We start from the raw sequence: 72,089 nt of genomic DNA, 5'->3' as shown, positions 1-72,089 counted from the left end.
CATATCCATAAAAACATTACAAAAACTTTTTAACAACAAAAGCCACTTTTAAGTATTACAGTGGCCAGTGGAATTGTTAAAAATTCTAAAAGTATAAATAAATTATGTTCCTAATAGAAAAGTTTGAGAGTCAACAATGAAAATAAAACTTTGGGCAATTTTATTTTGCCGCAGGAGTATTTAACTTTTATACTTTCAGTTCGTTTTGTAATTGATTTACAAAACGTGAAATTCACCTGGAAATAACCATCACCATTTAAAGCCATTTTATAACTTTAAAAGCTTCTTTCGTACTCAATTATTTTTAGTGCATCGCATACTTAATATTCATTTATATTTTCAATTTCCAATTTAAACACAGTCTGCGTTTTACTTCCGTTTCAACAGAGACGTTGTTAATTAAAATAAATCTTTATTTTTATATCTGTTACATTTGTATATCTGTCACACTATAAATTAAAAAAAAAATACTAATGAATGCCTGCGACTTCATCCGCCCTTAGAAGAATAAAAATTAATTATATTATCGCTATCGCTATCGCTACCGCTATCGCTACCGCTATCGCTACCGCTATCGCTACCGCTATCGCTACCGCTATCGCTACCGCTATCGCTATCGCTATCGCTATTGCTATCGACTTTCCATAAAAACTTTGAACCCCTACTTTACCCCTCTCTCTTTTTATTTTAGGGATAAAAATGTGGCCTATGTTCTACTCCAAGGCCCCATTTATCTTAATACCAAAAATCATTTTGATCGGTTCACCCGTTTAGCCGTTAAAAGGTGACAGATAGACTTAGTTTTGCATTTATAATAATAAGTATTGATGATGTCTATGAATTGACTCCCCAAATAAGCGCATTGTTATGAAATAAAAGTAAAAGTTCTTTTAATAAAAAGTCAACAAATTCACCAGATACTGGTATCAGGATTAGATAGTTGCAGTTATCAAGAATTTGTATTTTAAAAGCATTACATATAAATCACAATGTAGTATAGAAACCGTTTTACATTATAATCCAACGGGCAACGAACTAGGACGTGAAATGAGAATACATTAAAATTATAACGAGTTTGGGCAAGTGTTTTAGTTAAAGGACGTAGCTTTTAATCTATTTAAACAAAAATGGATCTTCGGAATGTATGTACGCCCAGCTTTCGAACGATTGCACCAATTTGTATAATTCTTGGTGTTATGTATTCGTTATTGTTGGGACTAGGTTTGTGTGATATAAAAATTAGAAATTAAAAAAAACTAAACGATTCGTAATAATACTTAAAAGAGGAGTAGGGTAGGGTAGGGTAAGGTAGGGGCTTTTTACTCTAAGGGTAGGGCGGAGTAGGGGAGGGTAACGTAGGGTTTTTAATGTAAGTGTAGGGGCAGAGAAGGAGTAAGATTAGGGTAGGGAAAGAGTAGGGTAGGAGTAAGGTAAGGTAGGGGTTTTTTACTGTAAGTGTAGAGGCAGAGTAGGAGTAGGGTAGGGTGAGTAGGGGTAGGGTTGGTAGGGTTAGGGTGGGTAGGAATACCGTGGGGTAGGAGTAGCGCCAAAACAAACCTTGACTAGATCCGCTAGTATTATTATTTGGATTAAAGGTAATCGCACCGTTAGTCCAGTGGCTAACGTGCTATAGCCAAGTCAATTTAAAATTTAAAAAAATTTTATACGGTCACTATTTTTCGTCACCCTATAACTCATATGACAACACGTTATGACAAATACTCTTATGTACTTGACTTTTGACGGCCTCCGTGGCGCAGTGGTATGCGCGGTGGATTTACAAGACGGAGGTTCTGGGTTCGATCCCCGGCTGGGCAGATTGAGATTTTCTTAATTTGTCCAGGTCTGGCTGGTGGGAGGCTTCGGCCGTGGCTAGTTACCACCCTCTACCGGCAAAGACGTACCGCCAAGCGATTTAGCGTTCCGGTACGATGCTGTGTAGAAACCGAAAGGGGTGTGGATTTTCATCCTCCTCCTAACAAGTTAGCCCGCTTCCATCTCAGACTGCATTATCACTTACCATCAGGTGAGATTGTAGTCAAAAAAAAAAAAAACTTGCATGAGAACACCATTAGGAGAACAGTAATTATTGACAATGTTAACATTGTCAAGTACAAAAAAAAAGTATCACATTTTAATCAAACCCCTTCAAAATAGCATCCTCGAGCGAGTCATCTGCAACAATGTCATAATATTATTATGGAGTGAGAGAATGGAAAAACAACAAGCCAGGCTGAAACGATTCCTAGAGCGCAGCTCCGCGCGACACGCTCTCAAAATAACGCTCAGTCGCTGTTCTATATTTGAAGTGTCTCTCTGGCTGAATAATTTATGAGGAGAGTTCATCTCTCAGTGAACTGCATTTCCGTACCAAAGCTTGGACGAAACAGTCGACAAGATAAAGGATGGAATTAACGAACAAACGGATGTACATTTCAGATCTGCTCAGAGTTTACTTTGCTCTCTGGTGCCTTATTACATGGAAACTGTAGCCTTACCTTCTTGGGTTGCTGTAAATGACTTTCTTTGGTGATATCTTTTGCAGATCTAACCATTGCTTGTTTAATTCTAATTTTGTGGATTCATATTTTGTGGACCATAATTTGCATATGATGATTTTCGTCTATATTATTAAATAGATCCCGACTGTTTTCTAATTGCTTTCTACACTTCTGGACTGGGCTTGTTTTATCTTTTCAGTTTTTTTTTATATTTTATGGAGTCGGGTTTTTTTTATTTAATTAATTTATTTATTTGACACTTGTTAGTTACGATAGATGGTGAATTTTGGATTTGTTTGTTACGTTACATGTTACAAATTACGATAACGTATGTACTTAAAACCGTGGTTATGTAATTAATATTTCTCTGTGAGCGAATTCGATTCGCACTTGTTTGATTTTTATAATCAATATGTTTAATTTACTCTATTTTAGGTGTTTTATAACTTCACTTCACAAACCTGTTAGTCATTCGCCTCGCGTATTTTGTATAGACAATTAATAAATACCGTTTTTCTATTTTTAGTTTTTTTTTTAACATGGCCATGAAATACTATTTTAAATTCCTCATAAAAAGCACTTGAATTTGATATCCATATTGCAATATTAAAAAAAAAAAAAAAATTTCTTCACCTAGACTCGAGGTGAAGAAAAAAATTTTTTTTTTAAATATTAGCGTCTCACAGTCGTATTGTAGGTTTTTTTTTTAATTTCACCTACCTAAAAACACTTGGGTTATTATTTTGGTTTATTAGACAAATCCAACGATATCTTAATTACGTAAATCTGTCCAGCGTAAGAATATTACATACATACAAGATATGCGCGAAAAACATAACCCTTCTTGCAGTCGGGTAAAAATAGGACGATGAAATCATTTAATAAGACGAATATATAGATGATATATAGAATGATGATAAACAGTTTCCATAAAAAATCTCAATTAAGCAATAATAATCAGGAGAATTTAAGCTCATCGAATCAACTCATTGGATATCCCGCTTTTATCATATTCATGAAAAATCGGAATTAATGAACTATGCAAATTAATTTTGATGTGACCTTTATTAAAATTAATGCAAATGTCAATCTATTTAGGGAAGATCGATGAAAACCTATAGACTACAAGCCCTTGAACAAAAATTACCTGCGAAATGAACTCACTTAACAAATGTACTCACCTGTACCGCTCAGAAATGACGGCATAGTGCTCAGAGTTATTTTCTGATATAGTAACAGCCTTCTAAGCGTCATTCATGTTGGTTCATTTCACAATGTGTAATTTTTGTTCAAGGGCTTGTAGCCTACTACTGAATCCATCTGCAATATCACAAGTGACCGTGTCTCCGGGTAGTCTGAAATTCAGTAATAAATAATTTATATTTGAGACCGAACGAATACCGATACCGAATGTTTACTTGTATATGCATTCGTAAAGGTCAAATGCATGTTACAATTTGCTGTTGAAATTGTACAATTGTATTTGTAAAATGTCAGTACGAATGAATAGGTTCAAAAGTACATAAAAAAAAACATAGACAACATCCTTGACCGGTACGCAGTAAGGTTAGTTCCCCACTCTGTTGCCCCATAGTACGCACGCATGACGCTCTCATTGAGTGGTCGAGACCATCTCATGCGGCGCACTATACCACCGGTAGCGGGAGCACTCACTGGAGCCCGCAGCTCCACTTACCCCAAGATCTCCGGTAGTATATCGTCGTCACTCTGCTGCTGGTATTGTTGCTGTTGTTGTTGCCGCCGCCGTGTGGTGACACCCCGATGAGTCCTCCGAACCGGAGTGGGTGTCACATCCCCCGCAGATGTTGGCGGGGTTTTAAATTCCTCCGGCGACGACGGCGATGATGACGACGATTCATAGTTCTTGATTTGTGCGCTCGTTCTGCCGCCTCCACGTCGGTATTATTCACTTATTATATTGATGATAATTTCTATTTTATTTGAATTATTTATTGTATTTCTTTAAATTATTAAAATTATATTTAGTTGAGTGAAAAAAAACATGTCACTCCCGACGGGTGACAGGTGTCATATCATAAATATTGTTAGTGAATTTAACTGACAGACACTGAGTAATTCTAACTAATATAAAAATGTGATTGTAAGCTTGTTCGCTTTAAAGGGAAAAGACAAGGTGAAATACGACTAAACTACAAAGTTGGTTACCCGTGATGACGTGATAAAGGTTAAACATTTAGTATCATTAATTTTAAAAGTTTAGCACTGCGTAGGCACATTTGCGGTCATGTGCTAATTTTATTTACATTTTGGTTATTACAAAAAACTTCGCGATCCCATGTTCCGTGCCGAATTTACACGGTAATTACCGTAGACACGCGAGCCGTTAATTGTTTCGACACGCGAACTTGTATACCACGAAAATTATGATGATAATATTGTAATCAGCTTATCGTTGTAATAACTTCATAGGCTTCATTCATGATGGGCGAAGTTAATGCTTATTTTTTATTATTCCATTATGTTTTTATCATGCCTGAACAGCTCTTTGTGTCTATGGTATTCAATCATCAATATCCACCCATATTCGGCTCACTGCAAAGCTCGAGTCTCCTCTAAGAATGAGAGGGGTTAGGACAATAGTCCACCACACTGGCTCAATGCGGATTGGCAGACTTCACACAAGCAGAGAATTAAGAAAATTCTCTGGTATGCATGTTTCCTTACGATGTTTTTTCTTCCCCGTTTGAGGCACGTGATATTTAATTTCTTAAAATGCACACAACTGAAACTTGTAGGTTCATACACCCTTCGGAATCGGAGGTAGATAGAGGTCATATCCACTGGGCTGTCACGGCTCAAGGTATTCATTATTGTCAACTTATTTTAAAGGCACACTACATAGCCCTCTCTTCAAATAGGAGCACAGATTTGGACTTTAGACCAGGATACTCCAACGTTTGCGGGCTTGAGGTGGTGATAATGTTTGTAAAGATCACTATCAGATCATTGTTAATAACCGGAATAAATTTGTTTTACGCGAGTTACCAAGATCCAATTAGATTTATACTAAAGATTTAGCAGCTTAAAGTGAACTTGTAGTGTGCAAGTTCTCACTCGAATTGAATGACGGAAATATTATGAGCAGCAATTTCCTCTTATAAATACTTAGATCTAGTTGCTCCAGTTTCTTTTACCGCTTACAAATTCTGCTTATTAAAACTTAAAATATCTACGAGAATGTAATACAATTATCATCATCTAAATATATAGAAGAAAAAGGTCAAACACCGTTTAAAGTACAAAGAAGAAGTTTGGCAAGAAGTAGTTTGTACTGGTAGTTAGTAGACGTTCGCAAAGAACAGGTTTACAGACAAGGCCGGATTATCGCCTCAATAGCTCAACGGCAAGAGCGGTGGTGGTTCGATCCCCGCCCCGTTGGTCTATTGTCGTAACCACTCCTAGCACAGTTTTTCCCGACTAGTTGGAGGGGAATGGGAATATTGGTCATATTTAAAAATATGGCAAATATTCTTTTTTTTTAAAAAAAAAAAAAGAGGTCTATGGGAGGACAAAGTGGCGAACGTCTTCTAGTTATGTATGTTGAAGAAAAGTAAACTTGAAATCAAATTAAAAGTTTAGTTAATAGTTATGTATACTGAAACCCTTGAAAAATACCCTCATAAATAGAGAGTCTTGGCCAAAGCATCAAATCATCGTCATCATCATCATTAGCAGCCGATGGACGTCCACAGCTGAACAAACGCTTTTATAAGGACTTTCAAACAACAGGGTATTGAAACAAATGAACTTATTAGACGTACACAATTTGACACATTACCAACCAACTAGCAGATTCTAGCAGACAAAACTAGCAGAACTAGCAGACCCCGCGTTTTCACCCGCGTAGTTTCCGTTTCCGTAAGAATATGAGTATAAAATATAGTATATAACACTAATAAATAACGTGACTTTTTAATGGTAAGAAACGTTGGTAAAGATTTTTGACGGCCTCCGTGGATCAGTGGTATGCGCGGTGGATCCCCGGCTGGGCTGTTTTTTGAATTGGTTCAGGTTTGGCTGGTGGTAGTCTTCGGCCGTGGCTAGTTACCACCCTACCGGCAAAGACGTACCACCAAGCGATTTAGGTACGATGTCATGTAGAAACCGAAAGGGGTGTGGATTTTCATACTCCTCCTAACAAGTTAGCCCGCTTCCATCTTAGATTGCATCATCACTTACCATCAGGTGAGATTGTAGTCGAAGGTTAATCGGTTAAAGTAAAGTTCGGTAAAATAAAATCGATTTAGTAGATCTGGAGATTACTTTTACAGCATCAAGAACTTTCTCTTTATACTCAAAATATTAGAATAAATAATGCAGTAAAAGCTTGTAAAAATCAGTAAAATAAAAAAAATGTACGAGTAATTTCACACCCTTGTAATATTATCTGCGAGTATCTCTGCCGGCGACTGGCAGCAAAGTAAATTGGGCTAGATCTGAAATTTGCATCGTTTATTCGTTAATTTCGTCCTCTATCTTGTCGGGAAACTGTATCGTCCGAGCTACGGAAACGGAAATCTAGTTCACTGAGGGATGGACTGTAATAATAAATTATTCGCACAATTCTGAACAGTGACTGAAAGACGACTAAAGCTTTCGTTGCTACCTATACTATAGAACATTATTTTGGTAAGTATACTCATACTTGCAAGAATCTACAAATTTTCTTATTATAAGCGGAAGTTTTTGTTTATCGCCGATAGGTTATTGGTTGCTTGCGTAACTGTACTATAGCCAATGGGGTGAAGTTGTCAAGTGGATTAAGTCAAAGTGAAGCTTGACTGTGTCCGCTAGTTGGATATATAAATATGTTTTTTTTTCGAAACATAAGTTTAAATAATATTTATATATTTGAGAAATAGTCAATATTCAGCAGTAAAATAATGAACAAAAACAATTTACATTTACGTCACGGCAAGATGAGCTAGGCCGCCCAAGCGGTCTCCCACTTCTTACCACCTAACTTATCAAACACTTCGTACTATCTCGGCTCGTGTCGACACGAGCCGACCGATCGAATGATTCACGTCGAAACACGCAAGGAACGCTTCCTATAAAGTACCATCTCTCAAAAGCCCCACTCTTTGTCCATCAATCTGAAACGTAGGTGTTTAGCCTAATGTACCTGTAATTACACTAGCAACTATGCCTTTCAGCAATGCTGTAATATTCTATTCTTATACCCTGACATTTCGTATACCCCGCAAGTTCGAGTTTCTAATTCACCTCTATCTATCTCATTCTACAGTATCGTGTTAGACATAGAGAGATATGTAAACATCATAAACCTATTGCTTAGAAAAAATATTACAAACCGTTGAAAAACGTACCCTCACAAATAGAATATCTTGGAATATTTGGGAGTAAAATAGATTATTATATTTTATCCCCATAATTTTGTGGGAATGCGAACAGCGCGGGTGAAACCGCGGGTTCCAGCTACTTAATAAATTGTTGAAAGCCAACAGAAAAGCAACATTTCAGCCATTCGAAACTGATGTATACTTATAGTAAATCTTTAGAGCGTTCAATTCTGTACATGAAATATATTTCCAAAATAACTATCGGGGGGTGATAAGTGATTAATACTGATGCCAAAAGTGCCATCAGTAAATTTTTTGTCTGTCTGTCTGTTAGTTCGTTACAGAAACAAAAACTACTTGACAAATTTTAATAAATCTTGGAACGTTCTTCGTTTTTCATACTCCTTGGCAGGTTATAATAGTATACTTTTCATCACGCTACGATCAATAGGAGCAGAGCAGTGAAGGGAAATGTTGAGAAAACGGGAGAAATTACTCCATTTTTTACAGCGATACTACTGTACTGTAAGGGCTGGTTAAAGAGCTCTAAGAGCGGACGAAGTCGCGAGCATCCGGTAGTTTGAAATATTTTAAATATATTTTCAGTTGATGAAGTATAAACATTTAACTCTGATAGATAAAAAGAACTTTATTTTCATTTATTAAATTATTTTTTCACGGCAATTTCAATTAACTTCGGCTACTGCAAATAAAACGAGGCAGTGATTTCAATTGTTAATTTATAGCATTCAGAAATGTTAACGTTCCTACATGTTATAAATAAACCCGAATGAATCAGTTTAAAAAAGTAATAATTTATTCTGGGAACGTTCAATTACTATTTTTTGATTGTCACTAATTTAATGTAATAGGCTAGTTGACACTTTTTTTAATGGTCATAAATAGCTCATTATTGTTCTTCGATTACTGAAAATTTTAATTTTTAAATATTTTTTTGACTATATTGCAAATGTTTCATGACGTCACAATAAGTAATCCTTTACCAAACGGAGGATTCACAAAATATTAGTTAATAATTAGTTTGACGTTTAGTACATCGAGTAACATTGTGACGTCACAAAATGGCCGACAGCATTTTTGAAAACCTAAATCGTCCCAACCAGGGATCGAACCCAGGACCTCCGTCTTGTAAATCCACCGCGCATACCACTGCGCCACGGAGGCCCTCAAAAAATTTCATCCTACTAATAATTCTTAAAGGGGACGGCAGAAGAATCAAGTTTCATTACATTGCATGAGGACTGAGTATAATGACATACAGTACTATATAGTAAGCTATTCATTTACACACTTAAAATTACATCAGCGTACTCGTATAGTTGATAGCCAAGTGGATATGACCTCTGCCTCCAATTCCGGAGAGTGTGGGTTCGAATCCGGTCCGGGGCACGCACCTCCAACTTTTCAGTTGTAAAATATCACGTGTCTCAAACGGTGAAGGAAAAACATCGTGAAGAAACCTGCATACCAGAAAAGTTTCTTAATTCTCTGCGTATGTGAAGTCTGCCAATCCGCATGGCGCATGACGCTATTAGCCTGACCCCTCTCATTCTGAAAGGAGACTTGAGCTCAGCAGTGAACCAAATGTGGGTTGATAATGATGATGAATGATGACTCGTATAGTATATAACTCACTTCATCATTATTTGATACATCTGAAGAATATCAAAACGCAATTAAAAATACAAAAAGAAAATTGTTTTGTTTACCAAACACGTTTAATATGTATGGAAAATAAATAAATACTCCGCCTCGGTTTTACGCAAAAAAGCGTTTTTCCTTGTTTCGTAACAGAAATTTTCTTCAAACTCTGACGCCTTTATTGGTACAAGCCTCCTTTGTTTGAGCAATAAAACATGAATTGTGTACTAAATAACACGAAATAAAGAAAGCCACCCACGTTACTGAATCAGAAATAATATCTTCATAAAAAATACTCGGAAGTTGTTAAGTTCTCAATTTATACGTAGAGAAAAATAAACTTTAAAATAATTTTCTGTCCCAAATTTTTAACAATACAAAACATTCTGGATTTTATTAAATCACAATAAAAATAATGGATAAAAAAGAAATGGCTTAATTTATAACAACATTGATAGGGGGTCATTCCATATTTTATTATCGTTGAAATTTTTGCTTAAATTTCGTGTTTTTAAGTATATTTATTGTGATATATCAACCAAGGTTTGTCAATTGTCATTTGAATTAATTTAAAAACATGCTTAATAAATAATTTGCATGCCTAATTGGCAAGATACATTTACCATCTACATCTACCGACCACCTGTATATACATCATGCATGTATCTGCATATAAATAAATTGAATCAAAATCATCTATATTCTCAACAAACAATATTTTTTAAAATAGATAAGTTTTCTTTTGAAACAGTTGATAGTTTCACAAAAATTAAAACTGCTACTACTAATGATTTTAATATATTTTAGTAAAAATATTAAAAAAAAACATTATAAGATAATAAAATTCAGTGAAATTGATCATCTCTCTGCCCCTGTCTTTTTCTTAATTGTAGTAAAGTAGTTTTTTGATCCACTGGGCCGTGATAGAGCCGTGATAGATAGTGATAGATAGATAGTGGATATCCGGTCCCGGGCAAGCACCTTCAACTTTTCAGTTGTGAGCATCTGTGAAATTAAATTTCATGTGTCTGAAACGGTGAAGGAAAAACATCGTGAGGAAACCTGCATACCAGAAAAAAATCTTAATTCTCTGCGTGTGTGATGTCTGCCAATCTGCATTGAGCCAGCGTGGTGGACTATTGGCCTAACCCCTCTCATTCTGAGAGGAGACTCGAGCTCAGCAGTGAGCCGAATATGGGTTGATAATGATGAGTTTTTCATGTTGCTTTACTGTAATTATTAAGTCATTATGAGTGGGTTTAAAGTAATATTTTTAGATACTACATAAATTGCGATTCCACTTTGCGACATTTTGTACACCTCAAACTAATTTGATATTGCTTTTAGTAAGCTTTCGATTAAATTACTAAACCCACTCAAAGATGATTGGAATTGAGAGCTTATACGTGATATAACTTATTACCACTACGTTAACTACGTTCAAAGCAGCAAGCCAAAGCCATCAAGCGCCATAGCACAATCCAAAATAATACTATTAATATGTAAGTATTAATAGTATTATTAAGTAGTCTGTCTGTGTATTTGTTAATTAAACGAATTAAAATAATTTAATATCTAATTATTGATTTTTTAACGTAACAACGTCTTATAATTCGATGGAGCCGGCTGCACACTCGAAAAAAGATGACGTCATGCGTCGTTCCCTCGCTCATTCAAAAAAAGTTTTTTTACAAGAAATAAAATATATTCTGGTCTAAGAAGCTTTAAGAAACAGTATTTTAGAAAATCGAACATTTTCTTTTGAAAAATGCAAACATTCCATCAGTATTTTCTTATGATGTTGTCACGTTTAACTATCGTCAGTAAGCTGACATTACAGGCAACTGCTTTTTTTTTAAAAAAAGTCAAAGGATTTTTTGTATTCAGTAAGAACAGTTCATTTTAAATAATCATGATTGCTATTGTTTTTTATCACACTGATATTATTTAATAAAGGCGAAAGTTTGTGTGTGTGTTTATGCTTGTTTCTCCTTTGCGCTGCGGCTACTGAAGCAATTTGGCTGTTTGAAATGGAAATATGCTTTACTCTGGATTAATATAGGCTATTTTTCATCCAGAAAAAAACCATGGTTCCCGCGGGATTTGTGAAAAACTGAATTCCAAGCGGACGAAGTCGCGAGATTTCGCCAGTATTATTATAAAAACTTAATGGTGATAAATAAAGATACAGTTACGATGGTTCCACAAGCGCTTCATACAAACATGCAACATGAATATCGATAGAAGCTTCGAGTCAACTTGCTAACATTTTAGACTGGACCGCATGTGATATCGTCGACCATTGAACCAAAAAAAAACAGTAGCTCGTAGACAGATAAGTCTAGCAAATGTTTGGATGAAACAGAACTCAAAAACATCAAGAAACAGCGTTCTTTACGTCAGAGACAACTTTTTCGTAATAAACAATTTTTTCAACGTTCCCTTATAAAGCCTTCGAGAAAGATTTCCTTATCTCAAATAATACTTGAGTCTCTTTCTCGAGAATGCTTGATTTGTGGCTTACAGTGGATAATGCAGGAATACAATAAGATTAACATCTATGAGTTTAAAGTTAACGGTGTATTTCGATTTTTTGTACAGAAAATTAACAATGGTTTTAAACTTAAAAAAAATGTTTAATCCTTTATTGAAAATATTTTAAAGTTTTGTGTGAGTTGAGTGGTGGATATGTAAAGAAGATTATAGGTATGATTCAGAAGAGTTTACTTATCATTGTGATATTGCAAAAGGAAACAAGATATTATTGTGTTTCAAATGAAAATATCACGGTTATAAAAGACTTGAAGTTCTTTGTATTCATTCCAGTCCTTTGATGGGGTAGAATTTTATACGCAAATGTAACAATTGTGTAAAAATGGATGAATAGTGGATTTATTCAGAAATCTATATTTAAATAAGAGGTTTAATCTTGATATACCTTTTATTGGTAATATTAAATAGGTATTTTGTCTTGCGACAACTCGGTTTTTTTTTCAGAGGATAAAATCAATTACTTTAGCATAAAGATCTCGATCTCGATCGCGATCTAATCTATCAAACAAACGGTGGACTGACGACATCATTAAAACTGACGTAGAGGAGTGGATGAGAACAGCAAAGGAAAGGGAATCATGGAAAAGAATGGAGGAGGCCTTAACCCGAGAAGGGGCTCTTATTTCATAGATTCTTATTATATCATACTCACCAACTAAACAAAATTAAGTATATATTTATTAAGTATAAATTATTTTTATTTAAAGTATTTAATACCTACATGCGCTCAAAAGAGCTTTACATGAAAAGTATTCATCGAGCTTTAAAATTGGTGTTTTTATAAATTTTAATTCAAAACGGGCACCGTTTATAATTTTCACTTTGAAACCTTCTATTTATGCCACGCGTGCAAATAATGGCGCGTGATTAACACTTTTTTGACAATGCCCCTTTACTTATTTAGTTACTATAAGTCGCCCGTGATTATGTCTGATATAATATTATCTCAATTTATAAATTTCAAGAAAGTAAGAAACACTCATACACACAGTCTTTTGCGTTTTAAGTGAATCAAAGCGTTTTTAGTCAATACAGTAATTTGTAAAGTATTTTTTCTACTGTTCAAAATATATAATTACAAAAGTGTTGTTGTGTTTGTTGTTATTGTTGAGTCGTGTTATTTATTATCTGATATACAAGAGTCCCTTGCTTTATAATCGTCAGGTCCTTCCTGTTTAAGATATCTGATTAAGTTAGGATTACTTACACACAGCGCAAAACTCGGAAGGCGAAACTATTTCAATCTACAAACGATTTTTTATAATGAAAAATAGAACATTGTTCTTATACGGATTAAGCTTATTATAGTTTTACAAGTTTTCATACCAGGCGCTCAGCAAGCATTAGAAGTTCGCTGGAACTATTATGAAAGTACAGGCTACGGCAGACGGCACTCTTGGCGTCGACTCAAAACCTCTTCATCCCTCTATGTCTCTCATAAACAATTGCAAGCACCGTATTTTACTTGGAATTGCGCACTGTACGTTTGTTTTATTTTCCTCGCAAATACCCCACTTAGGAAGTTTTATCGTAGAAAAGTCCACGTCTTTATAACAAGTTTTTTAGGGAAGCCGTCGAAGAAACAATTTTGCTGAAGCCAAGAAAATGTAACATGATTTTTGTAAAATCTAACAAACATTTCGCAAACGGTTTTTCTTTACGAATTTGAAATAAAAAATGAGGTGATGAAAACTTAAGATTTTTTTTTTAATTTACAAGTTGCCTTCATTATTTTAAAAGCCTCTTTGTACCTACTAGGGGTGCAGAAAGCAACAGGAATACAATAAGTACTTATGAATGTCAGTAGAGAGTAGAGACAGGCGACGGGTTCTTGTTGATACCTCAAAACCTCTTCATTTCTTTGTCGCACCTGCAAACAAAATTGTTAGCACCGCGCCATAACAATTACTTACGCTTTCCATGCACTTCACTTCCCATTAACTGTCTCACTTTACGTATGAAAGTAATGTACATATTGATTAATAGCTGTCACACATAGCCTGCTATTTTCTCTATAATCTATACTAATATTATAAAGCTGAAGAGTTTGTTTGTTTGTTTGGTTGAACGCGCTAATGTCAGAAATTACTGGTCCGATTTGAAAAATTCTTTCAGTGTAAGATAGCCCACTTATCGAGGAAGGCTATAAGCTATATATTATCCCCGTATTCTAACGAGAACGGGAACCACGCAGTTGAAACCGCGCGGCGTCAGCTAGTAAGTTATAAAACTATTTAAAGAAAAAAGCTTTTTAGTAGTAAAAATCATTATAATAACTAACATACAATTCAATAATAAAAGTTGTTTTATAAAGTTTTAATTGTATTTTGAGGAATATTCACGTTATTAGGAAATTTTAAAAAAGGGCAAATAAATAAATGAGAGAAATATTTTTTTTGAATTATTAGTTTTACTAAACTTTTTTACTAGCAAATACTTCATATATCTCTCAAATATTTATTAGTTAATATAAAATACAAAACTCTATTAAAAATCATAATTATTTGGAATTAAATAATAATAATATTTGCAGAGTTAGTTGATAACTATTTTATTATAATTTACCGTCATTCTTCCTTATTGTGTATTAAATTTGAAAACAAGTACAAATAACTAATCAGGTTGGAACAATCCAGGTGGCAGTACCCGGTAAGGTGGATGTTTAAAAATGCGTAGATCGCCGGACTCCGTAGCGCTGTAGCATCGTAGCACCTAGCCATTCAGTCCGTAGCTGGTCCTCGTAGCGAGTGGTTGTGTCGTCGAACCGTACTGCTGCCAGTCATAAAATCGACTTATAAAATGATCATCTTTACGTTACTGTTCACAGTGATAATTGAAAGTGACTAATGAAGTTCAAGGAAAAATGAACCACAGTTTTCTTAGTTCAGATTATGGATTTGTACATTATTGTGATTATGGGATGTGATTAATTACTAACAATTCGTAAGTACATAATTTAATTTGCACATAACTTATGAACTATGTAAATAAGAAGAAGTATGTGTTATACTGTTATATATTATACTTATCTGAGATTATATATTTGTATAAATATAATTATAATAGACAAAGATGCTGGAAAGTTTAAAAAATTTGACGAATTTGGCTTATGTTTTTATTGATTTATAAAAAATATAGATTCGTAGATATTTTTTTTTTATACTTTTTATTTTATGATATGTTAGGTTACTGTAGGGTAGTTATAATTTTATTTTCTTATAATTTTATTTATTTTTTATTAATTATTTTATATTTAACGAAAAATTTCTTTATATTATTTTTTATTTTATATTTTATTCTAATAGTAGCTTACAACCGAAGTGTTTATTACTAAATTTGTTTTTTAGTTAATTTACTAGACTACTAGACCATTTTTAGGTGACGATTTCTAACTTAAGCCTGATATTTTTGGATTAGCGTTGCGTTTACATTACAACTACAGATTATTCTTACCTGAAGCTTAAAAAAATTAAAATCTTTATTAAATTAAGGTATAGTTTAATTTAGTATAAATGTTTAATAAAAACGTTAACTTTATAATTAAAATAACAGTAAAATATTACTCAGGAATACATTAAATCCCCATAACTATATTAGTAACCTTCTGTTTCTGCGATGCGGTTGTATCACAAAATCTTAGCTGTCCTGCCTAGGTTTTGTACATTTACCTCATCAACGTCAAATTCATATTAAGTTTTTGCTGTATTTTCAATTACTTACTCCGCTGTAACATTTTTTCTCTTCTCGGTTTATCTGCGATCAGTAAAATAACTATAAACAGATGAGTTCTATGATGACTTCGCTTTTCGAGTGTATTCCCCAGTGAGAATATCTTATCAAAGATCTACATCATCATCATCATCAGAATCATTATTAGCCGATGGATGTCCACTGCTGAACATAGGCCTCTTGCATGGACCTCCAAGCATAACGGTCTCGAGCCGCCAGCATCCAGCGGTTACCTGCAATCCGCTTGATGTCCTCGGACCACCTAGTGGGGGGATTGACCAACACTGCGCTTTCTGGTGCGGAGTTGCCATTCCAGCGCCTTGAGACCCCAACGTCCATCGGCTCTTCGAACTATGTGGCCTGCCCATTGCCACTTCAGCGACTCGCTGAGCTATGTCAGTGACTTTGGTTCGTCTGCAGATCCTCGTTCCTGATTCGATCACGCTCAGAAACTCCAAGCATAGCTAACTCCATCGCCCTCTGAGTGACTTTGAGCCTTCTAATAAGGCACATAGTCAGCGACCAAGTCTCGGATCCGTAGGTCATCACTGGCAACACGCACTGGTCGAAGACTTTCGTCTTCAACCACTTAAAATATCAAGACTGATATTTTCTTTTTGATATAGTTTTAATCATCATAATCATTAACAATCCATATTCGGCTCTTTGTTGAGCACGAGTCTCAGAGCTAATTCTGAGAGTCAGAAGGGTTAGGTTCGGTTAGGTTAGACCAAATGCGGATTGGCAGATTTCACACCTATAGAGAATTAAGAATAAACAGGTTTCCTCACGATTTGTTTTTTCTTTCGTCGCTTGAGACACGTGATATTTAGCTTCTTAAAATGCACGTAACTGAAAAGTTAAAGGTGCATGCGCCCGACCTGATTCAAACCTACGACATTCGAATCGAAGGTAGAGGTATCTATTAGGCGTTCGCGTTCACGTATATAGCTATAATACAACAGATTAAATGTCAAGCCAGTTCGGCTAAATATTTGGGGCGTATCCATCAAATAAACAAAGCAGGTTATTTCTGTGTCCCCAAAATCTTATAAAAGCTTATAGGTCAAAGGGGTGGGTGACTTAAAACCACAACGATGTACATAATTCAATGTTTTATAGATCTAAATACGTACTGTAAGATGACCGACCGAATATATATAGCGCAATCAATACTAGTCCCAAATTAGTTGGTATTTGGGGCACAGTGATCAATAAAATGAAGCTTTTTATAGTACAATGCTATAACCTTCGTAACAGGTTAGGCACAGTAAGAAAAAAATATGAATTAGTATCTCTGTATTATTGAGTCGGTAGGCAGTATTGAGTATCTTTTCTTTATACCTATAGGTCATTACCATCATTTTCAGCCTTCTTTAACAGCCTAGTGGGCTAATAAAATAGGCAGGCTTCTCTCAGGGCTATGGAGCTGTAACTGTGCTCCGATGTGGGTTGGCGGGCTTGATGATAATGTTAAATTGACCAACCCGATCAGATATTATTGAAAATAATGACCTGTACCTAATAGATTAACGTCTCGCAGCGGCAAGAGAGAGGGAGAGCCGTGATAACCCAGTAGATATGACCTCTGCCTTCGATTCCGGAGGGTGTGGGCTCGAATCCGATCCGGGGCATGCACCTCCAACTTTTCCGTGTGCATTTTTAGAAATTAAATATCAAGTGTCTCAAATGGAGAGGGAAAACATTGTGAGGAAACGTGCACACTAGAGAATTTTCTTAATTCTCTGCGTGTGTCAAGTTTGCCAATCCGCACTAGGCCAGCGTGGTGGACTATTAGCCTTACCCCTCTCGTTCTGAGAGGAGACTCGACCTCAGCAATGAGCCGAATATGGGTTGATAATGATGATGAGGCAAGAGGTGACACCACCAACTTCCCAACTCGGCGTCATCTAGTACGTTATTTTTAACCCCCGACGCAAAAAGAGGGGTGTTGTAAGTTTGACGTATGTGTCTGTCTTTCAGTCTGTCTGTGGCACCATAGCTCCCGAACGAATGAAGCGATTTAAATTTTGTTATTTTGTATTAAAGGTGACTACCGGGCGAGCGTTCTTAGACATGCTTGACGAACATCGGTTGAGTCGTTTAAAAGTTGTGGGGGGTGAAAGTGGGGAAGAACAACTGAATGTCTGCAAATATACTCGAGTGGGATCTCAAATGAAAGCGCACTGAAAGAGAATATTGATGACTCGATCGAGAGTGTAATTAATAATTTCATGACATTCGGAGGTTTATCAAAATTCAAAAAAATTTTTTTTTACTTCTATTTATTAACAAGAAAATAGATTCGGATATTAAAAGAATTTATCAACAACAATTTACTTAACTTCAAGGCCTACGTTTCAACTCCCACTCATTGTACTAATAAAGAGTAACTTCATCAAGTATATTTAGTTTTTTGCTTAGATGAAAATGATAGGTATATTTAATGGAAAGAAATCTTTACACTTTTTAAACATGACCAATATACTTATTTTTCCTCTAACAATGCGAAAAGTTTATATATTAAAAGAAGGTACGACAGCAATCGTATCTCGTGATAGTAAATGATGGAGCTACTGAAGTTAATCACTATTATTTTTCTTTTCCACTCACAGACACTCACAGACATGTTGACTAATTATATCTTTAACAACTCATGTTTGACTCACTGTTGAGCACAAGTCTCTTCTAAGTTTGAAAGAGGCTAGTCTACCACGCTGGCTTAATGCGGATTGGCAGATTTCACACACGTAGAGAATTAAGAAAACTCTCAGGTATGCCGGTTTCCTCACGATGTTTTTCCTTCATTAATTGAGACATGATATTCAATTTCTTAAAATGCACACTGAAAAGTTGGAGCTCCATGTTCCAGGCCGAATTCGAGCCTATATCCTAGTCAAAGGCAGAGGTTATATTCACAGGGCTATCACGGATTTAGTTTACAAGCTCTTTCGAAACGTCAGGTAAACATATTAAACTTAAGATAATGGTATTAACGGTTGATTTAAATAATAATTTCGAAAACTTAAAATTAAAGTTACGAGGGTTCCAAATGCGCCTTGGTCCGAGAAGAGCCCACAACAAACTCAGCTAGGTTTATCCTTTTTTAGTTTATCACCATTTAACAATAGGTATATAAGTCGCCTGTCATCATATCATTTAAAAGAAATAAAACTTAACATGCAATAACAAACTTTTGTATTTTCTATGAACAATATTCTTCAAGCTTGATGCGACCTTGGTTAAATGTATAGTACTAGTAACTTTTCGGCCTTAGTTAAGGTTAAGGTTGAAAGGTCAACTAACCACCCCTTCGATTTACTCTCACAATAGCCACTTAATAGTCTATTTTATACAAAAAACCATTTTCGATAAAGGATTATTAAAATATGATTGATTGAACGCCAAACCATTGCATAAGTTTCTAGAAATTAATAAAGCTGGTATATTTTTTCAAAAAGTATAATGTTAATACACTGAATCATTTTATTACAAAGAACTATTTTTATAATAATGCTATTAAGTATTACGTATTTAGTAAAGGCTTCTTTATAACACATTTGCTCGTAAAGTATCGCTTATTTTACCAATTTCAATATCGTAATGTATCTACGCATATGTGCCGTAATATAAAATAAAACCTTTATCATCCATCTAAAAACAAACGGTGCTTTTTTATATCATTTTTTAAAACATAGTATACTTTTTGACCCTAAAACAAAATAAAGGAGTGAAAGAGGGGTTTGTATGGAAACTCCTTCATTTTTAGAGTAACCGTTTTAAAAAATTCTATAAGTGATTCAAGAATTTTTAAAATCCAACCCCTAAAATGGTGAAATAGGGATTGAAAGTTTACGTTGATTTCTACGCGGACGAAGCCGCGGGTTTCCGCTGGTATTTTATAAAAGCTACAATAAAATATATTATCAAGATTATTCATTATGTTACGACTATGTCGATATTTACTTTACTGAAGAACATTTAATGTAAAATCTATTGTGTTTATTCAGACAACGCCACAGGATAAATACTTAACAATGTAGACCTAACAGTCATTTAAACTTAGGTATATTTACAAAATCCTACTCCACTCTCAGAATTTAATAAAAGTCAAATAAAAAGATAAATAGCAACGCTCGAATCTCCGTCTCGTTGAATGATTTGAAATTACGACATAATTTCGTGCAAATAACAAATCCTTTGTGTTTTAATTGACAATTATACTTTTATTTAATTTACACCGTAACTGATGCTGGTAGGTGCAGACAGTGTGTTTGGGGTCTATACAAAAGGCTTATACCTAGACTCCAAACACCATCGTCTATACAAGTGGCTTATATACCGTACTGGACGCCGATTGGCTGCTAATGACGATGATGAATGTCGTAGATATACAGGGTGTCGCGTAAATATTGTGACATATTTTACAAGGCGATAGCTTACATCAAGGCCTACTAAATTAACGCAATATATGTTAGCCGAAGTTGTACGGTTTTTAAGTTATATTGATTTTTGTACAAAATACAAAAATCCCCACCTTCAGTGCAGATGAGTTAAATATATCATGTGCTGAAAAATTAATTAAGCGTTGACTTGGTATTTTTAAAAGTTTATTTCGGTATGTACTTTAAACGGTCACATTTAAAAAAAAAGTACTAGGCAAAGTTGTAAATCTAACTTAAAAACATGTACATTTAATAGGGATTCCAAAGACGTAAAACATATAAATCATTGTCGAACACTTCGTTATAATTGCTATTTAAGTTCCGAAAGGGGTTGATTATGTAAATCGTTATTTATTGAAATTTATTCCTGACACATTGAACATGTTTTTAAGCTAGATGTAGAACTTTGAATAGTGCATATTTTTTTATGTCACCGTTAAAATTACATTAAAAAAAAAAAAAACGTTAAACATAAAAAAGGATTAGTCCCATTTTTTGGAAAAAACTTACTTTTCAGTAGTAAAAATTAAACCTTTTTTACTAGCAACAACTATTCAATCCTGTATAGAGAACATCGAACGAGAACGCGTTTCGCTGCATCTCGCTTGATATCCTCCGAACGTCAATGTGAATTTTTTTAAAGCCATCACATCAATGAAAGCAAATGCATAAATTGATTTATATATTATAATAATGGTTACTAATAGTTCTTAAGTAAACCTAAACATACTCATACTCAAAATCTATATTTATAAAAACGAATCCATTTACCCCTTGGTCACGCCATCACGCGTGAACGGCTGGACCGATTTCACTATTTTTTTTTTTGATGTGTTTGTAATTGTTAGAAGGTTCTTATGACAGAAAAAAATTTAAAAATTGGTACTACTACCATACTAAACTCTATGGTAGGGGTAGGTAAGGGTAAGGGTCGAGTAGGGGTAGGGGTAGAGTAGGCTAGGGGTAGAGGTAGGGTAGGGTAGGGTAGGGGTAGGGAAGAGGTAGGGTAGGGGTAGGGTACGGGTCGGGCAGGGGTTGTTGAAAGTTTATACCGAGTTCCACGCGGATGAAGTCGCGGGCGTCCGCTAGTAATAGATAAAAAGCCTCAATATTAAGGTGCGTATTCATAAGTGACACTTTGTATTGAAAAATGTTAGATAAAATAATAATATAATCTCTTGAAATTGAAAAATAACTTTTACCTAAAAATACTCGTAAGCTCGTTGTGTTATAGCAAAATATTTATTTCAGCGTATCTAGTAATGTAAAGTAAATGTTTGTTCTTATACATTCACGTATCGCCTCCGGGAGTTTCGACCCGGCTGCCACAATCCTTTACAAATACATCCAACAAAAGTTAATTTACAATGCGTAGTAAGAAATAAAATTTCAGAGGAAAATTTTCAATAATTATTTGAGTTATGACGATTTAATTTTGGGCTCGTAACTTCTAATTTAGGGATAAATTTTTGTGGTACACGTTTGTGGTTCATAAATAAATTATAGCATATTCATAAAACTAGTAAGGCGGTCGAAATTAAAGTTAATGTACAATGCGTAGTAAGAAATGAAATTTTAGAAGAAAATTTTCAGTAATTATTTGAGTTATGACGATTTCATTTTGGGCTCAACTTCTAATTTAGGGATACATTTTTGTGGTACACGTTTGTGGTTCATAAATAAATTATAGCATATTCATAAAAGTAGTAAGGCGGTCGATATTAAAGTTAATTTACAATGCGTAGTAGGAAATAAAATTTCAGAGGAAAATTTTCAATAATTATTTGAGTTATGACGATTTCATTTCGGGCTCGTAACTTCTAATTTAGGGATACATTTTCGTGGTGCGGAACGTGGTTTATAAATAAATAATTATAGCATATTCATAAAACTAGTATGGCGGTCGAAATTCGATCGTTAGTCATTTAATATTAATATGTTTGTGATATACTGTGGTGAAATTTCATATCGCCTCTATAATCTTTTATGGCTTTATTGACTTATAATTCGATGGAGCCGGCTGCACACTCGAAAAAAGATGACGTCATGCGTCGTTCCCTCGCTCTAGGTTTGCCAACTTTTTTACAAGAATTAAAATATATTCTGGTGTATGGAAATTATTAGAAAAACGAAAATTTTCTTTTGAAAAATGCAACCATTCCATCAGCATTTTCTTATGACGTTGTTCAACTCAACTATCGTCAGTAAACCGACTTTACAGACAACCGGTTTTTTTTTTTGTAATGAAATGTGTAGTACACATCTATCTTCTTTCACACTAGATTATAAACAGGTAAAGTTTGTGTTATTGTAGGAGGTAATCTCTGAATCTACTGAATGACTGAAAATCGGAAAGCTACGATATTTGTGAGACCTATATTTTGTCCCCGTATTCTTACGGGAATATTTCTCATATCTTTTAAATATGACCAATATTACCGTTCAACTCCAACTAGTCGGGATAGACTGTACTAGGAGTGGGTATGACAATAGACCAACGGGGCGAGGATCGAACCACCACCTTTTGGTGATGAGTCCGACCGTACTTACCGTTGCTATTGAGGCTTTTTGGCTGGTGGGAGGCTTCGGCCGCGATTAGTTACCACCCTACTGACAAAGACGTACCGCCAAGCGATTTCGCATTCCTGTACGATGTCGTATAGAAACCAAAAAGGGGTGTGGATTTTCATCCTTCTCCTAACAAATTAGCCCGCTTCCGTCTTAGACACAGCATCATCACTTACCATCAGGTGGAATTGTAGTCAAGGGCTAATTTGTAAATAATAAAAAAAGGCTCCATTAGCTCAACGGTATAGCGGTCGAGCTCAAGGGAGGTCAAATACGCGAGTGAAAACGCATTAAAAACAAAAAGTGTTGATCCCACGCCTCGTAAGTAAAAGTTCAATTTTGAATGGCATAGAGTAAACGTAAACAGGTTAGAGGCAAAACCAAATAAATCAAAATTTGTATTTTTGTGAGTGTCGTCACTTTGGACTTCCAAATATTTTTGAGTTTCAAGTGTTTCAATATAAATTAATAATAAAATTTGGAGGTGAATGCCCCGGACCAGATTCGAACCCACACCCTCCGGAATCGGAGGCAGAGGTCATATCCACTGGGCTATCACGGTTCGTAGTTCATAAATAAATAACTATAGCATTTTCATAAGACTAGTGACCAGTAAGGCCGTCGAAATTCGATCGTTATTCATTCAATATTAACGTTTGTGATGTATTGCGGTAAAATTTTATGTCGCTTAAACATTTTATGGCCTTACTTTAATATTATGTTTGTAATCAAACGTTTATATATACTAATCTATACTAATATTATAAAGCTGAAAAGTTTGTTTGTTTGTTTGTTTGCGCTAATCTCAGGAACTACTGGTCCTATTTAAAAAATTCTTTCAGTGTTAGATAGCCCATTTATCGAGGAAGGCTATAGGCTATATATTATCCCCGTATTCCTACGGGAACAGGAACCACGCGGGTGAAACCGCGCGGCGTCAGCTAGTCTTGTTATATATATGCGAAAGGTCATGCATCACGAAATTCCGAAAGCCACTTGAAGTACAAAGCTGAAATTTGGCAGGGAGGTAGTTTTTAGTTAGTAAGTATCAACTAAGAACGGATTTTCTGATAGGGCCGGTTTAAAGAGGTCTAAGGGCGGACAAACGCGTGGGCGTCCGCTATAATTTTTATATGTTAAACCATATTATTAATTGAGAGACGTGATAACCCAGTGGATAAGACCTCTGCCTTCGTATTGGAGGGTGTATTTTCGGATCCAGTCCGCATGCATTTCCAACTTTTCAGTTATGTGCATTTTAAGAAAGGACGGTGAAGGAAAAAAATTGTGAGAAAACCCGCTTACCTGAGAATTATCTTAATTCTCTACTTGTGTGAAGTCTGCCAATCCGCATTGGGCCAGCGTGGTGATCTAAGGCCTAAACCCTCTCATTCTCTGAGGAGACAATCAACTTATCAAATTAAATATAATAAAGCTCGTATCTTAATAAAACTGGGAGACTAATAATACATTTTTAAACTTAGTATTTAGTATATGTGCTTAATGACAGCAATAGGCTTGACTTACCTTCATTTACTTATATCTAACAGCCATCCGCAATTTGAAATCGACAAGAATTGGAGCGAATCAAAGTGAAAGTGCAGGAAAACCAATCAGATTATTGGGAAGTAACGTGATAAATTTTGATCACGTCACCCTCCAAACACCGCCGTATTCTATCTTATATTACTTAGTATTTTATTGGGTCCGTATCTACCGTTAATACTATCTCTAAAAAGGCTCAACCGATAAACGAGTTACAGGAATTCCGAAGGCTTTATAAATTATGCATAGAATAACGAAGGCTTTTTATAAATTGATATTCTTTTTGAGTACTAGTAAAACAATTTATGTAAAGCACGTTTCTTTTTCTCTAGTTCTCTTTTATATAAAATGTATTATAAAATTACCAGCCCGGACTGGACATGGTTTTTAATTTTAGCTGGATTTAATAAATTACGAGGCATTATATAGTAACGTTGCCTCGTGTCCGCAAAAACCGCTTAGAAAAAACGAGAAATAAAGTCATGTTAGAACAATGAACAACGACTTTCTGGCACACATTTTTCTATTAAACAATTATAACAGTTTTATATTTTAAAATTCTTAATCTATTTAAACTTCAAAGGGAATTTTGTTATGTATATATCGGGGCATCTACTACTATAGGCTATATACTACTTCTGATAACGGAGAAGCCTCGGGACAGGTTCTAAGCTTTACATGTCAAGGATGGCAGATACACAAAGTAACATTATAAATCATTACTGGAACGACCATATAAATTGCTAATACAGTTCTACTCTCTATATTGATCAAGTACAGCGCTGATACTATCACATGTAAACCAGGGTTATCTATGATAGGGCAGCTAGTCAAACACGAGCGAGATTACGGGCTGGCAATCGTCATTGGCTGGGTTAAAGGGCCCTTTTACTGATATCAAATACTCCCCATCCCCGCTCGTGTTGGTTTCCAGCTAAGTAACTAACAATGCAATGTTATTATTATCATGGCTCACTATACGGATAACTGACTCACCCAATTCCTTAACACACTGCGAAATTTACTAGATCCAGCCAAAGCGCTCAAAATAATACACTTGAAATCCACCACGAGCTCTCCCTGAGATCGCTTACTGACAGACGTCCACAGACAAACAACTGACAGAAACGACACGTACTCTTTGACGTTTCTAACAGATATCGCCACCTAATCAATGTAAGATGGCGCTACCATCCAATCCTCCGACATATATAATATTTGATATGTATTTAGTATGTTTCAAGGGGATTTTAGCTAATATGATATTTTCTTCTAAGGACTAGAACTAACTAGGACCAAAGAAAACATATGTTCAAGTACAGAAGATTCACTCCGCAACGTCATTTAAATAAATAGCGACTCTCGCTACGACACAATACGGCGCAATTCAGTTTGAACAAAATTATTAGCAAGCCGTTTTATTTACCAACAGTTTATATTTTTACTAGCGGACCCGCTCAAGCTTCGCTTTGACTTATGATGCACTTCTTCCCTATCCCCCCTACCCTGCTTCTACCCTACTCCTACCCTACCCCTACATTACCTCTACCATACCTTAACCCTAGCCCTACCCTAGTCATACCCTACTTTTACCCTACCCCTAGGATTTAGGGGTTTTGAAAAATAGATATTGACCTATTCTCATAGATACCGGATAAGCACAAAAAATTTCATCAAAATATACTACTAGATACTACTAGATACTACTAGATTCAACGCGCGGCGATGTTCGAGTACCTTGTTAACAAAATAAAAAGTAGTGCGTTCGTCATTGATTGAACTAACAACACATGAACACATAACTTTTTAAATATTCAGCCTTATTACGTAATGCAAAAAAGTTTGAAATATTTTACGCTGTTTGCCCTAGGTACTCTACGAAGATATGCCTACAACATACGTTACTATGTATTTTGTATATGAAATTAAACTTAATTTTAACACTTATTGCACAGCGCACTGACCGATCGACTAGCACTATAACAGTCAGTGATAATCGTTCGGTCCCAGTAGAGCAATGCAGTGCTATTTTCAAGAACTGACGCTGGTATGGGTCGTACTTATAAATACATAATAGTAAGCCATCTCAGAATTAATAAGGCCATACTGAAGAGCAAGCTGTTGGTGGATTATCTTGGCTACTTGATTATGTCTATGTAAGTTTTCCCCGTTAGGACTCCTCAGGACTATGACACGCTCGACAGATGTCTAGAGTGCTACGTTTCATAATATGTTCCCGGAAGTTTCTCGTCTTTGTAACTTCGTCCATAATTACACAGACAAAATCCTCGGTTTCCCCAAAGAATTCACCGAATTGCAACCAAGATACAGATGTTATTTGATCTACATCTGGCCCAGTAAGGGCCTTATAGAATCATCCATGCAACTCCCTGCTCTTTAATATTGCCTCGCGATCTAAGTTACTAATTACTATAGGCTTGCGCCAGGTCTCTTTACCAAGGGATAACGGAATAACACATCAATGTTGAGAAAATAATCTCTGAGATTGCACACCTCACGATTATGGAGGAGATAATATTATTTATTACCTGCCGTTTCGAAGGTGCTTGAAACTAAGCTTAATTTTAATAAATGAATTTTGATTTGATTATTGTGCCTAATCGCAGAAAAACCAGTTTACTTTTGTTGTGAAAAGAAAAAGATTTATTGCCGACCAATAGCGGCGGAGTTGTCTCAATATTTTGCTCCAACGCATCAAAAGATAGAACCATAATTGCCTCTCTTCTGTATCGTGGTGTCTGTCTATATCTATCTTGCGCCTATAGAGCTTGGTAAATTTCGGTTTATTTTCTACGTATGCGAAATACGAATCGTATGAATGCGTTTAGACGGGGCACCTTAACGGCCAAAAAATTATACACCCCCACACCATAAATAAACGGCTAAATTAATTTCGAAACCTTTACCTTTGTACACCGAAATCTAAAACCGAATAAAATCCCCACAAAACTCGTTAACGCTTCAGGTGAGTAATAAAAATTCTCACTTTTTTATCGTAAGTACCTCGCTTACGGTCGGATTCATCCTTTAATTTTGCCCGCCTGGATTATTTTTTATACATTTTTTTGCAGTTACGCGGTTCTTTGAGCCGAAAATTTTAATTAACCATCTGAAAAGAGTATAGTGACAAAATTTAATTTCATGACCCTAGCACTCGCTTTCATTCGAATTAACATTTTTCTTTATTAATCAAAGGAATGTGCAAAATTCCTATAATTTCGATATGACAGCTCTTTGTAATTCCAAAGAAAATAAAAAACTATAGTTAACAAAAAAGACAGAATTGGATTAACAATAAGAAAACCAATGTTGAACGAAGGTTATTCACAATATTTGTCAGGGCAGTTTTAATTATTAAATCAAATCGAAATGTAACCAAAATAAAACAGATACTACTAACTAAACTAAACTAAACAGATCAAATAAACTTCAGCGTAATCTGAGAAAGAATACTCCACGAGAGGTAATGGCGGATCAACCACCTTCCGAATAATGAAATGGCTCCCGCCCAACCACTTCCGGAAACAACCAGCGCCCTCTAGCGTCGGGACAAGCCAACACGAGATAGTAGAGTGACGTCATACCCTTTTCAGCCAACATAATTCCTACACTATTTATATTTTTCATAATCATCAAGCCTTATATTTTAATGGCTAAAGGGACCAGCTTCCTTTTCTAAAGTAAAATATGACAATATTATACTTTAGAAAAGGATATTTTGAGCTTATAGTCTAAGTACAAGTAGCTTGGTGGATCTAAGTCCTAGACTCACGATGCTACACCAATGTTTGACTTTAGAACGATTACTGTCAAAAAGCCAATGTTCTTCTTCTTCTTCTATTCTTCTTCTTTCCTGGGCTTTTTCCGCACTTGGCCACTAGGTATGGCCGTTGTACGTAGGTCTTTTTGGTGCTGGTCCCCGCTAGAGTCACTCCAGCCAACCGAGCTCGCTCCAGAAGTTTAGCAGGCCGCCCAGGTCGCCGAACGCCTCTTGGAGTGTTACTGGGGATCCAAAGATGTTTGGATACACCTCTGCATCTAAGCATAACATGACGTATTGGGGTTTCCTCTTCCTCCATGCTTGCTCTTCAGAGGACTGTCGGTTATACCTAGAACCGAAAGGTGTTTATTTAGTGAACAGTGCCTTGTCATTAGTTCCTTTACTGTTTTAAGTTTTAATGCCAATGTTAACGACACCAGCAATTTTCCTGGTACTGAAAATTTCTTACAATGAAAATTCAATATTTCATAGCCCGTGCTCGAACTCCAGGGACTTAGAATCAAAAGTTGCATAGATTAATCATTAAACCAATGAGGCAGTTCATTCATAGCCTAATAATTTATAGGTTTGATAATCACACTACTATTCTCTCTCTCTCCAGTCGGTCCCTCATGACTGAGGAACGTGACCACCTTGGCGAGTCATCTTCCGATATATCCTCAATGGAGTACGGTCGCTGGCCATTCGGATGGCACCGTCCAAATGGCCAGCGTCCAGTTAGAGATCTACCTCGTGGTTGTTTGCCTTCCACATTTCCCACCACAATAATTAAATTAGTTTTTTGTCGTTGCCACGGCGTGTGATATGTCCAAAACAACTGAGGATGCGCTGTAGACAGATGGTGGACACTAATATTACTCGCCAAAAAATAATTTTTTGTGTGTGTAAGTATGTTTGTTCTTCCTTAACACACCGGCTACTGAAGCGATTTGGCTGAAATTCTGATTAGAAATTGATTTTACTCTGGATTAACTTATAATCCCGCTACTTTTCATCTCGAAAAAAAAAACAATGGTTTCCGCGGGATTTGCGAAAAACTTAATTCTACGCGGACGAAATCGCGGGCGTCCGCTAGTTTTAACATAATATTATGCCTTAACATATCAATCCTTTGAGTTTAATCCAAGAAACCGCAGGTGTCACATTGTAAGCGCCCACCTAAGAGCTAATAAAGTTTAAGTTCAGAAGCTCAAGAACGAGCAAAGAAAACTTGTCTTTTCCGGAGACCATACCCAACTTAGTTTGACACCGCCAATCTATACTGATATTAAAGAGTTGAAATTTGCGAGTTAGTAAGGTTGTAAAGGGATCTACTGAAGCTTCTTTTAGTAATAATAAAATTTTTGATTATAATAGGTTTTATCTAATCTCGTGTCATAATATTCACATGCATAAGTAATAAATTAAAAAAATAATTATAACAGTGCTCTTTATATGAAAAGTGAGTTATAATATAACTTTTTTACTATTATAGCACAGTTAGAGCTTTGGGTTCTTAATTTAAAAAATTGTTTTGTCTAAATTTTATATTTTAAAATTTCAAGTTGGTTTATTTTAATTAAATAATTTAATTCAAATTTATTTATTGATTAATTAACAACTTGTAAGTAAGTAATTTAAATAGTGATGCAAATACGAGTATGAAGACATGGCTGTGCCGGTGTCAATCTTTGCCTGTTGGTATACACTTAAAAAAATATTGTATTTTGTAATATACCACTCGAATTACATTATTAATATAATTACAAATTTGCCACTCGAACTACATTATTAATTTAATTACAAATTTATATTTTAAGTGCATTTAGCGTTGAATTTGTAGGAAAATCACTGACTCGAACTCATATGAAACAAACTCTCCCGGATATATTGGAAAGTGCTACAAATACAACCATCAATCCTTTACCTCCTAAGTCGTGGAAAAGTAGTAGTATTTAATTTTGTTACATTCCTATTTCATAAGATTAAATAAGTACCTAGAGTATGAAACGTGCATGACTTGACTTGACTTTGAAACACTTGTGTCCCTATTATAAAACTCACTTCGTTCGTTTTAAAAAATATTCGTGCTTTAATGACCGTCATTATGCAACCGTTTCATAATCTATTATTATTTTATGATCGTATTTATACGGGAACGGAAACTACGCGGATGAAACTCAGAGCGTCTGCTAGTCATAAATATGAGCTTAATACTAGCACGGATGTAAGAAGTGCTAGCTTAAAAGCTTTCCGCATTTATAAACATGGATTAAAATTTTGAGCCTCAATTATCTTCAAAGTAAAGTGGGCCTAAGCTCTACGGTTTAAAGTTCTGTTTACTTTGAAGAAAATTGAGGTTTAAATTTTGATCAATGTTTAAAGGCCAGGTTGTTTTTTTGTTGGTATTATAACCTAAAATGATTACAATTATGTTAAATAATCCATTCTATGAAGCTTTAAAAATCTTTTCAAATTATGTTAAATAATTATTCTAATCTAAAATGATTAAATAATCCATTTTAATGAGGTTCATCTTCTTTTATAGTATTTATATTTGACGATTATTTTTTTTACATTTGACGAAACAAGCAGATTTCCCTCTTGATTTTATATATAAAACCATTACCAAAAGAGAATCACTTTAGAAGACATTAACTCGTACAGTAAGCTGCCTCAGGTTCGTTAAATTAGGCGTTTATACATGTTACTCATCATCATTAACAATTCATATTCAGCTCACTGTTGAGCACAAGTCTCCTCTCACTATGAGCGGAGTTAAGCTGTTCACCACGCTGGCCCAATACGGATTGGCAGACTTCACACACACGTAGAGAATTAAGAAAATTCTCAGGCGAGCATGTTTCCTTACGAACTTTTCTCCTTCACCGTTTGAGAAACGTGATATTTATTTTATTAAAAGCACATTACTGAAAAGTTAAAGATGCATGCCCTGGAACGGATTCGAACCTACGCCCTCCGAATCGAAGGCAGAAGTCATATCCACTGAACAACCCCAGCTCTCACTCCATATTCCTATTTGAAATTACATAGGCAACTCTTTAATTCGAAACACAGCAATTCTGCATCATCGTCGTTATCAACCCATATACGGCTCACTGCTGAGCTCGAGTCTCCTCTCAGAATGAAAGGGGTTAGGCCAATAGTCAACCACGCTGGCCCAATGCGGATTGGCAGACTTCACACACGCAGAGAATTAAGAAATTCTCTGGCGTGCAGGTTTCCTCACGATGTTTTCCCTTCACCGTTTGAGACACGTGATATTTATTTCATAAAAAGCACATTACTGAAAAGTTGAAGGTGCATGCCCTGGACCGGATTCGAACCTACGCCCTCCGAATCGAAGGCAGAAGTCATATCCACTGAACAACCACAGCTCTCACTCCATATATCTATTTGAAATTACATCGGCAACTCTTTAATACGAAACACAGTAATTCTGCATAATGGTAGACAAAAAATATACGAATTCTGACTATCCGATAATAGTTCTACCATAGACCGTAGATAAAGCGATAAAGCGAGGCGCTTTGGCTCTACAATTAAGTATCGCGTGCTAGTGATAGTAGCTGTTAAATCATTATCGTGATAGGCATCATATTATTGGTTCAATATAATCACACACACAGGTAATATTATTATATAATACTCGTATTATTATAATGCTATTTGACGGCCTCTTAGGCGCAGTGGTATGCGCGGTGGATTTACATGACCGAGGTCCTGGGTTTCATTCCCTGGGCCTATTGAGGTTTTCTTAATTAATCTTGGTCTAGCTGGGAGGCTTCGGCCGTGGGTAGTTACCACTCTACCGACAAAGACGTATCGCCAAGTGATTTAGCGTTTCGGTACGATGTCGTGTAGAAACCGAAAGAGGTGTGGATTTTCCTCATCCCCCTCCTAACAAGTTAGCCTGCTTCCATCTTACATTGCATCATCACTTAGCAAAAAAAAAATGCTAGTCTAGCACGCGCATTACCCAGTGGATGTCACAAAAAATATTAAATCAATTTTCTTCTTATAGTTTCTTTCCTAAACTACATAATTAACAATTTCTTATGCACAAACGGGTCGCAAAGTTGTAATTTACCGCCGGTAAGTTTTAAAGTAGGAAAGAAGTTAAGTAGCAATACCGAAAGGCGGAAAACTTTTTCATAAATAATGAATTTATAATTAGGTAGCCTTTTAATAACGCTCCACGGCATTTCGCCTTTGATAAAGTACCCAAAGGAGAACTTAAAGTTCGCTTCTGTCTTGTTTTTGTTGCCCTCGGAATAGGCATTGTTTTGATTAAACCCACAAAAACTTTTCCAGTAGTAAATACAAAGCCTCTATCTATTCACCGTTTTGATAAAGTGTTTATGTGTATTTGACCTTTACCCGATGAACTACGTAGAATAAATGTTCCCATACAAAACTGCAACTGTTATAGGTTATGGTTGTCACGGTTGCCAGGCATGTTTACCTAATTTTAGGCTATTTACCAATTTCGGAGGGTGTGAGTTCGAATACGGTCAGGGGCATGCACCTCCAACTTTTCAGTTATGTGCATTTTAAGAAATTGAATATCAAGTGTCTCTAACGGTGAAGGAAAATATCGCGAGGAAACCTGCATATCAGAACATTTTCTTAATTCTCTGCGTTTGTAAAGTCTACAAATCCGCATTAGGCCAGCGTGGTAGACTATTGGCCTAATCCCACTCATTCTGTGAGAGACTCGAGCTCAGCAGTGAGCCGAATATGTTGATAATGATGAATACAATAAGAAAATAAAGGTGACTTATTCTTATATCCACACAAATCAACGTAAAATAAATATGCCCCCGTAGAATGGTGGCAGGAATTCTGGCGAACAATTTAAATATTTTTTAAGATAAAATCTTAATATATAAATGCGAAAGGTCATCTCAAAATCTCGAAAACCACTTGGCTTACAAAGTTGAAATTTGGCAGGCAGGTAGGTTATAGTTATTAGGTGTCCACTAAGAACGGATTTTGAGATAGGGCCGGATTAAGGAGGTCCAAGGAGGTATATCATATATCATAGTGTCAAAGTGAACCCTATGTACATGAACAGGTATAACTAGACACACATCACGCATACAAGTGATCTGTTAATTAAACTTTGGAGCAACATGTTAAAGTTTAAATCGAAACACGCGGGAGCATAGCTATTGTTCAAAAGTTCACATGGTTTCATGTAATCAAAGTGATTGTTTGCAACAACCGAGTAAAGTTATCATCATACATGTATAGAGATAGCTTTGGGTAAAGGAAATTGAATGTCATACGTAGGACGAGTTTACGAATCGTCTTCGATTCAAAGAAAACATGTCTGATTTGTGTATGATATGGAAATTGTTTTCTTTCTGCTTTTCCGCTGCCATACTTCATATTAAACTTCACAGAGCTTGGTTACCATAGTATTTTATTACTGTGTATTGCATTTTAAGTAAGTCTGTGAAAACTAATTCCGTTAAAGAGGTCACGTAGGACTGGATTTAATATCGTGTTAAATAAAATAAAATAAAATAAAATCGTTTATAAAGTAAGCACCAAATTCGAGGATTTCGGAGTAAAATGGAAAAGTTTGTGCATTAGAGTTTTTAAAATAGACTAGGGTATAGCGGGGAGTGCATTTTCACTGTGATTCCAGCTCGTATTTACATAATACGAAGTCAACAATAGCTACATAACACCAACGCTTCAAAATAAGTTTACAAAAAGGTTTTCAAATTGAATTGTAATTTACTGTAAATAGAGTAGCATAAAAGCAGCGCTCATTGTTCTCCTTTTTAATGGCTCATTGCAGACGGGGTTATCTCATTATCTAATCAGAGGATCTCCCTCCTATTATGTGACGTGGTATGGAGCTTAGACCCACCACACAGCACCACTGTGGATTGTCAGGCATGATAATCTATTGTAGGAAATAGTAATACGGATAAAACGTACCTATGCTAGGCGGCGCGACTTGTTTTTTTTTTTTTTTTTTTTTTTTAATTTATTTGGGTTAACAAACAGTAAACGATAAGATTACAATTCAAAAAAATTACTGACATTAAAACTAAATCGTCCATCTACACCGTTAAGCTTGTGACATAAGTAAGGTAGGTACTCGCCGTACGGTCGGCTTCAGAATTTTCGTGGCGTTCGAACCATCCAAATATCTTGTTGTGTAATTCTTTATGGGTTACTTGGGATAGAAGGTGAGATAGAACCCCAGTATTGCAGACTAGACTAAAATATTGTAGGACATTGGCGACATAACCTTTGTTCGACATTAGTTTTGTTAACGTACAATAATACATCCACTTTAGAGTCTGCTACACACAAAAAACTACAAAACTACAATCGACTTCAAAATTATAAAAATGTTTTTACTAAATTAAAAAGCGAAAAATAACATCATATGTGCTACCTTCTCAGTTTGCTCAGTGCGATCAGTTTGAAGGCGGTATCAAGGTAGTGCTGTGTTATTTAAACCATTTCTAAAAGAACTGTCTGAAATTCTTCAGTCTTTATGATTTAAACGGCTTAAAATAAAAAAAGATTCCGACAAATTGATAACCTCCTCCTTTATTTGAAAACGGCTACAATAAACTTTTAGGTAACATCTAATCTAGTTTTATAAAGGAGTTCTGTTAAATAGCTTCTTCTAATTGCGTGATTGGCCAGGACTTTATCTAGGTCACTTAATTAATGGAGGACATATCTCCGGCTCGGACTTTTCTTCCTCAAGATATTATCTCGAAAGACTGTAGGTAGATATGAAGCTACGTTCATGCTGACATTACAGAATACATTTTGCATCATGGTATGAAAATTATACACAATTAAATTATAATTTTCGCGCGATTTTTAGTACGTCTTTATCTCTCTTTTAGCGGACCTGCGGATTCACTTGCGTAGTTCCCAATCCCATTCTCTATGTAACTCACCAATAATGTAGCTTTACATTGGTGAAAGAATTTTTAAAATCAGCCGTAATCCTAGTCCTAATAAACAAACATAAAATCAAATCTTACCTGTGTATTTATGTCTTTAGGTATAAACCTCAAAATCAAAATTTGTTTCAGTAGGCTTACCAACTCGTATTTTACACGCACTGTATTGATTTGTAGAGACTCTACCACGGGTTCTGCTGAGAGCTGGAAAACTCAACAGTTATTTTAAAAACAAGGTGATGATGGTTCAAATTAAAGCTATAGCTCAGTGATAAAGGAGCCGGACTCGTCACCGAGAGGTGGTTCGATCCTCGCCCGCTGGACTATAGTCATACCCACTCCAAGCCCACTGTTTTCCGACTAATTGGAGGGGAAGGAATATTGGTGATATTTAGGGATGAATATGGCTAATATTATTTTTCTTAAAATGTTACCACTACCTAAAATAATTATTCTACCCCTTGTGTGAAAATAAAACGTCAGTTTTGACACATCATCATTGTCCGTATGTATACATAGCAATCAATCTCATACAATATTATACTGTTATGTAATATACTGCGTGGCTATTGCGAAGTCATGAATATATTATCATAATATCACAACTCTACCACATATTGCGTTCAATGCTGGATGGTTGAGATAAATTGGATCACGAATAGTAAATTCCTAGAATAATATAATTTAACCGTAAATCTGAAATTTAGCAGTATCATAATGTTCTATAATATAATACTAACACTGTTTAAGCCACGTCCGCGGCCGCTGATAGCCCAGTAAGTTACTCTGGCATTTCAGCAGCGACTATAATCGGCTTATAAGCATAGCTGCAGTTGTAAAATGTAAAATTATACATGAACTAGAGGACGCAACGAGTCCAAAGATTTGTTTATCGTACATTTTTTATTTTTTTATTTACAAATTAGCCCTTGACTACAATCTCATCTGATGGTAAGTAATGATGCAGTTCCAGTCTAAGATGGAAGCGGGCTAACTTGTTAGGACGAGGATAAAAATTCACACCCCTTATCGGTTTCTACACGACATCGTACCGGAACGCTATATCGCTTGGCGGTACGTCTTAGTCGGTAGGGTGGTAACTAGCCACGGCCGAAGCCTCCCACCGGACAAACCTTGACCAATTAAGAAAATCTCAATCGGCCCAGCCGGGAATTGAACACAGGACCTCCGTTTTGTAAATACACCGCACATACCACTGCGCCATGGAGACCGTCAAATATATAAAAGACCGGATTCACCATAGATACTAATATTTTATAGAGGTTTGTGAGGTTGTAGATAATCTACTAAACTGATTTTAACAATTATTTTACCAATAGAAAGCCACGATATTTGACATCAACATCTTCAACAACCCGTATTCGGCTCATGTTTGAGCAGGAGTCTCCTCTCAGAATGAGAGGGGTTAGGCTGATAGTCCACAACGTTGTCCCAATCCGGATTGACAGACTTCAACACGAAGATTATTTAGAAACTCTCAGGTATGCAGGTTTCTTTACGATGTTTTTCCTTCACCGTTTGACACAGATACTTAATTTCTTAAAATGCACATAACTGAAAAGTTGGAGGTGCGTGTCCCTGATTAGAATCGAACCTACGCCTTCCTCGATAACTATCACTGATAACTATCGATAACTATCACTGACTAGTAGTTCCTGAGATTAACGCGTTCAACCAAACTAACAAACAAGCGAACAAACTCTTCAGCCTTATAATATAGCATACAATGTTAATGTTTAATCTATAGATTAAACATTAACATTTTATCCTTTTTTAACCGACTTCAAAAAAAGAAGAAGGTTCTCAATTTGAGTCAATGTTTTTTTTAAGCTTATAAACGTAGTTTGTGTTGTTGGCAGGTAAAAATTAGGATCATGGTGATATTCGAAGTATAATTTGATGGGTAAAATAATAACTTCTTACTTTTGTCTCGAGACCCGCGATTATTCCGCCACGACCTGTCGACAAAGTGTACTAAAGTTTTAACTCAAATAAAAGAAAGTTTATTAACTCCTGCTAACAAGCTTGAGCTAGTTAAAATATTAAGCGACATAATTTATTAAAAGATAAACTTGTGATTGGACTATTTGGAGTAAGTAAATGTCGTTTTGCAGTCTCAAAAGTACTTGAAAATTTCTACATCTTGAACAATTTTGAATTTTCCATTTTGTGAATAAATTTTAGGATTAAATTAATGTATTCTACAAGTGACATCAAGTACTTACTTCACTGATTTATCTTAGTTGTGTAAGGAATTGAAGAGATCTGCAAAATTATTTAAGTATAGTGGATTATATATCTATAGGACGTATACTCTGAGGTTTGGTTCTTCATTCCTTAACGCACTGCAGAGACGGGATGTCTTTCTAACGTCGGTTCTAGACGGTAGGAAACCATCCCTATAGGAGAAGGATAAAGGTATCTTTAAGTCAAGGATATATAATATATTCTTAACATTAGGCATGATTGCAGCCAAGCGTATATGAGAAAACAGGATACACTGGGGATGATAACTAGGTTTGGATATATTGATTCTTATGATATATTCGGGTAAATTAACTAATTTATACATAAAAAGCAAAGATTGACTGTATATTTGCAAAATAACTATGATTATAAAATCTCAAAATCTATTAAATTTTTTAATAGATAAAAATTCATACAGTTTTAGCCTCCTTACATTAAATGTGACATTTATAATACATGAACTATACATTATGTACCTACGACGTCATTAATTCGTACCATTTTGTATGGGGCGTTTTTCAGGGGTCCGTGGCAGTGCACAAATCTGACCCTTTAAATTCCTGTAGCTCCGAAAGTAATGATCGCAGATACCCTGTTACTTTTACAAAATTGCTTTACTAATTTATATACAATTTAAAAAACTATCATCATCCCTAATACATCCACCTATACTTGTTTTAGATAATATATGTTACGTCAGCATTATTTTAATGAGTCGAGTTATACTAGTCGACCAGCATAATTTTCGTACAAGTTTTAAACTCACACAATGTTTGAAGAGACGATAAAATATAGTTTTTTTTTTTTATTATTTTTTTTATACTTTACAAGTTAGCCCTTGACTACAATCTCACCTGATGGTAAGTGATGATGTAGTCTAAGATGGAAGCGGACTAACTTGTTAGGAGGAGGATGAAAATCCACACCCCTTTCGGTTTCTACACGGCATCGTACCGGAATGCTAAATCGCTTGGCGGTACGTCGTTGCCGGTAGGGTGGTAACTAGCCACGGCCGAAGCCTCCCACCAGCCAGACCAGAACAAATTAAAAAAATCTCAATCTGCCCAGCCGGGGATCGAACCCAGGACCTCCGTTTTGTAAATCGACCGCGCATACCACTGCGCCACGGAGGCCGACAAAATATCTATATATATATATATATATATATATATATATATAGTTCTCTATATATTGCATCTGGCGTGTCGATTCGTTGCGAATCTGCTTTTTGTTTTCCTATAAATAGATTTTTTCGAATTAAATTCATGGTGACTAATTATAGAAGTGTGATGATAATTCGCTTAAACTTTCTAGTAGTAATAGTCTCTGCGCTAAACCGCGGACAAACTTAGACACGGACAGGCAGACGAAACTATGAGAGTTCCTTTTGGACTACGGACCCCTAAAAATTTACATTGTACTCTGTCTATCTTGCTGATAAATATATTTAATATTAATTTTAATTATAACTTCAATCATATAACGTTTATTATGTACACCATTCGAATAATCAATTACTTATCATCCGGTTTGATATTAATAAATAATTTTCCAATCGCAAATGGCACCCTTCCACATTAAAATCCAATATATCTTCGACTGGCTTCTGAATTAATATTAAAGTTAATATTCAATATTGATTGAATGCCTTTGATGCAAAGTAACTTTTGCAGACTATTTTATATTAATCCAGCTCCAATTCCAATGGAATACAGCTTCCCTATAATGCGCTTTTTGAATGAACTTCGGTTTAAAAAAAGTAAATAGAAATTAATTATGATTTACAACTGTAACTTAGTTACAATTAAACAAGTGATAGAGTAAACTTTTTTTTAGAACTTATCTTATCTTTGGATATACTCACAGAGCATAGAACGCTTATGCAAAAGAAAGACCAAGGGGGCGGGGCCCGCGTATCCTCATATATGAAGACGTACGCTAATGTGTTTATATTATAAGAAAATGGAATTACGGACTATTACAACTTTAGTTGTTACTGACAAAAGGAACTTTTTCGCTAGAGTATGCTTTATATTTGTGTATAATAAAATATAATAAGTAGTTGTAAAGATTAAACAACTTTAAACTTCTACCTAAGGAAATTAAGTTATATTTTCAAACACTGAAGAATAACGTATTTCTTATTTTCAGTCAACATCATAATTTCCAATTATAGCGTCTTACATTATACGACGAGCTCTTTGGATGCGCTGCAAAATTTTACTTTGTATGTTATAGGCGATAGTTTGTCTATCTATTTATCCGGGCTTACTTTTTGGAACGGCTGAATCAATTTAATGGGAAGTTTCCCTCGGGATTTCACGCGAAGAAAGTCGCAGGCGTCCGCTACTTTCGAATAAAATTTAAAAATAGTGACTAAACATAAGATTATAATATGAGTTCATGGCCGAGCTTGAAGCGTCGTTTTAAAAGAGTTTAGATGCAGGTATATTTACTGTAAACTTAAAATTTTAACAACATTCCATATATTTTCACGCTCTACAGAAACGGAGATTACCTATTCTGCCCCGGAGATATGGTTCATAGAATGGAATGAACCTGACAGTCTTAGCATACTCGTAAATTATGTGAAAATACATTCAAACTCCCTAACTTCGGCGTAAAATATAAGATTTTTCATATTTGCTGAAATTCATCAACCGGTACCTGCTTACTTAACTTTTACTTGTTACGAAAAATTCTCATAAAGATATCATTACAAAAAATTTAGCGTGCAATAATGACTCCATTATTCCGTAGGCCCCAGTCATTATTAACATTTATTAGCATGTAATAAAGGTCCTGTTACACACGCTCTAAAATTGCTTGCTAAAAACGTGCTATTAAGTATGCTCATCATCAGCTTACATTTGCTAGCAATAAGCAAACTATTTTTAAGTATGCTCCTGAATAAGTATGCTCAAAGCAAACATTCCAATTACACGTTCTAATTTGTATCTGTCGCTCTCTATCTATAGTATCGTGTTAGACATGGAGAGATGAAGGTGAAGAGAATACAGAATAGCTAATCGACTAGCAAACTCAATAAGCAAACCAGTTCAGACGCGCTAAAAGCACGCCCCTTTCCAATCGCGCAGCAAGTAGTATTTGTAATTATACTTGCTCATAAATCGCACGACTTCTTAAGCAAGCTCGAAATAAGCATGCTCATTATTAGCAATGTTGCGATTTTTTATTGATCGATTTGTCTATTTATCTTCACGAGATATTATGTCGTTGGTCGCTTGTTAGGCGTACTAGTGACCCACTTCACACAACAGACGAAAATCTTTTCCCTTTTTAATACCAAAAATATATATTGCTTTAATTGAATATCAAATTCATTTCCAAGTATAATTGGAATTGCGTAGGATGCCAAGATTATACAATAACATAAGAGAAGAAGAAAAACGAAATTTTGGAGAGATCATTTCTAGGAATTACTTCACGAAATTGATTTAAGAAGTAAAGTATCTACCGTATTGGATAATTTTCATATCCTAGCGCCTTTATAAATATTCATATTGTAAAAAATACAGGTATAAATGTTATTTCAAAAGACAAAATGAAATTTAAAGTAGGTAAAAGCATAATTGGTCTCCAAACCGGTCCATAAATAGGACTTAGGCACGATATTATATTTCGCTTTTTAGTGTAATAGTACATCTTTGAAGTCGGTTTAAATGTTGCGGATGCCCGCGACTTCGTCCACGTAAAATTCAGTTTTTTAAAAATCCCGCAAAAACCATGTATTTTCTCGGGATAAAAGGTAACCTTTATCTTGCTTCATGCTCCCCTCTATCTTCCAGTGAAACTTCCATTCAAATCGGTTTAGCCATTCCGAATAAGTTTTCGTTCGTTAATTCGTTAGGAATAAGTCCGGACAAACAGAACGACAGACGAAAATTAAAAAAAAAAGATAAGGTAACAGACATTAAAAATAAAAATTAGCGCAAAATTGAGAACCTCCTTTTTTTGAAATCGGTAAAAACCGGTAAGCTTGATTATGTGTTAGCATAGTGTAAATACTAGTAGCTATCAGAGCTTGAATAAACACAGTTATCTTAAAATCACAAACATATACTTCTATTTTATTCACATGTATTGATGATGAGGTACCTTAGGTACTTCTCTGGTCCATGACAAAGTTTTTGAAATAAATTGCCATAGCACCGTGGACGTAAAATATGCCAATAAATTATGCTGAAATTTCGAAACGCCGCCGCGGCAGCAAATTTGGAATTTCAAATTCAACAAACCAGAGTTTTGAATCTTTACATTAATTTACCATGTAAATAAGAGAACAATGAAAATACCTGTTTAAAAGTAAAACGTAATCAGTAATATGTAAACGATACAAAAAAAAAACAATTTAAATGAAGTGAAACCTGTAATATTATACAGTTTATAAAAATATAAGGTGTTTTGAAAGACCTGTCTATTTGTTTGTAGGTATCTTTCCACAAGCAATGACCATTAACTAATTTAGATATTGCCATACGGGTAGCAAGTAGCTTTGGTTTAGTAAATTTATCTGACGAAAAAAAGTTACTTCGACAAAGACAAATTCCATTTGGAAGAAAATACGGGCGTTTACTAATTGACCCGCACCGGAAAGCACTGTGTCGATTGACCCCCCAACGTACTAACAACAGTAAAAGTGTTGCAATGTGTTTGGAAATCTCTGCAAAAGGTCAGTACAGCAGTGGACATCCATCGGCTGATGTGATAATGATAATGATGATAATAATGATGATGATGATAACAGACTTGGCCGAAGTGTGCTATCAATTATTAGTGACTGTACCGTACCGGCCAATCGTATATTAGAACTATAGTGAGAAATCACTGAGCGTAGAGAAAGCTACATTATCAGCGAGTAACAAAGGTTATATTTTATCCTCGTATTTCCACATAAATTATTTGCCGTTGAATTAAAATTTTATTTTTCGAGGTATTTATTTTATTGTTATTTATTATTTATGTAGTATATTTTATATTATATATTTTTTGTTGTAATATATTATGTAATGCATATGTAAATTTTAATATTATATTTACGTATCAATCAATCAATCAACAGCAAGACACACTAATTAAAGACTTTTGTCTTCAGGCTTTGGGGTATTGACGAATTGAAGACCCGACGCAATTTCCCAAATGCTGCCCAACCAAGCTGAATTCTTCTGTCAGCTTCCTTGTCGAAGTTATTCCTACCTAGTTGTATCATTTGACCGAGGTAGTTGTATTCCTGAACAACTTCGATGCTGGCATTATCGATAATTATGGGCATCGTGATGACGTGCTCATTGAGCATGATTTTAGTTTTATCCATGTTCATCACTAAACCCACTTGTCTGGAGGAATGGCTAAGGTCGGTCAGCATTTTCTCAAGATCTTGCAGCGATTCTGCCAATATTACTATGTCGTCCGCAAAACGCAAGTGTGAAATGTATTCTCCGTTTATGTTGACGCCCCGACTTTTCCAGTCCAAAACCTTGAACACGTCTTCGAGAGCACAAGTAAAGAGTTTCGGGGATATAACATCACCCTGTCTTACTCCTCTTCGGATTGGTATTGGATGTGTTCGACGGTCTTGAACTTGGACAGTCATTGTTGCCGCGTCATAAACACTTCAACACTTGTATGTAGCGCCAATCGATCTGGCAGCGCTGCAATGAATCGAGAACTGCCCAGGTTTCGATAGAGTCAAAAGCTTTTTCGTAATCCACAAACGCTAAGCAGAGAGGAGCATTGTATTCCTGCGTTTTCTGTATAATCTGTCTTAACGTGTGAATGTGGTCCACGGTGCTGTATCTTTTTCGAAACCCGGCTTGTTCTGGTGGTTGAAAATCGTCGAATCTTGTGGAGAGGCGATTGGTAATCACCCTCGAAAACAACTTGTAGATGTGGCTCAGAAGTGATATGGGTCTGTAATTTTTCAGTAAGGTTTTATCTCCTTTTTTGAAAAAGAGTACAGTAACACTCTTGCTCCACTCTTTTGGTATCGTACCAGTTGTAACTACGATATTAAAAAGGCGTGTTAGTTCCTTTATAATAGGAGTTCCTCCTGCTCGCAAAAGCTCTACAGTAATACCGTCGTCACCTGGTGTTTTGTTATTCCGCAGCTGTTCAAGGGCTACGCCAATCTCACTTTCGTCGATATCTGGGAGGTCATCGGTGTAGTGGCGTACTAATCTCGCTCGCTTGTCACTCGCGATTTGGTAAGGCACGGGTTTTGAAGCATGGGCTAAATAGAGCTGCTTATAAAAGTTCTCAATTTCAACTAGCATCTCTGTTTGAGAAGTGATGATTCTGTTGTCTGATGTCCTCCTCAACTTTGTGAGGTGACTCCTACCAAGATTTTTAGCGAATATTTTTGCTCCTTTATTACGTTCGATCGCCTCTTTAATTTCGCGCGTATTTGAAGAACGTATATCAAAACGTATTCGCTTCTTAACAAGCTTGTTCAGAGCTTCACTATCTGTCCCTGTAGAGGAGTTTTCTCTTCTTTGTTTCATTAAATCCAGAGTCGCGCTAGAAATCTTGGATGTGGAACTTTTCCCGCCTTTTTTACAATATTTTCCTCCCACCTCGCGAATGACATTAACCATATCAGAATATTCCTGATCAACATCGTTTGTGGTTTCCAACAAATCAAATCGATTCCTTAGTTCTAATTGGAATTGTGACATGGCCCAAGGTTGGAGTGTTTTTGGACGAAGAGTAGACCCTACCATACGTCGCCTTATTACCTGAAGGTCTATATTTAGAGATCCTCTTATAAGACGGTGATCACTTCCAGTATTAAACCTATTGATCACAGAGACATCCCTAAATATATCCTTTCGATCGGTTATAATAAAGTCTATTTCGTACTATTTCGTACGTGTATTTACGTATATATTATATATATTATATTTATTTAATTTTTTATATATATAATTACATACAATGTATTGCACCTTCCCGCTCTTTCTTCGCAAGTTCTCTCGTCAGGGGTTGCCTGGTAGAGATTACTTTTAGTAATAAGGCCGCCTTTGTATGCTAAGTTTAATTTATATTTTTATTGTTTTAATTTATAATTGCATTTTTGTGTGCAATAAAGTATTTCTTTTTCTTCTTCTTCTTCTAAATGGGAAGTATAGCGGGGCCTCTGCTATTCTTCTATAAAGTAGAAGCCATTGCCTTGTGGGCCGTTATAGGCTGATTATAATGATGAATGGTTTCTATAACGTGGCCAACCTTCCAGTGATGGTGTTGGGTGATGGCAGCGCGCGGCGAGCGCTGCAGGTGGCGCTGGCGTGCCTGCTGGTCAGCGCGCTGGCCCCGGAGCGGCTGGAGCCGTGCGCGGGCAGTCCACTGTGCTCGTGCCGCGCCGCGCACATGTCCTGCACTGCTGTGCCGTTACATCGGTTCCCAGGTAAACTCTGTCTATGTCTTACGTAGCGCCAACGATGGTGTTGGATGAATGCAGCGCGCGGCGTGCTGCTGGTCAACGCGTTGGTCCCAGAGCGGCTGGAGCCGTGGGCGAGCAGCCCGCTGTGCTCGTGCCGCGCCGCGCACATGTCCTGCACTGCTGTGCCGTTGCATCGGTTCCCAGGTATAGTCTGTCTATATCATACGTAGTGCTAGTGATGGTGTTGGATGAATGCAGCGCGCGGCGTGCCTGCTGGTCAGCGCGCTGGCCCCGGAGCGGCTGGAGCCGTGCGCGGGCAGCCCTCTGTGCTCGTGCCGCGCCGCGCACATGTCCTGCACTGCTGTGCCGTTGCATCGGTTCCCAGGTAAACTCTGTCTATGTCATACGTAGTGCCAGCGATGGTGTTGGATGATGGTAGCGCGCGGTTGATAACGGAAGTAACCAACTCTTAAAACTCGAAAATTAAAGACAAAGTCAAGTCAAAAACAAAGTCTATTTTGCAGACAAAGCAAAGTTCAAAATAAAATATAAATAAATAAATATACTTAAACAAACACATCACTATCCAGCCCCAAAGAAAGCGGAGCTTGTGTAATGGGTACTAAGATAGCGGATTTTATCATATATATTTATATACTACATATAAATACTGGCGATGGACGTTGGGGTCCCAAAGTGCTGGAATGGCGACCCCGCACTAGTAAGCGAAGTGTTGCCCCCACCAGGTGGACTGACGACATCAAGTGAGTCGCAGGGATTCGCTGGATGCAGGCGGCTCAGTATCGTGATGTTTGGAAGTCACTACAAAAGGCCTATGTCCTGCAGTGAACGTTCATCGGCTGATATTATGATGATGATGATATAAATATTTAGACATATAAATGAATGCACATGCACTGAAAAACATCCACTGAAAAACATCCATGCTCGTCACACAAATATTTTCCAGTTTGGGAATCGAACCCACGGCTGCGGTTGAAGAAAGCAGGGTCACTGCCCACTGCACCACGCGTAAAAATGGGTCTGTATGTGTAAATAAAATAAAAATAAAACTCAATAGTTCTATCTTAAAACGTTATTCAATAAGTGTACTTAAATTTCGATCTACAGGTAAAAGTCGAGAAGCTGTCCTCTTGTCGTATTAAATTCAACGTATAATATCTGACAGTTTATTTTTCAGAATGGCCACGAATAGAATTGCAGCATCTGGATATAAGTATGTCCAATCTTGAAGTAATATCGGAAAGTGCTCTGGACGGGCTCGAACTGCAAACTCTAGTTTTAGTTGCAAACAGGTTGCATTACATCGAATCTCATGCATTTAGGTACGTCTGATTCAGTCCACGCTTACTGAAGAATACTATTGGTAATATAATTTGATTTTCTTCCTTCCAGTTCCATGTCAAATAGCCTTGCCTCGCTAGATCTCGGTTACAACGAATTCACAGAAGTTCCTGAGCAAGGACTTAAAGATCTTAAAGTATTAAACTGGTTGAATTTGCAAAAGTAAGTTATGCTATACCTATAACTGTAAAATATAAATAAATTAATTATGAGAATTTTACTTTTGATCAATGTAATTTATGGTAGTTTTTGTTATAAGCGTTAAGATTCGAACCTTCAATTTAATTCAAGGGCAAATTTATTTTAAAAGTTAAATTTTAGAACACCAATGTCTAGGCCATTTGTATGAAGGACTGATGTTTTTACTTACTAACGGTTGTTTTCAATGAGTTATCTATCCACCATTTCGCTTACTAAAGTTAATAAAATCTATCTTTCTGTTCTTATCTGCTTTTCAATAACTTACTGACAGATAGTTTGACTGTTACTGATAATCGAAGATAGCTATCTATCCGTTATCTTGGGTAGGTTGTTGAAAACAGCCGTAACACTGTATAGTGTACTGTATACCTACTCGTATTTCTCGGATTATAGCAAATACTATTAGTAAACACGGACAAATCTCCTGATGTTAACTATAAAACTATCAACTGTAACAGGGAAATACTTCGTAGTGCATCCATTCAACTGTCAACCTAAGGGATAAATGACACGCCGTGTCTGGATTTTATTGGATACGATATCGAGACCGAAACATGCTACTATTTGGCATGCAGAAAAGGCTCAATACAAAAACACATAAAATCTACACTTCTTGTATGTTGTGCTATGACTAAAATTAAATCTTATTTACAGCAACTACATCGCAGAGCTTAGACCAGACAGCAGATGGCATCACTTAGAGAATACGCTGACAAGTTTATCTCTAAGCAACAACCAGTTAACAGAATTGAAATCTCAAGCTCTTTCATCTTTGGGACATCTATTGCAGCTTGATTTGGATGGAAATTACCTCCGCAGTATCAGTACTGACTCCTTACCAACCTCTATAACGGTCCTAAAGATCTCAAATAATTTCCTGCACGAACTATCTTGTGATTTACTATTTAATCTGCCTAGATTACAAATGTTACATATGAGACACAATTGGATTACGTTCGACATGAATTCTACTAGTTTGAATAACAAAACTAAGAAGTTAGAAAAATTAGATTTAAGTAACAATAGCATTAACGATACGTCAGAAATATCTATATTCCGTGAAATACAGATAAGACAAATTATTCTAGATTTAAACGAATTGACGGTAGTTCCGAGATTACTATTTACAAATAATCGAATAGAGAGGTTATCTATATCGTACAATAAATTAGGTTCAATTTATCGTGATGTTTTCCTTTCGCTTAAGAACTCTCTCGAACATTTAGAAGTGGAGCACAACAAATTGTCTCATTTGCCGGACAGTTTGGCTCAAGTTGTGCGACTCAGACATTTATCTCTAGCTTACAATCAATTGGAAGAGTCGCCTTTGCTCCCAAATCGTATTCAGACACTTTCACTAGCCGGAAACTTTTTAACTTCAATACCCTCAGCACTTCAGACTCTCGAACCCGGCTCCATTCGTTATCTTGATTTAAGTTACAATAGGATATCTAATTTGGTTCCTAATGAATTTAGCGATTGGTCTTCCTCTTTAGGAACTCTTAATTTAAAAGGCAATAGAGTCGCACATATTTATAAAAACATATTCCCAGCTACTATGCCCATAAAGGAAATTAATTTGAGCTTTAACGATTTATACTATATACATCCACAATCGTTTTCTAACTTAACAGGTTCTTTACATGTATTGGAACTGTCTGCGACTATTTTTAGTGGCTATTTCCCTTTTGAAATTGATGATGCATTGGAAAATTTAAGTTGGTTATCGTTTGATAACAACGATTTTCATATTCTCAAATTGGCTGATATGTCATTATTTCCAAACTTGAAATATTTGAATTTGGATTACAACAGAATTGTTGAAATTTCCGTTGAAGAAGACTTAAATAATATTTCGCTAGCGTTAAGTAATGTGCGAATATCGTATAACTTCCTGAGTGTAATACCGGCTAAAACCTTTTCACATCTGCACGAGTTAAGAAACTTAGATTTATCTTATAACCGTATCAATAACTTAACTAAGAACAGCTTTACAAACTTGGCCAACTTGAGATATTTATCTCTTGCGGGAAACGTAATCGATTCTATAGAAGCAGATACATTTGTCAATTTACCAAAACTAGAGGTATTGGAGCTTCAAGGAAATAACTTGACCTATTTATCACTATACGCATTATGTAATGTTTCTAGTCCCTATGTAACATTTACTCTTAATGTAAGTAGAAACAACATAAAAGATATCGAAGGGGACAGCGCTGTTACCGTAAATATATTTGATGGTTCGTATAACGACTTTCATGAAGTGCCAAATAGTTTTTTTCTCGCTGCCGAGTCCGCTATAAGGCAGATAATACTGTCGCATAACAAAATAACTCACATCTCCAGTGAGGCTTTTGGCCAGCCTCTGTACTTAGAAATATTAGATTTACATAAAAATAGTATAAGTGTAATTAAGAGAAAGTCTTTTACAGATCTCATGTCCTTGCAAATATTAGATCTGTCTTTCAATTCAATTTATCAGATGTCTGTGGAACAATTTTATAATTTGCGTAAACTGAGATATTTAAAAATGGACCACAATAATTTAAGACTTCTTCCCAGAGACGTGTTTAAAAATACTGTAATAGAACATCTAGATTTAAGTTTTAATGAAGTTTCATTGTTTCCCGTCACAGCACTCTCGCATATTGGGTTCACGCTGCGGTATCTCGACCTCTCCAACAATAGAATAGAGTATTTGGATAGTAATATTTTTCGCAACACACAGTTCTTATCAAATTTAAATTTAGGAAACAATTTATTGACGGTTCTATCAGATAACACATTCTCGAGTCTTGGAGGCTTACGAAGATTGGATTTAAGCTTTAATTCAATTAAGGCGAACTTTAAGGAGCTGTTCCACAACATTCCTAATTTGAGGCATTTGAATCTTGCAAATTTAGGCTTAAAGTCAGTGCCTTATCTACCTTTAACAAATTTGACTAGTCTCAATTTGACTTCAAATTTCATTACCAGTTACAAAGAGACTGATGTAAAAAGATTAGTGAATCTGCGCCATTTAGACTTAAGCCATAATCGACTTACCTCTTTAGTGCCAAAGATGTGGGTTCACTTGAAGAATTTAAATGTACTAGACTTGTCATACAATCCTATAGTAAGAATTACGCCAAATAGTTTTAAATCATTAAATAATTTATCTCATTTAAATTTAAACGGCCTAAAATACTTAGACATAGTAGATCAAGACTCTTTCCGTCCCTTAATGTCCTTGAGATCCCTGCATGTGCAGACTTGGTCAGCGATAAACCATTCCACGTTTCGTCTCGCAAACATCACATCCTGTCTTCCTTCCTTATACAAACTATTAGTACATTGGTCGGACGAAGTAATAGACAATCAACTACATGGGATTGAAGCGAAGAAAATTAGATATTTGGAAATTAGAGGAGCCAATTTGCGAAGGATATCCGACGAAGCGTTTGAGCCGTTCGCTAATAGCCAAGAGATATTCATCAGAATTAGTGAGACGTCCATATCTAAACTACCGGCGGCATTTATGAAACATCTCTCGCAAGTCCCTCAATTAGGCATCGACGTCAGCTACAATCAAATATCAAGGCTTGATCCGGCGGTCTTCTACCCCAATTTCACAAGCTGGAGTCACGTAGCAACTAAATTGCTTTCAGGTATTTTATTTACTTGCTTATATTGAACGTTCTATCGTAACTATAAAACAATATGTACATACTTTAATCATAGTTAATAAAGAGTTTAGTATCCGTGATAGCCCAGTGGGTATTCGTGATAGCACAGTTGATATGACCTCTGCCTCCGATTCCGGAGGGTGTGGGTTCGAATCCGATCCGGGGCATGCACCTGCAACTTTTCAGTTGTGTGCATTTTAAGAAATTAAATATCACATGCCTCTAACGGTGAAGGAAAACATCGTGAGGAAACCTGCATGCATACCAGAGAATTTTCACAATTCTCTGCGTGTGTGAAGTCTGCCAATCCGCATTGGGCCAGCGTGGTGGACTATTGGCCTAACCCCACTCATTCTGAGAGGAGGCTCGAGCTCAGCAGTGAGCCGAATATGGGCCGACCAATAAAGAGTTCTTGTATTTTTATTAAGTTGACCCAGTAAATAAATGCTACCAATAAATATTGGATTTTATGCCTATTAATTTATACATAACGCAACAAGTACTATACTCAGAGGCACAATTATCCGCCCACTTTTTTAATGACGCGAGTATATTAAAGTGGGCGAATAATTCTGCCTCTGAGTATATATACATTTGGATAATAGTTTTTACATTCGGCTAATGATATATGAATACTTGTCTTGTAATTTGGTACAGTACGTATTTTGCTATAAAACATAGAAAAAAAAAGTTAAAACTTAACACCATCTAAAAAGTTATAGCTAACGTAGTATGCAATTGTAACGACAAATAAAAATAAAAGTATGCAACTTTTTAACAAAAGTAGAAAGTCGTGTTGAAGATAAAGAATTAACGGTCGTATTCCCAGGGTTTTAACCTTCCGCGTGGATTATGTCTCGTACATACTTTATAAACATCTAACAACCTCCTACTTTGGCCCCATCTTTGTAATGAGTTTTAATTCTTAATAGCCTCCCAAATTTTCTGCTGCGAAAATTGCGTTTGAATTATAAATCATGTGTTCCGTTGTCATTGTTTAGGTGGTTTGATATTGACTGGGAATCCACTGCGGTGCGAGTGTGAGCTGGCTTGGCTTGGCGCGTGGCTGAGGCGATGGCTGCAAGAAAATGAGGCTGGTGGCGAATTGAGAAGAGCAGTTAGAAGTGCTACTTGCAAAGATTTACACGGAAGGCGAGTTCCTCTGATCCAACTTCGGGCGGACGAAGCTGAGTGCCATGCTAGTGCTCTTTCTAGTGACAGTGCATCACCAAACTACACTAACTTTATATACATATTCACCATCACAATATGGACTCTTATTAGGTGATAATATAATATAGGTGTATTAGTGTATCAGACTCTAGCGATAGTGATGTTTGAATAAACCGGAGTGAATGATGCTCGGTGCAAATGCAATTAGAATTTTATTCACGGAATTTGTAAAAAATAGATGTAACAGAATTTTGTAGGATAATTTTTATACGTTGCGAATTTTAATTAATAAAATGTATCATGCAACTTGTATATAGTTTTAGATACTAATGTAGTTAATTGATTCTTTTCAACGAACTGACCACTTTGTTAATTTAATCGAAAAATGTTTTTCCTGTAACTTTTGAATTATGCGTTCAGTCTTCGTATCAATAAATGATGGAATTAATTTAGATAAATAATCGCACTGTATAATTTTATAAGAACTAGTCAATTTGTAACTATGTCAATAGCTAAATTCTTGTAAATATGTACAAAAATTAAATATTTTTCGTAAAATAAATTGTTTCTTTCAACCCTAAAAACCAAAATCAGGAATAGATTAATAATTCTAAAAGTAGTAAACTATAATTTAAATAGCAGTTTGCCTTTTTTACAAATTTTGCGGAAACCATGGATCTTTCCAGGACAAATAGTAGCCCATATTTTACTCCAAGGTTCAATAATTTATCTTTATACCAAATTTCATCCAAATCGGTTCGAGGGTTTTGTTGTGAAAAGGTAACAGACATACAGACTTGCTTTATATTATTATGCTATTCCAAATAATATTATTTATAATAGCACAATATTGTGTTGTTGGTATTTATAATTACTTCTGGAATGTGTTTAACACAAAAGCAGTAACTAAACGTAATCAATTTCAAATTATTGGAAACTGGTTTAAACTAGTTCTGAAATTCTAAACTGAGTTATTAAATCTAAATAGACTGTATCAACAGAATACTGTAACAATTAGCACTACACGCCCATGGACAAAATTAACCAGTAAAATGAACCAACGTGAAAACCGCCTAGAAGGCTGTTACTATATCAGCAAATAACTCTGAGCATTATGCCGTCATTTCTAAGCGTTACATTACGATACTTTTTATTTTTTTTAATGCAAATAGGCTCGCGTTTGACCATGATCTAACCTGATGGTAAGTGTAGATACAGTGTAAGATGGGACACGCTTGCCTAGAAGGTGCCTATTCACTCTTTTTTTGAAGATACCCAAGTTATAATATTCAGGAAACACAGACTTGGGAAGGGTATTCCAACCCTTAGCCATGCGTATGAGAAAAGAAGACGCAAAGCGTTTTGTACGGGTCCTAGGGACATCTACAACATAGGGATGAAAACCCACCCGATGTCTTGCGGTGCGATGGTAAAAAGGCAAAGGTGGTATGACATCGAATAGCTCCTGAGCACACTCTCCAAAATATATCCTATAAAACACTGATAAACTGGCAACTTTCCGCAACTTTCCGCAACTTTCCTTTATTATTATTTCTTTTATTATTTATTTACACAAATATTAACTGTAATTTTTGCACGGCGTAATTAGTATTCATTATTGTCCGGGTTACATAATATTTTGAACATGATGCCGTACATTTTACAATTACCTCATATCTTAAGGGTGTAGGGATAGGGTTGTGATCCTTGGCTTTCGAGCCCTGCGCTGGAAATATGTATCTGTTTAAGTGTACAAAAGGAATTACACAAGTGCCGTACAATAATAAACGACGTAAATTGCTTCTTCAATAGGGGTGATGACAGTTTTTTTAAATTGTACACAAATTAAGAGTATACTAATAGCAAAGCAATTTTGTAAAAGCAACAGGGTATCTGCGATCATTACTTTCGGAACTACAGGGATTTAAAGGGTCAGATTTGCGGAGCTGCCGCGGATCCCTGAAAAACGCTCCATACAAAATGGCACGATTTAGTGACGTCGTTGGCTCGCTGATCGTTAGGTTTGCATGGGCGTTCAAACAAAATTACTAATATCTTTGTTATTTGTGCGCTTATGTTTATATTTTATTTATTGAAAAATGTCACATTTAATGTAAGGAAGCAAAAACTGTATGAATTTTTATCTAATTGCGATAAAAAAAATTTAATAGATTTTGAAATTTTATAATCTTATTTATTTTGCAAATATCCAGACAATCTTTGCTTTTTATGTATAAATCAGTTAACATTGACCTTATGTACCCGAATGTATCATAAAAATCAATATATTCAAACCTAGTCATCATCCCCATTATAGGCGAATTAAAAATTTACACTGATTTCTTATTCCGGTACCACCACTTTAGTACAGCACTAGGTTTTTAGACATTTATTTTTAGTCATTTTTAACACTATAACAAATCCGTACATTAATAATTAGTGGTAATTCCTCATTTGTTCCTGAGATATTCCTTTTTTTCACGTACTCACCTGTAATCAGAGTTATTTTCTGGTATAGTAACAGGCTTAGATACGTTATTCAAGTCGGTTCATTTCACAGTTATTTTTTTTCCAAGGGCTTGTAGTCTATATCCTACTTCCTACTAATATTATAAATGCGAAAGTTTGTATGGATGTTTGGATGTATTTTTGGATGTTTGTTACTCTTTAACGCCGCTACTACTAAAGCGATTTGGCTAAAATTTGGAATGGAAATGGATTTTACTCTGAATGAACACATATGTTACTTTTTATCCCAAAAAAATCATGGTTTCCCGAAATTTGCGAAAACTGATGATTTTAATGATATGAATGTTTGTTACTCTTTCACGCCTCGACTACTGAACTGAATTAGCTGAAATTTGGTATTGAGATATATTATAGTATGAATATGCATTTTTATCCCGGGAAAATCCATGATTCCATGGATTTGTGAAAAACTAAATTTCACGCGAACAAAGTCGCGGGCGTCCGCTGGTGGAAAATAATACAGATGTTATAAAACCAATCTAAAGGTAAGTTACGAAAGCTAAAGAAACATAGATAAGCTTTAAATAATTCCTTCTTTGGCACCTAGTTCTACGAAATAAAACGCAATAAGGACTCCATAAAGTAAGTATGTAAATCGTACACTTCTCACTTATGGGTTAAAAAAGGGGTAGCTTCTTGGGCTAAAAGCACTCGTATACCTAAACTTATTTCTTGTGATGAGATTCAAATTAGATCTATCTATATATAAATCTATTATATCTATCTATCTATCTACGTCTGTAGAAACAGCAGAGAGGAAACTTTGAAACCAAGTAAAATTATTTTATGATAAAAACCCTTATGTTTCTGGTCTCGAGCCACCCGCTCGGTTATTTCTTTATATTTTGAATAAATTATTCCAAAATAACAAAAAGGTATTTTGGCAAGCCGAAAATTATCTTTAAAACTATAGTTTTTTGACAAATAAAATTAATTCTTCAAATCATATATATAACCTACCAAAAGTAATACTCACGTGACATTTTTCATTATTATTATCTACATATAATCGGCATATTAATAAAATTGAAGTGTTTGTCTGTGATAGCAAAATATGCAGCGTTTTAATATCGTATTATTTGTGTATCATGTAAATAACACATTCACAATACATACACACAATACAAAAGCCATTTTAGTTTGAATTTCAATCGTTTTTATCCCGCGCTATTTTCCGTATTAAAAAAGTTTGTTGCAGAGGTTCTGGTATTGGGGATACATTTCCCCGCAAATAAATAAATACTCGTTTATCTTCATGAGCTCCCATACCTTATTAAAATGTTAGTTGAAAACAAAACTTTATACAATTTAAACACTCAACAGTAGTACACTCAGCACGATTCTGTTTCTACCATTGAAATACATTTCATAAACAGATCGTTGCTAACTACCAACCTAATTAGCATTGAGAGATAGGTCATATTATCCACAGAACAGTACATCTACATACGAGTTAACCCCAATCAAACAATGGGAATAAAGAACATAATGTACACAGTACATACAATGTGAATACAAAGGATCGTAATGGGCAGTATACCAAGCCTTTGGAATCGAGACCTGAAGAAAGAATGGCGCTTGAAAAACCTTCCTGCATAATAAATGAAAAGCTAATTGTGTTAGGTAAGTTGACAACGTAATAAGATTGTGAAATAAAATAATAGTTAATACTATAACGAAATAAGTCTAGCGTCTGTATTAATTTTTTTGTAGCTGGGATATATGCATAATATACATACACATCTTGATCGAACTCGCCAAACTGCATCGTCGCCGGGGAATCTCGCAACTCGCTGGCTCTTAATCACCCAAAATATCCATCAAAATACAGTATTCACTAACTCAATCGCTTTAAATAATGAAAGGTGTATGTATAAACCACAAATTATTTGTATTGCTCAATTAATTTTAATTTAGCAATATTAAATAGGCCTGGTTGACATTTTCTTTCAAAAGATATCAAGATAAGGAATAACAAAAAAAATAAATGGTCGGAATAACGACGAGTGATCGAAACTTAATGGCATCAATTTGGCTAGTTTCAAAAATGTAAGTATATTATTTGAGAGACTTTTTTTTAATGAAAGGTTTTTTTAGAGAGACTTTTTTTTTAATGAGAGGTTAGCTTTTGACTGCGATTTCTAAAGTGTACAGTGTAAAGTACCTACCGGTCTTATTTGTACCTAAGGTACAAGTTTATTCTACATATACCTCTGATGCTGTATACGTTGCATCTTAAGAAAACGCTAAATCGTTTTGTCGTCCATCTTTGTGGTAACTAACCTCGGTCAATGCTGAACACTAGAACAGATTTGACCCAATTCATAAAATATAAAATCTTAAACTGACCCGAACTGTGAATCGAATTCAGAAGAATCACAAACCACCGACTGCGCCAACTTTATTTTAACCCTTGATAACTAAACATTCGTCAACGTAACGACGCCCTACTCCGAGAAAGTCAAGTGCACTTACTCGCATCCTGCATTCCCCATTTTTTGTTTAACTACCTTCCTAATTCGTGCGAAAGATTGATCAGGTGATCTAATTGCGATCACAAGATAATTGAGAAATGACCTACGGCTGTATCGTAGTCTGGTTGACGAAATTTATCGTAGTCTAGTTGACGAAAGTTTAGTTACTACGCAAGTTTTTCGCAAATTTAAGCTTGATGATTATTTGATATATTTTTTATTTTTTATTCATGGCTAAATAAATTAATTCTTTTTTAATTTATTTCAAATTTATTATTTATTTATTTTATAAAAGACGGTATGCGGACAAATTCACATGCATACGCCAGTCATTAAGATGAATCCACTCACTAGTTACGACCAAGGAACGGAATTAGCCAATTACTCTTATAGAAATTCCCGCCACGTTTCTGTTAATGCCAATTAAAACTACGAGACCGCATAGATAACACTCCGCGATAGCTACCAGCGGTTTATCGTGATTACCTAAACAATACAATTACAGGGAATAAGAAGGGACAATAGAACAGTATAGGTTATTAAAACTTCATCCCACTTCTTCCCTACCATACCCCTAATTTATATTTATGATATGAATATGTTTATTTTTATAAACAAATTAATATTATAAATATTAGTATAGATTACACTAACCCGACGTAAATGAGATGATAAATATTTACACGGACTATGAGGTGGGTGTGGCATACAAATTATAAAGGTTTGTCGATTTTGATAACTGGAATGACTCTAGAATCAAACTTATTACTTTAATATATTTATTACAAGCGGACGGACGCGACTTCGTCCGCCCTTAGGCCTCTTTAATCCAGCCCTTACAGTAGTAATCGCTGTAAAAATGGAGTAACTTCTTCCGTTTTTCCAACATTTCCCTTCACTGCTCTGCTCCTATTGATGTTGACGAAAAATCTTGATTCTGGTAGCTAACTGATTTACCAGGAAATAAGAATTATTGAGCGGAACGAGATATTGTACCACGCAATTTGCAGGACGTTGTGGTTGTTAAGTTGTATAAATATTAATTAAGCAACAGAAATAAAATCTACGCTCGACTAAATCTTCGTTGAGCATCATGTGCTACCCTACTATTACACAATCCCTTAACAAATACACGGGCATTCACCCGCACGAGTTTTTGTAGTTATAAAACTTGTCACCAACACCATAAATGACCATACACAAGAGTTTCACAGAGAAATCTTATAATGAGAAAAAATGTCTAGTGGTTACTCCGTATATCCATTTTCAATAACTTTTAATGGTCGGCGGTTTAGTTCTCAAAGTTTCAAACTCTGACAATATAATATTCTTGTGTTGAACTTTAGGGTCAGGAACTAGATAAGTTCAACTGAACTATTGTAATAATAAGTGTTCTTATTCTACAAAACTTAACTTCAGAGTTTCTCATCCTTTTTTTTTTTTAATCAAGTATTTCCATATATTCCATCATCAATATTCGACCACTGCTGGACACAATAGCCTTCCTGAGAGCGTTCCAATACATACGATTCTCCGCCTTCTTCATCCAGCCACTTTCCAGTTACCTTTTTAATGACTTCGGACCATCTGGAGGGCATTACGTGAGGGACTTGGTGAGGCGTGAACTGATCGTCGACTCGTTCGTGACGTCATCACTTTAGAACACGTAATGTAAGTATGTTATGTACTGTATCAGAATTAGCTTTTACACTACGTGTATCAACGTCTAAATCTTACTGGTTACTGAGTTTCCCTGGCATGTTATAACAGTAAGTATCATGTGACAAACGCTGGATATAAAGCTACTGTTACACATGCTCATTTCAAGCACGAAAGCATGCTACTATTGAGCAGTTGCTACTTATTGGCATGTGTATCGCAACATTGCTAATAATGAGCATGCTTATTTTGAGTTTGCTCAAGAATCAACAGTCGTGCTATTTATGAGCATGCTACTTGCTGCGTGGGTGGAAGGGGCGTGCTTTTAGCGCGTCTAAACAGGTTTGCTTATTGAGTACGCTAGTCGATCAGCATTGCTATTTTGTATTCTCGTCACCTTCATCTCTCCCTGTCTAACACGATACTATAGACAGAGAGCGATAGATACAAATTAGCATGTGTAATTCGAATGTAAGCTATTTTAAAGCATGTGTAACAGTTAGTTGACTGACACTGAGTCTCTAGATGTTAGAAAAATAAATATCAATATGCGTCATTAATTATTTCGTATTTTCGTATTATTTACTTAAAAATAAGAAAATACGGTACGATAGAAAAAACTGAACGCTACAAAAACTTCATGTGACTTTTTGTATGGCCAATATTTTCTAAGATATATATCTATGTTGGCCTTATCGCGTATATTTATATACGCGATAAGGCCAACTTATAGATAGATTGATAGCACTATAATATTCCACGATCTAGTCTCTGCACTTATGCGTATGGACATCTAAATCCCCGCGGTGTCCAATCCAGGCTCGACCGGGATGCTATAACAATTACATTCCACATACGTTACCTGAATCCATAACAAAGGCTCAGTCGTGCGTAGTGACACTCACTGTCACTCCTCCGGATAATGGCATAGCTTATGACGGTGCGCGTCATTTTATTAATGTATCCGGTATATATAGACAGTGATACGATATATATTTATTTTTATAAAAATAATATATTTTATAAAAAAATTTAATAATAATGTATATATTTTTGGTAATAGGTAAGTAAATAATGTTGACAATGAATAGATAAATAGTAAAATCTTTTTAACAAAAAAAAATTTAACCGACTTCAAAATCACAAAAATAAACTGAAAAGCGAAAAATAACATCGTATGTGTTACCTTCTCATAACGTTGATGGCGGTGCCAACACAGTGATTAACAACATTAGCACGGTAAATCTGCAGTGCCAAAGGTTTGTCAAGGGTTTTAATATTTTTTATCCGGATGCGCGTGTGTGTGTGTGTGTATGTTTGTGTGTAGTTGTATTAGAATTTGTTCCTCTTTTACGCTGCAGCTATTGAAGCGATTTGGCTTAAATTTGGAATGTTTTTTTTTTCAAATTTCAAATTTTACTCTAGATTATTGGAACCATGGATTTTCCCAAATTTCATATCAGGAACAATCCATGGTTCCCACGGGATTTGTGTAAAATTGATTTCACGCGGACGAAGTCGCGGGCATCGGCTAGTCTTTATACGAATTTCATCCAAAGCGTTTTAGTGCTAAACCTAATTAAAGACGCGCTAAACCAATTTCGATGATTTAATTATTTCAATTAGTTACATACAGACTTACGCACTTACAATATTAGTATGGATATTAGTAGATTAGGATTGACACGTTAAGAGTTTAAAGTTATAACGTTGTCACAGATACTAATATCTGATTACTAGCTGACGCCGCGCGGTTTCGCCCGCGTGGTTCCCGTTTCCGTAAGAGTATAGGGATAATATATAGCTTATAGCCTTCCTCGATAAATGGGCTATCTAACACTGAAAGAATTTTTCAAATCGGACCAGTAGTTCCTGAGATAAGCGCGTTCAATCAAACAAACAAAATCTTTAGCTTTATATATTAGTATAGATTTAAAAAATTCTCAACACTCGTAGTAAACGATGTACTTACTGGTTCCCCCGAAATGTTGGCTTAGGACGACCCCGGAAGCGTTGCAAACAGCCACCCTTGTCCTAACTGAAAGCCAATATTTACATAAAAATTACCATCGTCTATATGCCAAACAGCCTTATAAAGCTTAAATGTATTAAATTTCGTACCTTTTCAATTTTTTCTTATCTTTCATAAATTAAGTTTACTTGGCACCTCAACACATTCATAAGTTACGTTTGTGTGTCTTTGAAACGAAAGAAGTGGATGAAAAATTGTTTGAAAATTTAATTTTCAGTAGGTTTTTTTTTATTTTTTTTATTCTTTACAAGTTAGCCCTTGACTACAATCTCACCAGATGGTAAGTGATGATGTAATCTAAGATGGAAGCGGGCTAACTTGTTAGGAGGAGGATGAAAATCCACACTCCTTTCGATTTCTACACGACATCGTACCGGAACGCCTAAATCGCTTGGCGGTACGTCTTTGTCGGTAGGGTGGTAACTAGCCACGGCCGAAGACTCCCACCAGCTAACGAACTAGGTTGTTAACTTATTAATCATTCATCATCATCATCATTATCAACCATATTCGGCTCCCTGCTAAACTCGAGTCTCCTCTAAGAATAAGTGGGATTAGGCCAAATAGTGCACCACGCTGGCCCAATGCGGATTGGCAGACTTTACACACGCAAGGAATTAAGAAAATTCTCAGGTTTCCTCACGCTGTTTTTCCTTCACCGTTTGAGACACGTGATATTTAATTTCTTAAAATGCACACAACTGAAAAGTTGGAGGTACATACCCCGGACTGGATTCGAACCCACACCCTCCGGAATCGGAGGCAGAGAACATATCCACCAGGTTGATTTTACACCAAATCGAGTCTCTACTCAGTGTATAGTGTAACCATTAGTGTACATGTTGTCACAATATTCTTGTGTGTGTATTTCGTTTGATTAGATTTCGTGCCGGTACAGTTCGTGTTTCAAAGCCTTCTGAATACATTCGTTACGTACGTTCTTTGTGATTTCATATTAACAGTCTCTCACTATTATTTGCTTTGTTGTTCTGCCCTGCGTTGCTTTTAACCTAGTTTTTTGTACAATCGTCACTAGCGTGCCGCTTTTTCTCTTTAAGCCGGAGAGTTAAATCATAAAGTGAAGCTGTATATGGAGCTGAAATTAGTCACGCTGCTTGCAACGAACTGGTACATTTTATTTAAAAGTGTACAAAAATAATTACTTGTTTTTTTTTTAAATATGGCGGTTGATTATTCTGGGTGACTTGATTGAACAATATGAACTGACAGATGAACAAGCATTAATAAAATCGTAGCGTTTTAGCATAACTGAAATGCGCTCGTTTAACTTGTTTTTGTATAATATTAAGACAGATTCGCTGGATGCACGTGGCTCAGTATCGTGATGTCCCTACAAAATACCTATGTCCTGCAGTGTATGTCAACCGGCTGATATGATGATAATGATGATAATGATGAGCCCACATTGGAATCACAGACTTGTCAGGAGTAACTGGCGTGAGGCCCTATTGGGCTTACAGTACTGTGAATGGGTTAACTTAAAAACAATAAAACAATTACGTACTTACCAATTCATAATATTAAATAGGGAATAATGATTAATTTCAACGACACAGACTTTGAATAATGAACATTATGAAATTGTAAAAATTGTACTCCCACATTTTTGTCACAATTTTCACAGTTCTGCTAATCATTGTAATTTGGTTCTGTTCGTTATTGTCGGGAGGCTTTGAGCCCATCTGTCGCCACCGTCTGATTGATAAATGCCACCGCGTAGATCAATTCTGAACAAATGACTGTCACACGTCTCTGACAACATTACGCGCGTTCCGGAGCTATTTGCTATATTAAAAAGCCTTTATTTGGGTGGCTTTCAAAATTAGAAATATTTTCGTAATATTTAAATTCTATTAAGCATAAGCATCTATTACACCTTTTGGAATCTGTTTAACTTTAATCAATCATTTTCTTATTTCAACGTGGTAAAAACTATAAAAGAGAAGAGGCGGAACTTTGAATGAATGCTTTTAGTTTGAAGTGACGCTCCACGTTTTAACCCGTGCAACTCCTATATTCCCGTGGGAATACGAAAACAAAATATAGCTTATGACACTCATAAATAACGTGGCTTTCTATTGGAATTTTTTAAAGGGTCAATATGATGATTTTTACCCCAGAGTAAGAGAGAAAGAGAGAGAGAGAAACACTATTACTATCCCCAATACTCTAAATTATAACAGCGTGTTAGATCTTAACTTATCTGTACTATGCTATAAAGCTGAAGAGTTTGTTTGTTTGTTTGAACTCGCTAATCTCAGGAACTACTGGTCCGATTTGAAAAATTCTTTCAGTGTTAGATAGCCCATTTATCAAGGATGGTTATTATGGATATATATATTATCCCCATATTCTTACCGGAACGTGAACCACGCGGGTAAAACCGCGCGGCGTCAGCTTGTACAATATATAACGAACATGTCTGGTCTTATGCAGCCATTAAAAACAATCTGATAATGATAATAAAATAAAAAAATTCAACCGATTTCCAACTCAAAAACTAAAAAGCAAAAAATAACATCTTACCTACGTGTTACCTTCTGATCAATTTGAAGGCGGTGCCAAGCCAGTGATGTTTTAATTATTTTAGTTTCTGTGATTCTTTTAGAAACAGCTTTAATTAAAACATAACACTGGATTGACCTCCTCCTTTTTGGAAGTCGGTTAATAAAATATTAAGCTTTAATTTGTGTCACACACAATGTGTGTTATATATAGCCAACGGTTGTTATATACAGCTTTTAGCTGCTACATTGCGTACGCAGCATTGCCTGCGTACGGAGCCACGAATAGCAATTTGCATGGTGATTAGCGTGATGTATGAACGTGTTGGAACAATGGTTACAGCGCTGTCCAACACGGTGTGCTAGCTTTCACAAATTGCCGACCAAATAAACGTTCCTAATATATCTAACTTCGTCCGCGTGGATATCCTATTGGAACTTTTTAAACGTTAACAATAGGGTAGGTGACTCGTTTTTTTTTATTCTGTACAAGTTAGCCCTTGACTACAATCTTACCTAAGTGATGATGCAGTTTAAGATGGAAGCGGGCTAACTTGTTAGAAGGAGGATGAAAATCCACACTCCTTTCGGTTTCTACAAGACATCGTACCGGAACGCTAAATCGCTTGGCGTCTTTTGCCGGTAGGGTGGTAACTAGCCACGGCCGAAGGCTCCCACCGGCCAGACCTGGACCAATTAAGAAAATCTTAATCTGCCCAGCTGGGGATCGAACTCAGGACCTCCGTTTTGTAAATCCACCGCGCATACCACTGCGCCACGGAGGCCGTCAAATCAACTAAGCACCATATCTATATCGGTACATTACATTCCAGCTGCCCTATTCAATATTTTGGTCATTAATATCAACTTATTGAAATGGACAACAAGTGTCATCTACATGCTATATGATACCCACCGTAAGCACTGGATGACATTTATTATTTGTATCATGTGTATGTGGATGACATTTTGTAAATTGATTTGTTTTTTATTTTGATGGGTTGATAATAGACAGCTTGTTGGCTCAGTATCGTGATCTTTGGAAGTCCCTACAAAAGGCCTATGTCCTGCAGTGGACGTCCATCGGCTGATATGATGATGATGATGATGATGATAATAAAGACCAAAATAGTAAATAGGCCAACTGGCCTGTAGCGGACGGTGATATGGATACCGTTAGAATAAACAGATATAACCTTTTTACACGCTTTATACTAGCTTCACTTGTATGTAAGAAAATCTTGCAATCTTAATTTGACCCACTTCCCGGTCTTTAATTAAGATGAAATTTTGCACACGCTCTGAGTTCTCATGATAATATATGACTAGCTAAGAAACGTCATTATAAATCCAATATGGCGGCCTCCCCAATCACTTGCAGCTATATAGGTAAGCAAATCTTGTAATCTTAATTTGACCCATTTCCTGGTCTATGATTTGTATGAAATTTTGCACACGCTCCGAACTCTGATGACAATATATGACTAGCTAAGAAACGTCATTAGTAATTCAATATGGCGGCCTCCCCAAGATGGCGGACTGGCTGTTTGACCACCCCCATGATATGGATATCAAATGAAAGGGTTTGCTGTCAGGAATACAAAAAAAATTGTCACGTGATTTAAATTTAATATTTGTAATTTTTAGTGCATGCTAAAAGCGTGTTTTTTAGTTTTTTAAGCTATTTAGAGTTATTTCAATTACACTTTCTTCTTTGTTAATATTTTTTCATAACTTCTCAGCAAGGCACACAATACAGATACAGAATATCAATTTTAGATTTATTGCTAACTTCAAATAAAGGTTTGCCAAATAAAAACTGTCTAATCTTTAAGAGCATTCGAAATGTTTTCACATAAGAAAACGAGTGGCCTGAATTATATGAGGGAGATGTCTTTCGTTATAATAAATGGCAGCAAAAAACACCTGTCCAGTAAGAAAGGATGATACTTTATACGATATAGCCTATTTATTGCTGCCGAAATACGGTTGTCTTCGAGCGCAGATCTATCTTTCTTTTTATCTGTATTTCTTATTATATTACTCTTTAGTTTTATTTATTTTTGTCAATATTTCTTTACCTTTTTAGGGTATTAAACAAGGAACCGTTATAGTTTCGCCATGTATGTCTCTCTGTCTGTTTGTCCGCGGTTTAGTTCAGAGTATGTTACTACTGGAAAGCTATAGGTAATTTATCACGAGTAAACTTGAAAAATATTATATTAGTGTGTCTGTAAACATAATTCATCCCCACTTTACATGCAATGAAGATGATTTTTTTAGTCGTTTATCTTAAAGTGTGGGATATTATTGAAAAAGTTTTTAAAAAACATTCAGGGTCAGTCGTTTGAAGGCCTGTGATGTACCACCAACTTCCCACCAACTTCCCAATTGTTGAGAATTTTAATTTATATACTTTCTTAGAAGATAGAAAAACTTAGTATCTCATATTGCTGTAATCAGGATTCGAACCCAGTGATCGTGATCCTACAATAATCGAATCAACAATTATCGAGTCAAATTATATAAATTAGGACTAAACGTAAGCTGGTAATTACGCCGTCCAGCTCAAACTGGCTAATTACTGTTTGACGGAATAGTTATGTGATTTTGATTTTACAATTGTAAATCAGATTATGTATTAACATACCACGGCATCGTTATCTATTTACTATTAATCCCTATACATGATTTGTTTAACAAAACGGTCAAATTGACTGAATGTGAATATATTATTCCATAGCTATCTATCAATATCTATTTATCTATATTTATATCTATATCTATACTAATAATAAAACTTGTCGAATTCTATACATTTATTCGCAATTTGAGATTTTACTTATACCATTTGTAACACCAAACGTTACCGTGGCATAGAGAACTACAAGCGCCATCTAGAATCTGTGAAATTTTAGTCTGACGGGCATCACGCTGAAACTACTGAATGAATTCAAATGAAACTTGGCACGGTTTAAGACCATAATATGGAGAAGGTATAATAGTCGTATTACTATAGATACTAACAGAACCTTCAGGTTTCACCCGCTCAATTTAGTTAATGTTACTCCATGATAATGTTGATTTTTAATAGTAAAGACAGTTCAAACAGACGTTCAAACGGCCAACGGTCCAACGGCGATCTACCCGCAATAAGTGATCATTTGTTTCTTTTCTAGGTATTTTACTTGTGTACCTGTGTACGTGCTTGTAATGGAATAAATAGTAATTCTTACTCATTAGTTATATATATTAAATATTTTTAAAAGGTGCGCCAGCCTTAAAAATGTGTTTATATGATAAGCTTTAAATAATGTAATATATTTTACATTCCATTATTTATTTTTTGTAAATTACTGTATTCTTGTAAATAAATAATAAATAAATAATTTATAAATAGTAAAACAATTTTGCAAATAAGTATGAACAAGAGAATGTCCCGCAATTTCACCTATGTAGTTCCCGTTTCCGTGAAAATATGGGTATTAAATACTCGTTTAGCCATTTTTCTTCGATGATAGTGTAACTTACCACTGGGTGCAAGATTTTTTAAATCGTTTAATTGGTTTAGCGTAAAAGCATAACAAAGAAACAAACTGACTTTCGCTTGTATAACACACGATTTTAACACAGATATCTGTCGCAAACTAAAGCTAATACGAGTATGTTATAAAATAGCTGGCAATCACATAAATTAATGACGTGATTACCGCCTGTAAAGTGACTCTCGCCTACGTAATAAAGTCGATTGAGCACACGGAGAGTGCTTATGTATGTTCAATACTTTAAGGTTGAGTCAATTTAGGATTGAGTCGGTACCAGATTAAAATTAAGTTCTTTACCACCCATAAAATAATACTTCTGAAGAGTCATTTCCTGTCTCTTTTCACATTCATCAATGACAACCGATTGACGTCTACAGCTAGACATATGCCTCTTTTATGGATTTCCAAACACGGGACCGTTGTGTTCCTCGGTCAACCTACTGGAAATCGACCAAAACTGCGCTTTCTGGTGTGGATTTTTCAAATTTTACAACATTAACAACTCATATTCGGCTCTCTGTTAAGCTCGAGTCTCCTCACAGAATAAGAAGGGTTAGGCTTTAGTCCACCACGCTGGTCGACACGTGATATTTAATTTCTTAAAATCCACTTTACTGAAAAGTTGGTGGGTATGATTTTCGCCTTCCGAATCGAAGGCAGAGATCAAATCCACTAGGCTATCACGTCTCCTTTTTTACATTAATGTGCGGAAATGATAACTTGCATATGAAAGCGCAGTGTTGGTCGATCTACCACTAGGTGATAAATCTACCTATATCTATACTTATAATAAAACCTGTCGACTTTTGTACATTTCTTCGCAATTTGAGATTTTACTTAAACCATTTGTAACAACAAACGTTTGCGTGGCATAAAGGAAGCCAGCGCCATCTAGAATCTATACTTATAATACGACTTATGTACATTCTGTACATTGAAGATATTTTGAATTTTTTTTGAAAAAAATCGAAAAAAAATATGTATTTATTATGTAATGCCCCATAATAAATACATATTTTTTTTCTGTCTGTTTATCTGTCTGTCCGTGTTTTTTTGTTATTTGGGCATCACGCTGAAAGTACTAAATGAATTGAAATGAAACTTCGAACGGATTAAAACCATAATCGCATCGCATTGAAAGTTTGTAGAGAAAGTCCTTGAAACTGAAAAAACGTTTCTTCAACTTATATATTTTTACCATAAACTTTTAATCTAAATGTTTAAAGCAATTTGGCGAGCTGAATAAAAAATATCTAAGGTAAAACTCTACTGTAGCAGGTACGTGTGGAAAAGCATAAAGTTTTTTCAATGCAACGGGCCAAGTGCCACAGTCGCTAGGTGTGCAAATATTACGCCCGACTCTTGTTATTAAAGTTGGAAATTCAATAGTTTTCGTCGGCACTCGACACCGTGAGCACACTCTGTGGCAACTGCGCTTATTTAGAGGAACTGCGCCCAAACTTGCGCTGCAGTATATTTTGGTATTGTATAAGTTGGGCTTGTTGTTGGTGAGTATCTATGCTGATACTTTCAGTGTACATGACAGGAAGTTAATATTGTTTGTAAAAGAAAATATATACTAATCTATCTATACTTATAATAAAACTGGTCGAATTCTATATATTTATTCGCAATTTGAGATTTTACTTATATCTACCATTTGTAACACAAAACGTTACCGAGGCATAACGGATGCCAGCGCCATCTAGAATAATACGAATAATACGAATTCATTTTGTACATTGAAGATAATTTGAAAATTCTTGTAAATCGATACTGAAGCCTAAAATAAAACATTTATTTTTTATTTTTTGTCTGTCTGTCTGTCTGTCCGTGTTTGTTTGACCGGTTTAGGTTTAAGACCATAATACGGAGAAGGTTAAAAGATAATTTTTATTGCAAAAATAAAATAAGAAGGGGGTGAAATAGGGGTTGAAGGTTTGTATAAAAAGTCCTTCCTAAAGAGTTACAGTTTTAATTTTTTTTCATAAATCATAACAAAATATGAAATATAAGTGATTCAAAAATTTTTTAAGTGGTGAAATAGGGCTTGAAAGTTTACATTGATTTCCACGCGGGCGAAGTCGCGGGCGTCCGCTAGTTACAAATATAATAAAACTAGTGCGGACTCGGTCAAGCTGTTAAATCGTATTTTAGAATTTTCCTACCAATACAGCTTAATTACGAAAATCTTTCGTAATTAGGTAAACACGACAGATTATCGATGACAAAGCGAATTGATTTATATTGACTTTCAGCATTTCCCTATATGCCGAACTTAATTAGGTTATAGTTACATTATAATTACACATTTTCCTTTTACTTCATACTAATAATATTGAAAATTTTGTTGGTTTGATTATTTTAATCTTAAAAACTATGCTTGATATGAAAACCTATATTTGCCTAGAAAATTATTTTTGGTAAAATAAAAAATGTATAAACTACTATCTATCAACTCTTACCCAATGATCTATTAGTTTTCACTCGTAATTAAGTAATACATCATGTTGAAATATAATAACGTCCTGATATTTCCGACTTAGTTTCGGATACCTAGATATCCAGATAATAAGGTAAAAATGGTTATGTAAATACCCATAAAAAAACTTTACCTAACTTAGTATAATTTTTGATTTTAGTTAGTCGAATTATTTTTGATTTTTTTCCAAATCAGCATAATAAAATCGCTAATTGTAAAGATGGTACTTTATAAAATGATCGTATCGTAATCGGTGCTAGATAACCGTAAATCTTTTAACTAATCTCTTTAACAATAGTTAAAAGTCATTTTCAAACATCCCATTACAAACAGTTTTATATACACAAGTGCAGCCAATAAAAACAAAGTAGTTAAGTTGAAATTCAAATCAAACTGAACTAAGCATATTCCTTTGAATACGCTTTGTATAACTCGATCTAACCAAGTAAACCCAATTAGGTGAAACTCGTGATTAGAATTCAATAACCAAATCCTATTAAAGCATAGACGGACAATCCTCCTATTCGCAGTCGGATAATAACCATTAAGGATCTTAATAACGTTATTGTTACTGCTGTTATCTCTGTTCTAATGATAACCCCTTCTAATTTGCATCACCTCGGTTTGGTGGATGCATTAATTAATAGTGGTTATCTAGCCTGCTTTGGTACAATGGTAAGCCTTACAACTTATGATGTTTGGGTCCTAGTGACTTTGAGAAGCAGTTGAGTATTGGGGTATTTTTACTTTCCAGTAATTCTGAGAAAGACAAAGTTATGTTAACCCTTAACTGTATTGGTGAAAAGTAATCACACTAATATAGTCGTAGGTCCATGGGACTATTTCTGATTTTAAATAAATAAATGAAACTCGCGACCAAAAATAATAAAACTCGCGATGGATGTCTGTCATTTTAATTTTAATTTTTGAGAAGTGTATTTTTTAAATATATTTTTTATTCTATAATAAACATTGCTAAAATTTAAAAAAGGATAAATAAATATAAACAATATTCATTTATTTGTGTAACATTTCAATTAGCATTATTTTTAACTCTTATCTGTTTAAAAATGCATGCAAAACTATATAACGTATGTAACTAGAACAACCATTCTAGTAAACAGTTACACATTAAAGAAGTCCACGTATACTAACATGTAAAGATACACAGAATTCTCAAATTACCTGGAACTGAAATTTCAAGATATTTACAAACAAGTACGTGAAATCTGTTATCTGAAATTAGACGTAGTTTAGCTACTCGGTGCCTTGAGCAATTTGACCCTAATTAAAGCTCCTTTCTGTTGGAACACTACAACATGTTACTTGTATTTAATTTTGTATTCTACATACTATTAACTAAAAGTACCTTCATTGGATTACAGTTAATTAAAATTGTATTATCGTACTTTATGTAATTTTTATGTACTATCATGGAATTTTACACTAGGTCGTTTTACACTAATGTGTAACTAAATTTGCGTGAAATGTTCAATTCCCACAATGAAAATGAAAAATACTTTAATTTTTATTAATACACTAGCTGACGCCGCGCGGTTTCACCCGTGTGGTTGTCGTTCCCGTAGGAATACGAGAATATTATATAGCCTTCCTCGATAAGTGAGCTATCTAAGACTGAAACAATTTTTCAAATCGGACCAGTAGTTCCTGAGATTAGCGCGTTCAATCAAACAAACAAACAAACTCTTCAGCTTTATATATTTGTATAGAAAAATATACATAAAACTACCCCCATCATGGGTAGTTTTAATTATTTAAAATTAAATCATCATAATTTTTTTGTCTCACTTGATGATGACGATGTTTACAAAATTAATTAAAACCATCTATTTTTATAACTGAGGGTATCAGCAGCTGTTAATAATAAATATATTTCATGTATTAATTATAGTGTTATTTAAAGAACAGATTGGTGGTATGGAATAAAACTAAAAATAGCCCATTTCCTTTAATTCCGTTCAACAGAATCGGAAATCCACGTAAGTACCAGCCGCGGGCGAAACCAATTTTATATCGGGTTCAGAAAATCACGCGGACCAAGCACTGAGAGCGAGAGCATGTGATGGCCAGATCTTCGCCAAATATATAAAAACTGTTTAGTTTAGTCCATGATCCTACCATAAGATGTACGGAGTTGTCGAAGGTTCCTCACGATACTACCGCGCACCTTCCCACGAATCCTTGGTATCCCACGAATCTAGTTGAATCTATCTTATCGTATTTAGTAACATCTCCTAATATTACTTATGTCAAGAGCACATTTGTACAATGTTGAGTTTCTCGCCGTATATCACTTCTTGAAATCATAATATTGTAATGTTTATACGTTACAATTGAATTATGATCTCGATAATTTTGATATTGAGAAATGTTTATTTTACGGGCCTACGAGTAAGTTTCTTAATCACAATGTCCTGGGTTCTTATTTTGGGCTAGACTAAAAAATACTTAGCTGTGCATTCTTTGAAAAAATTTTCATTGTGAATTCTCAGCTCGGAGTTGGTGGTTATACTCATGCCTTGAAAAACACATTAAGCTAGAGGTCCCAGTCGTTATCATCAAAATGATGCTCGCCAACCTGCTTTGGAGTTGCATGATGTGTTTGAGCTCCATATCCTCTCTGCTAGGGGAGGCCTGGTGCTGTAGTGGGTCTTTGAATTAGCTTAATATGGACGATGAAGATGATGATTTTCGAAAGGAACCATGGGACAACCTTCCTAGTCTTTACCTAGTGTAGGAGCATGGACTGACTACATTTAATAAGCAAAGGTCTGGCTATGACAGGCTCTTGGACTAAGTGTGCTAAAACAGTTTGAACATTCTTAAGACTTTGTACTAATCGTTTTATTTCAAGCGGAAACATTTGGACGATGCAAAATTATTTTAAATTAGAAAACTTGCGAAGACTGGCTAATTACGCTGTTATACAACTTTAAGGTTAAAATTCCACCCCTTGCCTTAATAAATACTACCCCGGAAGAAGTATTTATGGTATGGGTGTATGTTCTTAAATTAATGTTATATAACCTTTCTTACCTTTCTTTGTTTTTCAAAACAACAAGTATCCTCCTGGAAATTCGCTTCCGATAAAGCTTCTTCGCTTCTACATACTAAAAATACCTTCTGCTTTTGTTATACCACCTACGCTTCTGTCTATATCACTCTACGCTGGCCCTTTCTTTTTTCTCTTTGAAACTATGTTAGCAACATGGGTTGACAAACTTCAAGATCATATTTTCCAGTACGGGGGCACCGTGCAAGTACCTTGGCACCCCAAAGTTCATTGGATCTTCGAACTATGTGCCCTGCTGTTGTCACTTCAGCTTTATGACTCGTTGACTTATGTCGGTAATTGTTGTACATCTCATTTCTGATTGGATAATACAGTGTCTATATACTGCAAACATAACTCGCTCCATTCCCCCCTAACCTACACACATCATCTAAAATACCTTAAGCTTCCGTCATCAGACAGACGCTTTGCGATCAGACGGAGAAACCGATCATTTGAAATATTTTTCAGCTGGCTAGCTGGCACTCCTTAATATCGTCAACCCAATTTAGTCGCTCACCTTCTGGTGATCTTTTACACACAGCCTATAGTTAGCTTTCTAGAACTCTACCAATCACTTCTGAAACAAAATTCTACTCCAT

The 72,089-nt window shown here is 35.5% G+C and overlaps 1 protein-coding gene across 2 annotated transcripts; it reads left to right on the top strand.

The window, feature by feature from the left end:
* The first annotated feature begins 14,677 nt into the window (after positions 1 to 14,677).
* Positions 14,678 to 51,685, top strand: LOC112045023 (chaoptin-like). Of its 2 annotated transcripts, XM_052884330.1 has the most exons (6): positions 14,678 to 15,004; positions 44,618 to 44,788; positions 45,966 to 46,110; positions 46,181 to 46,291; positions 46,985 to 49,977; positions 50,997 to 51,685. In XM_052884330.1, the coding sequence occupies exons 2-6, from the start codon at positions 44,620 to 44,622 to the stop codon at positions 51,281 to 51,283; spliced, it is 3,705 nt and encodes a 1,234-aa protein (XP_052740290.1). In that variant the 5' UTR covers positions 14,678 to 15,004; positions 44,618 to 44,619; the 3' UTR covers positions 51,284 to 51,685. The 2 variants fall into 2 exon arrangements, with proteins under 2 accessions (XP_052740290.1, XP_052740289.1); XM_052884329.1 differs by lacking the exons at positions 14,678 to 15,004; positions 44,618 to 44,788 and adding an exon at positions 45,061 to 45,149.
* Positions 51,686 to 72,089: the final 20,404 nt, after the last annotated feature.

Source organism: Bicyclus anynana, chromosome 11, assembly GCF_947172395.1.
Source record: "Bicyclus anynana chromosome 11, ilBicAnyn1.1, whole genome shotgun sequence".
Classification (NCBI taxonomy): domain Eukaryota; kingdom Metazoa; phylum Arthropoda; class Insecta; order Lepidoptera; family Nymphalidae; genus Bicyclus; species Bicyclus anynana.
Note: the sequence above shows the minus strand (reverse complement) of the source record. Positions and strands in the feature narration are given on the sequence as shown.

What these genes read in the sequence shown, in the direction of transcription:
- LOC112045023 (XM_052884330.1), top strand. Translation starts at nt 44,620, where the DNA reads ATGGTGTTGGGTGATGGCAGCGCGCGGCGAGCGCTGCAGGTGGCGCTG. An exon ending in ATCGAATCTCATGCATTTAG is followed by an intron (nt 46,111 to 46,180) that starts GTACGTCTGATT and finishes TCTTCCTTCCAG; the next exon opens with TTCCATGTCAAATAGCCTTG. An exon ending in AACTGGTTGAATTTGCAAAA is followed by an intron (nt 46,292 to 46,984) that starts GTAAGTTATGCT and finishes TCTTATTTACAG; the next exon opens with CAACTACATCGCAGAGCTTA.